Here is a 56509-nt window from a genome sequence, read left to right as displayed (position 1 = left end):
GCTCTTCTTCACTTATGCCCCATTTGCTGGTGCTCTCTATTCAGTTTATTGCTCCTAATTTCTTTCTGCCACTCATCTTTAATTTCACTTTTCACAGAATGTTGAGGGAGAGTGGGGAAGGGTGGGAAGCAAATATGAAAGATAGGTTAAACAGAGGAAGCAGTTCACAGACAACTTTCCTAAATTTTATTATTAACTATAGTCAGAAGACAAAGAGTACAAGGTAGAACTTGAACTTCCAGGTGAAAATGGGGCAAAAAAAATTGAGTTTTTCCAAGCTTAGATTTGGTATGGCTTTGACAATGTAGTTTTGGATCATGGCCTACCAAACTGATATCCCTAGGTTTAACCAAAAATAGGACATATTTTCAATCTGTCCATTCATCTGCTGTCACAAGTTGCTGAGTGATAGTACTGTATGCGCAATGGAACTGTAATTGTGTGGTTGCATTTTGCTTTCAGATTTTGCTTTAAAACAAGCTTACATACTGATGAAATCTACTGAGTGTATGGATTTTATTTTCTTAATTTCTTAGTGTGAATTAACAGGTTATGGAAGATCAGGAATATTTTCTTTGTGTACAACTTGAAAAGCAGGCATAATATAAAACATCAGTATGCCCTTATTTATGGATTTATTTTTTTACAGAGTCAAAAAGAAAATAAGAATAAAATGGTTGAAAATGAAAAAAAACCCCTTGATTTGGTCTTCACTAAGCATGTGGTTACTTTTTTTTCCCCTGAGGTCTTAAAGAACTCTAACATTACAAACTTACTAGTGCTGCTTATGATATGGTAAAGAGTAAAAACTGAACAGTGCATTTGAGTACCTAAGCTGATGTTCGTCTGTCAGGTTTTATTGTTGTTTTGAAACTGTCCAGCTGAGTAACTCAGTTTCATGTGCTCTTTAATTGAAGACAGCATTACATAATGAATATACTTAGAGCCTTTTTCGACTTTTTGGGCAGGTTTTATGTGCTTCTCAAATTACCCTGGGATGTTAACCCTGGAGACACCTTCATTTGTGTTCTCTCTGTCTTTGTGCCACTTAGCTGTGGGAGAGATGGCATCCTTTAATGTAGTTTTAAAGGAAGGTGAAATAATAATGTACATAGGTAATTGTGATATTCAGCTTTCTCTCTGTCTTTTGTATGTGGACTTTATTTCTGTGTGGGATAGGTTAACTTTTTTTTCAGCTGATTCAGGGAATGTGTCAGGTATTGCTTTGTGGGTTGAAGTTAGCATCTGAAAAAAGTTTCATGCTGGCTTCAGGGAATGAAGCTGTTAAGTTTGAAGATCTGCAATTCAGAAGTTGATTTTAGAAGAAAACAAATTAATTTCATCCTATATAATTCAGGCTTTTATTTTTTTTCAGTACTTCAGAAAGACTGTTGTCATTTGTGCTATTGTTTGTGCCTGGACCTGCACAAGCTGCTACAGTTTTGAATGTAGCTGCCCATCTGCTGCTTGGTTATTTATAGGCCGATCTGTGGAGTTCCTTCTAATCTCTCAAGTCTTCAAAAACATAATGAATTAAACATCACAATACTCTTGTAAAAAGGGAATGAGATGGAGGGACTGAATGAAGACTAAAAGGGATAAATGACCTGCTGAAAGCCATAAGTATATTTCATAGTAGAACAAGGAATAGAAACCAGATTTTTTTTCCCCTGACTTTTAGTCTTGTGCTTAGCAGACCAGCTACAGTCTTTCTTGATACACGATGAGGGAATGAAGAAAGTACGCATTACTGAAAGTTGCAATAGATAGTTGTGAACAGACTAACCCATTTAAAGACCTTGCACTGTGTACTGAGGGTATTAAATGTTTCAGGTCTAACGGATTTGAGTAAGCAAGTTTATATTCTCATTGAGCCTGAATTAGTTTTGATTGTTAATGTTTTTGACCAGTGGTTCCCGCTGGATTGCTTAGAAAGAAAACACCTAAAACTTGCAGGGCAGCTTCTCTCTGACATTTTCAGGGCGTCTTCCTTTCAGTCGTCTAGTCAATGGGAATCTGTCAACTTCTGCCCTCTCTTCAGTAGACTTTAAAAATGGTTTGAATCAGTGTCTGGACATAGGTTTTATTTACTTTGTTTTTATTAGATGAGACTGAAGATGTGTTGCAGAGAATGCAGGTGATATTCTTCATCAGAAATTAATGTACTTTTATGCTGAATTACACATAGTTCTTATTCTGTGTGAGTTTTGTGGCTTCTTGTTTTTTTTGAAAGAACTTCTAGAATTTTAAACTGAGTAAAACAGTGTAACTTGCAGTCTTTCCAGAGCCTAGAAATGGTAGGGGATGCAGTCTACCAAATTTTGATTTGATTTCACATTGGAGTGCAGCCTGAAATATTGTTGTGTAATTATTTTCTTTTTCCGTTTACTGTCTCTCCAGGCTCCCATCCTCCTCCTAATGCATACCTATTTCATTTAAGTTTGTATTTAAGAGAATTTTCTCCACAAGTACTATTAGTTTCTGCTTGGTGGGGATGTTGAAAGAGTTTTCTGTTTCACTGGAACACCTTTCAAATATCTAAGTTTGAAATACTAATATTATGTGGATTTAGTCTTGCCACTTTTCTGTGGAAACCTTTCAAGGAATGCATACATTGTTGGAGGTTAACATTACTGTACTGATTTAAAAACCAGAAAGCCCAGGTCATTCTAAGCAAGCTCAGTATAGTTCTTCAATATACTTCTTTTATTTAGCATGTCTCCTGTATACAAGTTTTATAATTTGGCATATGGTATTTTAATTGGCAAAGCAGGTTGCAGGTGGGCATGCAGCACTCTAGACTGTATGTGAAATTCTCTTTAACTTGTTTCATATCTGTAAAATTTGAGCATATAAAAGTTATGTCTTTTGTTTTGGAAGTGATAAAATGCAGTTTCTTGAAGTATTTAACTTCCCTCAAGCGAAACTTGTTCTTTTCAGTGGTCTTGTTTTTCTTCTGTAGCTTTCTTCTGTTTAGGGAGCCCAAATGCCTTTTTTTATTGATGAACAGACACTGGATCTATTTCTTTCAGCTAAAGAGTGGCACAATACTTCAGCAACACATTATTCTTTGCTCATTCTAAACTGAGAGCTTGAGGTTTAAGAGCCTCTCATTTTGTCTTCCTCCAAGCAAGTAAAAAAGACTTGACATTTTATTTTTAGGTCTCAATATACTTACCTGCTTTTTAGCAGTGCACCTTTTTAAAACCTTTGATAGCTCTCAGTGGAAAGTAGACACCAGCTGTTTTGAAATTCTTTCACTTTACAATATTAAAAAGCAACATTTAGTTTAATTCATCCTGAGGTTCTCTGGAGTGTTAAAGGTAGAGAAGGATGTTAAACCTTATTTTTAGATGTGAAGGCTTTTTTCTGACACCTTCTGATAATCTGCACTGTTGAGAGTTTTCTTCTGGATGGAGCACATCAAAGCTCTCAAGGTAGAGGAATAATTGGAAGCTTTAGGACTTTCTGGAACAAAGGCTAGGTGTTTGAAATTATCAGAAATTGTTCTGACTCATCTCCCTCACAATGACTAAACAAAATGCTGCTTCTGGTTCCAGGAAATACTGAACAAAACTGTTTTGATCTGTGGACAGTGCTACTACTGTGGCAGAAAGCCAGGCAGTGCTTTCGTATTAGATAAATTGGTCTTTTCATAACGGCAAAGAAACACGCTGCCTAGAGTCAATAAATTGACGCAAACTTTTTTGTTCATATGTCAGAGTATGAAGACAATGAAGTCTGTGTGTAGGCTTGGGCTTTCTTCTTTGATTATAATAAGGAGCCATTTGTAATAATTTTGAAATATAACTTGTGGAGGAGAGGGGAAAAATAATTACCAGCTACATGTTCCACATCTTGAGAAAAAAAGAATACTGCCGAAGTCAAATAGCTTACACAGGGTGGTTTGAGGGACAGAAATGGCTGCCTGCGTCATTCTTGAATTTTGTGTTTTATGCAACAAATAACTTACACGTTTTTGTCTGAAATCTACAGAAAGCTTTAATAAGATGCTTATTTGAGTAATTGGTTAAAGGTTAAGCTGTCTTGGGACCTAGTTTACTGAAAGAGCTGAAATTTCCTTCTTTAATATTGAAATTTATATTTTAAATAATTAACTAAAATAATAAGTATGGAGATTTTGGGATAAGGGATGGGAATGAACATTGTGAAGCTTTATGCATTGGAACAGAGAGGGCCAGGAAAAAGTTGTTGAAATGTTTTGTTTTTTTTTTCTATTTCATAATCAAAATAACCAATCTGCTTTCTTTCTTTGTAATGAAGCTCATTGTTATAACAAGAAAAGGAAGAGCTATTCTATTTTACCTCAGACTCCCTATTTGGAGTTCTGGTGGTTTTGTTTGTTTGTTTCCTTCTTTCTCCTAGATAATTTATAGTTTTGATTCAGTTAACTTTCTCCTGCCTCTGGGGAAAAAAATTAATAATAAAAAAATCTGTTTGTGCATGAATGCTGAAGTATCTAGGCAGAGAACTCCAGGTTGCAATCTGAAGCCCTGTGGCTGAAATTAAAGAATAAAAACCCCACATCCTGACCTGTTTTTTATTTTGACTGGATACTGGCACACTGTGTATTTCTGTGCAGATTTTGTTTTTATAATGGATTGATTTGTACATGTATGAACTCAAAGGCTCACAAGCTAGATGCCAGTTGCCCCTTTGTGTAGATTGGAAGAGGAGGTTGCACTTGAAGCGTCCTGTTGATTTGTCAGTGATACACAGAAGCTTAATCACAGTGAATTGCCATTGACAATGCAGTAAAAATGGGATGGGGATAAGAAGAGATTTAGAGACAAAAGGGCTAGATGTATTTCCAGCTATGGTATAGTATACTTTATATATACACACACATACACTTATTCTGCCTGTTGGGTTTTTTTTTTTCCTTCTATTGGAGACCTACCAATAGCAGGGTAATGACAGTGTCTTGACATAAATGCAGTATAATGTATTTAAATGATTATTATATTCCTGGTAATATAAGACTATGCACAAGTGTAGTTTTCTCTACACTTCTTTGTCTGAATGACTGAGCAAACAGATAATCCATTTGTAAATTAATTGTAGTTTAATGAGGTTGGGGAAATAGGACTTTAATATAAATTATCTCGGTGTCCTTGGTTGACATTTTGCTATGATTTTTTTTATTTTTAATGTGATGAGGAGGAAGAAATCTTTGATTAAGGATTTATGTGGAATAATGAATATGATAATGTTTTTCTTCAGTATTTTGGATTTTGGTTACAGTGTTCTGTGTTTCCTTTAGAAGAATATGAAAGTGTTTTGGCTAGTGCTCACTCTAGTGAGGCATTGTATTCGATTTCCTGTGCTTGACAATTTTAACTTCTTGCATTTCAGAGCTGTGAAAATTACCTGAAGTAGAATGGAAGCTTCAGTAATATTACCCATTCTGAAGAAAAAATTGGCTTTTCTTTCAGGTATGATTTCTGTTATCCTCAACTGGTTCCTTCCTGCATAATTTGGATGGGATATTTAGGTTGTTTACTTGTATTTGCTGCATGTATTTAATAGAATTGTATTGTTGGTTAGTGCTTTGTCATATTTCAGAAGGATCTCTGAAACTTTTAATCTAGCAGCCAAGTTATTGCTCTTGGCATTTAGCACTTGTTTTTGCTGTAGTCTGTAACTCAATCCACAAAGTTGATGTCATGAAGTTTCAGTCCACATATAATAGAATGACGATTTAGCAGACATCCAGAAATAATCCTTTCTGGTTTTTTTTTTAATGTGGTTTTAGAAATAGAGTGAATATTTTCAGGATTTTCTTTGGAAAACTTTTTCTTTCTTTTCACCCTTGTCTTTTCTCCAACATAGAAATGGTTGAAAGCAGAATTAGCCATGCATTGCGAGATTTTGATTATTGCCAAATAGTTAATTCAGGCAAGGCTGGAATTATAATTGTATTTATTAGAACTTCTTGACTCTTGGGTTGAAGGTAACTTTCTGTCCTCCCCATGCCAGAGAAAAAGGGAACACTTAAAATGATGAATGACATTCTCTTGCTGATTTCACTTCTGTCATAGATAGCTGTGTTATTTCTTGGTGTTTGATTGTCTGCTCTGGGGTAGGTAGATAACTTGTAAAACACTTCACAAATTGGCACGTGATGTCATACATAAGATACTTTTCTGGTTTAGTTTAATTTAGCTAGTCTATTTTAGCCTGCTCCAGTCACTTGAAGTGAAACCTGTTCCTTTTGTTTCTAGAATTTGTTTTGCTTTGAATTTGCCCACTGTCCCCAGCAATTGCAGATCAAACAATTCCTGTTTAAAAACAACCAACCATCCCCTCCAAAAAAAACCCCAACCCACAAAGAAACAAACAAACAAAAACCCCCAAAACCCAACAACCTTCAACTTATATTAAAGCTTGGAGCAGCGAGCAATTTTGTCTGTAGTAATAGCAGATGTATGTTGGTGATTCAGCATTATACCACAAGGGGAAGTTCTCATTAACTAGAGTGCATTTTCAGCTTGCTGTTATAGCTGCCTGATCCATTCTGAAATACAGATATTCTTAGTGGAAAGTAATTGATTGAATGGCATTTTTAAATGCTAGGAACCTTTTTGAACCTACATATTTCTAAAATAGGTTTGACCTTTTTGGAACTGTGTGGTGTTAATGGATGCTTTAATTTAATGAATGATAAAGATTCATGCAGTAGTTCTTTTAAGCATTCTTCAGTGTAAGCAAAGGAACCTGACAGATAAATCAGTCCATCAAAAGCAACTTTATTTCATATGGTTTTATAAATAAAAACATGTTTGTTTTTAATCATTAATAATCAGGAAAGTAGTATTTTAGGAAAACTTTCTCCAGTGTTTATATTTTGAAGTCTCTTGTCATTTTTAAGTTTAGTTGGTACAAATAATGTTGGCACTGCCGCCTTTTTCTGGAAGTGAAACAGAGTGATTTCTAATGCAGAAGTGTCTCCTCAGATTTGGAATCCCTGGCTGTGTAGCTTCCATATTGGTAGATCATTGCAAATAGCAGCAGAAAAAAAAAAGGCAAGCCTGGCAAAAAACTTGAACAACCACTTTGATGCAAAATGATTTAAAAATTTTCTTTTTGTGATGTTCTTAGTTGCTTTCGTTAACTTAAATGTGTGTTCTTATAAACTACACCACTTCTTCCGAGTTACAACAAATGTCCAAGTTTATTTCCCCTGATTTTATTTTTCAGGTTTAACTCTAAGCCTAAAGACTCAAGTAGTCAGAGTGTAGCGCTTTTTTGTAAGATCAGGAGGTATGTTTGCCATACCTAAAATCACAGTGTGATTTGGTTTGTCTCACTCAACATTGTATTCTGAAAACAGTGCTAAATGCTTATACAGCTTTTAGTTTTTAAAAAGGAGTTACAAATAATACAACCAAGATCAAAGAACAACATACTTTACTGTTTAATTAAATAATTCTTATTGTTTAATGTGTTAATATTGGGAAATGTTAGACTACATCCATGATAGCCACTGGTTCTTAACTAGTAACTTCAGGTAATATTTCTTTAAAGCCACATTCAGTTTTTCAGTATTTCCTTTAATAATACAGTTTTGTGTTAAAATGATTCTTAGATGGATAAAGATATACCAGTTATATTTTACATAAATGACTGGCCGTCATTTTTCACTGAGGATAAGAATTGGTGATAGCTCCTACCTTATTCTCTTTTTGTGCTATGGCAGGTTGACAGAATATTTACCTGATCTGTATATATTTCATTGCAAGAAAACTGCAAAAAAATCACAGTGCAGGCAGAAAACAGATGTTTGAATATTTTCTAGTAGTGTTTACAAGCTGAGGGAAAAAACCTGTTAGTTCTTACACAAGATGACTTGTCATGAAACTGAGTAGTTTAGATAAGTATTGCAGTCTTTTTGTGAAATATCAAGAGATCATAGTTTTTGGGTCTGGTTTGTGCTTTTTTAAAGTTAGAATAGCAAATGCTGTTTAAATCCAGGTAGAAAACCGAGAATTTGTGTGTCTAGTATCATGCATGAGTGGTCTTCAAGTGCCAATTATAAACTTCCATTAGTTAGATCCTGTTCACCACTGGAGTCTTTCAATTCTATGGAAACAAGACATGAACTGCTATTAATAGTTACCTGCTTTTGTGGGCGCTGGTGTTTGTCTCATGAATCCCAACGTAACTTTGAACAGAACAAGTCCCTTCCAGTTAGGGATGAGTGATGGTAAGGCTAACTTGCTATAAATGCAAGAAGAAAACGTATTTTTCTGCAAACCCTTCCTTCCACAGCCATGTATATAGTCATTAGAATGCTCCACTCATGAGTTCATGGGTAGAGGAGGAGAAGAGAGTGTTAGATACAATTAAGGTTTATTAATTAATTAATTAATTAAATGTCATTAATGTTTATAAATATATAAAGGGTGAGTGTCAAGAGGATGGAGCCAGGCTCTTCTCGGTGACAAACAATGATAAGACAAGGGGTAACGGACACAAACTGGAACACAGGAGGTTCCACTTAAATTTGAGAAGAAACTTCTTCTCAGTGAGGGTGACAGAGCACTGGACCAGGCTGCCCAGAGAGGTTGTGGAGTCTCCTTCTCTGCAGACATTCAAAACCCGCCTGGACGCCTTCCTGTGTGACCTCATGTGGGTGTTCCTGCTCCGGCAGGGGGATTGGACTGGATGAGCTTTTGAGGTCCCTTCCAATCCCTAACGTTCTGGGATTCTGTGTAATACAAATATATTATCCAATAGAGTCCTGAGCTGCTGCCGTGGCTCATGGAGTTCTGGATCCTGGAAACTGGTTCAAGGTGACCCTTTTAATGTTCCCTGTAGAAAAACCTTCATAACCTCTTGTGTTCTTATTTTTCTTGTCACAGGCTCACTCAGTTTGATCACCAAATTCTATCCAGCCTGTGTTTTTAATTTTTATTAATACCTGTAACAGTGTTTTCTTGCTTCTCTGCTCCAGTAATTTTTCATAGTTCCTCCATTTTAAAACATGTAACCCACTTTTAATTTGGCAGTGGCAGATTTTAGTATCAATGAATGCATTTTCCAGATTCCTAAGAACTGCTACCCTCCTTTCTCTGAGTATTTCCTTATGGATAAGGAAGGAGTGAATGATGCCTGAGCACTGAAGGAAAGGCTTCTTTATTCGTTTTAATGTTTTGTTCTTTTTGAGAGATGGTAGTTAACAAGATACCATTGAATCTGTGTGGCTTCTGAAGTATTATTTTACATCCACAAACTTACCATTTCCTTCTTCTTTGTTTGATTTAATGTGCACTCGCTAAGCAGTGTAGCAAGTGGAGAGAAATGATCTTTTTCACTCCAAGTGTACACATGAGAACACATGTCCAGTTTTTAAAGCACTGAGGTATTTTTCCTTCTTTTGTCTCCTACTTCCCTACTCCAGTTTTCAGGCTTTCTGCCATTCAGAAACAGAAGTGCGGACATTCTGTAAATAACTGTTGCTTTAAACTGTGACTCCCTCTTGGTTTCTGCAAAAAGGATCTATCCATTTGTCCTTTCTCATGTAGCACCACTCATTAATTTTTTCAATTTAGAAATATAGTTACTAAAAAGTAAAAGAGAGGGGAATGCAACTATTGCAATGGACCACTTAAAGCAGTAGGTGCTTTATGAAGGTGGGGAAAATGCATATGTATTGGTGGTTTTTTTAATACTCTTTGGGGAGTTGGCACAGCTTTGGAAACAAGGGAAAAAACAATTGCAATTAGGATGCCAACATATGTTGTATATACAAATGGGGTTTTTTTCTGTTATCTTGCCTGAATCTTAACAAAGGGGGGAATTCATATCAAATTATGTAAATATATGTGTACACATCTGCAGGCATTACTGTGCTGTGCTCATGCTCTTTGTCTTATTTCTGTACAGCTGTTACTATTCTGTAAAAAGTCATTCTGGGTGATTAGATAGAACTTCAGTTCTACCAATATTAAGTAACTTTGTGAAGCAAATGCATCATTTGAATAACACAGTTTGTAAATAAAGGTATTCTCTTAGGTTATGAAGATTCACTTTGTTTATGTTTCACCTCAAAGCTGAGAATATTGTTACATTTGTACAGTTTTTCTAAAAAATTGAGAAAATTATTTAGTAACTGCTTCCTACATTACTTAAGTGGTTCTGTGGTATTTTTTAAATGAAGTTGCTAATGTATTAAAACTTCTTCTAAAAATAATATTGAATGAAATGGAAAAGTTTTTCAGCTATTCCAGATTGTGGAAAACCTACTTTGAAACTGGTTTAATGTAGAAATGGGTATTAGTTTTAAAAATACTCAAGGATTTTAAAAAACCACCCCCACACCTAAGATGAGTGAAGTTGTGGTTTAATAAGCTATAAACTCATGCACTATATCATTCTGGAGTACGTTTGGAATCGTTAATGTTCTTCACTTCATGTGCAAATTCCCCTCCCTACTTCTTTACTTTGCCTTTTCTTTCCCTCACTAAAATATTTGATTGGGTTTTGGAATTAAGATCGCTTTCTTTTTTGCTGGTTATAGATGTTAAAAGATTCAAGGGCAGAGAGAAAAAAAAACAGATAAGCTGGCTTGCTCAAAATAGTGAATATATGAACTGGATAAGTTGCTCCAAATTAAGTGGAAAGATGTGTCACAGCTACCTTTGCCCATTTTACATAATCCTCTGAGTTAACAGCAATTTAGGGGCAGATGTTTTGGTCTCAAGGCCCATCTGCCTTCAAAAGATAACCAGTGATTCCCCTGTACTTGTGGTGATTATAACAGTCAGCTGCACACCTGATTTTCTTCACTTTAAAGATCCTTTCTTTTGTTGTGGTTCTTTTTTTAATCTGTACCTTTCCAGAGACGTTTTTGTAGGAGTCTATGTAGTCAGAAACAACCCAAACCACAATTGTAGAACATGTACTTTAATGCAGCCCATCAGCATCACCTAACACTGGATCTCATGATGGCCATATAAATGTGAGGCCAGCTCCTTCAATATTTTGTTGCTGATGTTGTTTGTGTAATTTTAACCAGGAGAGTTTGAAAAATGCATATGAAGATTAAAGCAACTGATTGGAAATACTTACCTTAATTGTGAGGTGGCTGTTACGTGTTAGTAAGTAGGTCTGGAAATCTTACGTGTTTGATGAATGAACAACTAATTTAGAGTATGTGCCATGGGGCAGCCTGTGTGATACAAGATCCTCCTTTGTGCAGTTGCTGTTTCTGGGAGGTGGTGTGTTCCAGCGGGAGCTGCTGGGTACATGCACACCTTGGAAGCTTACCAGGTTTCTGACAGGCTGATAGTGTAGAAGGTCTAGGAGATACTTTTAAAAAATGTTATCTAGATATGCAAAAATAATGCTTCTAGAAAACTTGATTTATGTTGTTTATGTTGAAAGTACTAGATGAAAGACTGTGGCAGCTACAGATGTGGCCTATGCTCTGAAGCTGAGGTGATGCCTTAAATATCAGTGGTGAATGAATCCTCACAACTGAGAGGTGAAATGTCAGTTGTGATTTTCACAGCAACTTTAAAGATTACTTTTATGATGTATTCTGAGACCATGTAACTACAAAGTATTTTTTTTACCTTAAAGCCCTCACAATACCTTTCTAATGACTTTTCTCTCCCAAAATAGGAGGGAAGGATAGAAGAAGTGGCCTCATTCTGACAATTCCATTATGCCTTGAACAGACGAGTATGGACGAGCTGAGCGTCACGCTAGACTACCTTCTAAGTATCCCAAGGTGATTTCAAAGGCATTCTGTTCAGGACTGCCTTCTTTTGCAGAGGTGGAAGGAATCTTTGTATTGGTTTTTCCTCTTTATGTGCCTTTCAATAACAAATGAATTTTACATAAAGGTTTGTTTAAAATGTGATACTGTCTGACTGAATTAGAACTGTACATCTAAATAAATTAAGGGATATCTACTGAGTCTTGAATATGTCCTTTTATTCTGTATAGCTGGCTTTGGTAATTTTTGCCTTGTGTATTTCCTCACCCTTTTCTTGGAATATCTTTGGTAATTTCTGTTTAATGATAGCGCACTTAAATTGCTTTGTAAATTAATGAGCCATTCTAATGAATCTCCTAAGTTTACAAAGGTAGCATTGCCCAAAGTAAAAAAAGCTTCATCCTCTTTCTTTCTTTGTGCCTAATTTTTGTAGTTTGAGTGCTTAAGTTTTCACTGAGTCTAAAAACATATGAAGTCTTACTGGAGTTAGTGAGCAATTCCTATGTTAAAGTTAAGATACTGCTTAAATGTGCTGAATGATGGCTTGAGTATCCTGTCATCCAGACCTTGCTGTAAAATCATTGTTGACTAAGTTCTGTGCATGTAAGCCTGTAAGCTTATAGTGATAGTTCTTGGTCCTAACTTAGTTAACTGCATTTTTTTTTCTTAATATCTGGAGATTGATATTTGTCATAACTTTGTTCTCTTATGCCATTGATTTAAAAACGGAAGAAAACCATCCAATAAATGCTTGCTTTTGTATCCCTTTAAGTTTCTCTTCTGAAAACAGGAACAATGGCATAACTGAAGTCTGCTTAGTGTACTTTCCTATTTGCTTTGCAAATAAGCAAGGTATAAATGTTTTTAAAACACAATTAAATTATTATTTTTTTTGTCGTTGAGTTAAATAAAATTTCTCATTGAGGAGAGTGAAGCAGAGGTTAAATTTAGGTTGCTTACAAGTAAAACATCAATAGGTATATTGTACAATATTTTAGTCATGGAAGTTTTAGGTATTTTCAAACAGCTTGTTGTCTTTTGTAAAGTGATGAAAATCTCAAATGGTTGTCCATGCAAGTCATCCCTTTAACTTAAAGATTTGGCAGTATTTGTGGAACAGATGCAGACATTGTTGTTCTAGCAAGCATTAATTATTCTGCAGTCTCATCCCGGTGTATGTTTATACATATATTAGTGTAAAAGGTTACTATCTCTGAAAATTCAACCAAATTACTCTTTGTACAAACTGGGAAATCTGTTTGAAAGCAAAGTTTGGTTTTCCTACATCTAATGTTCTGTTTGTCAGATGTGGAAAAAATGACCTCTCTTTCCTGGTGGCAGTATAGATAAATAGTTGTCATTTTTGTTTGCATATTTTTGTTGTGTGGGGTTTTTTTGTTGTTTGGTTTTTTAGTGGGAATGCAAACTTGCTGGCCTAAGCATCTGCCACTTTTTGTTCTGGAAAGACTGGCTTAGCAGTGTTAGAAAAGAGAAGGGGTTTGGGGAGGGTGTGGTCCAAAACCCAGATATCTGTCCAAGAAACATTAATGTTACTTTTTTTTCCCCCACGTTCTATGTGTGAGGTAACTTAATATTTTTAACTTTTAATTCAGTTGTGCATGCCATGTGTTGTAACTATAACTGATTTGAAATGTGCATTCTAGTGTTGATGAATAGCTGCGTCCAAAATTTGAGAGGCATAACTGTTTGTAGTGTCTTGGGTAAAAAGGTAGTGGAGGGAGTGTGTGTGTGTATGTGCGTGTATAAAGCTTTCCTCAAACTTCAGACAACTTATTCTTAGTGTTTTAGTCTACTGTTACACCTTTCTTTGATGCTTCAGAATCCAAGAAAAATAAAAGTAGCAATGTTATATTTTTGTCTGTGCATACTGGAGTTTGATTCCTTTGTTGTATTCTCGGTATTGTGACTCAAATCACCAAGTGTGATTGTGTGTGGTTTTGTTTTTGTTTTTTTTTAAACTTTCATACAAACATATATGTTTGAGTGTTAGCTGAAGTTTTCAGAAGTGGTAGCTCACTTTTGAATTTGGTTGTTAGGGTGCTATTTTTTTGTTATATTGTTTTTTTTAATAGGCCTAGTAGTAGAGAAGAGCAGATACTGATAATGCTAGATTTCAATGAGTCTAAGAAAGCCGTGTCTCAAGTAGCTATAGTGACACTATTCATCTCTTTCTTGGTGGTAGTGTGCCTTTTAAGTGCACTCTGAGTAAACATTGAATGCACAAAGCCTTGAATGTCCATGTCCTTTTCTGGCTGCTGCTGTCCTGGTTGTGAGCAGGTAATGCTTCCCAGCAGTTGGTGACATCCAGAGGTTGCTGCCACCATTGAACTCTGCCCAGCTGTTGTTGTGAGCATCTTGTTGCCAGCTTCAGTTAGAAATGAGCTGGAGGGGACTTTGTGGGAATGCAGAGTGAGGAAAGCCTTCACTATTTTCTTGCATTTGGTACTTGAGCAGAAGTACCTTTGAATTTTTGGCTTTGCAGCTCTTTGCAGCAGTTTTTTGTAGTATATGCAGACTCAAACCTTATTAGAAGAAAAAGAGTTGATGTCAGTCTAAAATACTTGTCGATCCATACACAAAGTCTCTGACCTTGTAGAGGCTTTTTTGTGCACAACAATTTCTAGTTCATTTGTTCAGTAAATAAATTTAAGCACATTTAGATGGTTTCCTGCTTGGACATGCATCAAGGGATATGTAGCAGTATCCTCAAATTTGTACCAATTTCCAAGTAACCTTGTGAAAACTGACTTCCTTTTATCTTCCTTACCAAACTGTCAATTGACCTCCTTTCTGAGGATTTTCTGAGGTTTCTGGTTATAAAAGCTTTTCAGAGTTGATGAAGTTTAAATAGATGCTGTATTATGAAATACACTTCAGTGCTACTGAGAAATTGTAATTTGGACTAGTCATATGCTTGAGCATTAAAATTGAAAGTTATTTCTAAACTAGTAAACTTAAGGTTTTTAAGACAGCATTTTTATAACTAAAAACCTATGTAGTTGTATTTTTCAGTAGAATTGAAAACCAAAGTCATTGTGATATGACACTTTTTTGCATGTAGGTTACTTTTTTCTAATTCTTTTAGTGAGAAGTGTAAAGCTAGAGGATTTACTGTGATAGTGGATGGGAGAAAATCTCAATGGAATGTGGTGAAGACAGTTGTGTTAATGCTACAGGTAAGTAAGTTTTTATCTATTCATAGTTGACTGATAGGTTTTATAGATATGAACCCAATATCTGTGTTATTGTAGAGTCAGCAATTTCTTCATTGGGAAATAGACAATTTATGGCCTTTTAAAATCACAAAATGCAGTTCTATGACAGAGTTCTGTGCAGGAAGAAACAATCTGAAAATCGAATGATACACCTTACTCAAGCGAAGGAGAAATTAATTACATGCTGAGAACACACGATTGTGTAGACCTTTTTCTAAAACAGAGTTTTAGATAAAATACAGAAATGTGCTCCAGGCATTGTCAACGGTGAGTAGGAGGAATGTCTGCTGGGGAACAGTTCACACTGATAGTGCAGCTGAGCAGATTCTGGTGCAATATGCTCTACTACTTGGTTTCACAGAATGGTAGGAGTTGGAAGGGACCTCTGAAGATCATCCAGTCCAACCCCTCTGCCAGAGCAGGATCACCCAGACCAGGTCACACAGGAACGCATCCAGGTTGGTTTTGAATGTCTCCAGATAAGGAGACTCCACAACCTCTCTGGGCAGCCTGGTCCAGTGCTCTGGCACCCTTACAGTAAAAAAGTTTTTCCTCATGTTTAGATTGAACCTCCTGTGTACTATTTTGGAATTGGCTATAGTTGATTTTGTTGTGTATAACAGTCTCAATCACAAATTATATTCTAGATGCTATATGGAATACAAGAAGGAAAAAAAGTGTCAAATCCCAATTACAGAAATACAAAATAATTTATTTTACCTTTTCAGAACTGTGAATTTGCAATAAATTCTTACTACTGCTAAACAGCATAGGTTACTTTCTGGTCTTAGTGGTCAAACAAAATGTAAAATGCAGCACTCTGAATTGATTAGAGAACTTGAACTACTGCCTTTCTTACTGCACAGATAACTCTGTCAGACCAGTTTTCCTCTCATAATTAGACGAAGCCTCAGAAGGTGTGTCAAATATGAATAATTTGATTTTGTTGTCCTGCTGGCTCATTGTTTGCTTCTGGATTTATTTTAATCCGTTTCAAAGTGTCTTTCACCTTTTCTTGACGAAGATGGCATTCCTATTAATAATTATAGTAGATCAATGCATTGTATTCTGATTATGTTCTTGACTGAGCTTTCACTTCAGCTAATGTTCAGTTGTGACATGTGGTGGGAACTTCAGCTAGTGGGGAAGGTATCTGTTTGCTCATGCTCAGATTTCAGTGTTTTCCTGTCAGCACGCTTCCTGCTGGTGTGAAGCCTGCAGAAACAGAAGTTGCACATCTGTGTCTTTAATTTGAGAAGGAAGCAATAAAGAAGATTTTCATATGTAAACTAATCACTTGTGCGGATAATTTGAGACACACGCTTGGACACACATGGTTCTTAAAGGTGCTGACTGGTCATCAAAGACACACCTGTGTTAAAAATATTACTTACTTTTAAATACCTTCCGTGTATCCATTAAAATGGTGCAAGATAAAGTCTTTTTTTTGGTGTTATGCTTTCTGAGTTGGATGTGTATAACTCCTTCAGATTTACCTTTTTATAAATAAAATGAGGTGTTTGAAATCTGATGCATTGTCACCTTTATGTCAGTACTGTGATTATCTAAGCGTTGCTTATTGGAGTAATCAAGAGTCTCTGTTCCTTGATCTATGTTCAGTGTGACAACATAAAATCAAAAATTACTGTTTTAGGCTGAGGAATCTTTGTGATAATACTTTTATGAATTAATATGCTGAAACGTTAATATTAAAGCCTTTTATTCTAGTCTAAGCAATGTAATAGAGAACTGTAGGATATAATCTTGACACGATTTAATAACAGAGTACACAGTTATCTTCTAACTGTGATTACTGTTTCATTCTACATAGCAAATTACACTGGTAAAAGCTTTGTAGTCCTTAACTTTTTTTTTAATGAAATGCTGTAAATAAAATTAAGTCTAGGCAGTAATTCCTGTTTTTCTATACTGATGTAGCATGGACTAATGGTTAAGCCGCAGAACTGGGTGTAAAGAGGTTAATTTCAGCTCTGACATGATTTTGTTATGAAATTTTGTGCAAACTACTACAAAGCAGGATGGAGCAAACATATGAGGTAGATGCAGCAGACTTACTTAAAATTTACAGACAGAAATTAAACTTCTTGAGTAGATGATGTGAAATTAAGTTCTGTGGTAAATGAAGGTTTAATATTGAATGTTTTACTTATTTTTTTCATTTGTTTTACAGAATGTTGTTCCAGCTGAGGTGTCACTGGTTTGTGTAGTAAAGCCAGATGAATTCTGGGATAAGAAGGTTACGCATTTCTGTTTTTGGAAAGAGAAAGATAGGCTTGGCTTTGAGGTATGTAGAACTTCTGTCTACTTCAGTCAAAAATACCATTTCTGGAATACTGGAGTAATTGGCTGAAAATTACTGTATCTTTAAAAATATTTATATTCCAGATGCTTTCTGGATATTCTTAAGCTGCTGTGGCCTTTTATTTTTTCCCTCTTTAGTAAGAATACTAAATGAAGTAGGTCTCAAATTAGAAATGTGTGGCATTTAATTCTTTGTTCAGCAAGAGTATAAAGCTGTTTGATACATATTGTGGGTGTTCAGAGTAAAACTGTTGTACAGGACTTAGTGTGAATTCTTTTCATGACTCTTCTGTAATAGACTGTAGAGATGCATGCTGTCTGGTGTCAGTAAATCAGTAGTAAAAATAACCATTTTGAAGCACATCTTGTTGCTGTTGCATACATGTTCTCTCATTTTTTGAGTTCTTTGATTGTTAGTAACAAAGCTTATAGGTCCATTCAGTTTCCAAATATAAGGTGACAGTGCTCTTACCTGGTGAGGCAGAGTGTGTACAAAAGATTACATATTAACATTAGCAATTCCATTCTTTCTTGTATTTGGGAGGTTAATGGAAGCTGCAGTTTATCCTATTTTTAGAAAATTGTCTGTATCATCAATCTTTCCAATCAATTTTGAAGCTAATGTTGTTTGAACTACAACAGGCTTGCTGTGCTCGCCAAATCCTAAAATGTCTACTTGTTTTGTACAACAAAACTATTGGCATCTTTTTTGTGAAAAAAGATTGAATAAAAAAGTGTTCTGCAGCCTTGTGTAGTTCTTTCTGCTGGTAAGATTATAACATTCTTGAGTACTCCTGTAGAAAACTTAGTTCAGGGAAAGGGAGAGTTGGAAGGTGGCAGCTGAAAGGTTATGACTGCTAAATATTATAAACCTGAATATTCGATCATCCATATATAATGCTGTTGATTCTTATGAATTTTGCTCTGTAAAGTTTTGTATCAGACTTTACCTAAAATGCATGGCTTCATTTTTTTTGGAACTAATTTCTGCATGTGAAAGGGCTTTGAAGGAGTGTGTGGGTACAAGTCCTATTTTCAGTCAGATGACCAAACCCCTTTTGGGGTTTAAATCTGCTTCTGATTTCTTTTATTACGTTACTACTTTTTTTTTTTTCTAATCTGCTTTAGAGCCTCATAAGTAAGGAAATCCTGCATGGTTGCTTTCAGGTTATTTATCTTGCAGATGAAGATCATGTTTTCTTTTTGAATAGGTCTTTAAAGACGGATTTGAAAAGTAGCTTAGGTTCAGAAGAGCAATCCAAAGATTCCCTGAACATCCATCTGTGTGTTTGAAAGTCTGCAGCCAGCAAAATATTCACTAATGAAGGTAGTCAGGTGCCTGAAATTTTGCTACTGAAAGTGGTTCCAACTGTGCTAATCCTGTGACTTGCATTAGTTAAACTCTCAGGTTTCACAAATGTCTGTCTGTCCCCTCACCTGAATTTCTTGAGGGAACTGGCAAGTAGGTTTGGTCAAACTATATTTTCATCTTGAAGCTCAGCATGTAGCAGCTCAGTCACAGCTACTTTAGTCAAAAACTTCATTATCAAAAAAGAAAGACATGAGTATGGTGGTGTCCACCTTTTATAAACTAGCCTGTTGTTTGGAGCATGTCCAAGATGAGAATATAAAAAGATACTGAACCAAGCATCTGTACTCAAAAAAAATTATTTAAGAGCTTGTGTTTAGAAAGTGATTTAAGTTTATAATACTCAGTTTTGCACAGATGCTTTCAGGATATAAGGTAACCACAAAAGTCCAGAGAGCGTCAGTAATAAAGGTGAACTCCACTCTTCAGCAGTCCCTACTGTCCAATTCAGGCTCTCTCTTCCCATCTCTACTGGTAACTATGGTCCTTGGGCAACTCGAGGAAGCCTTTGAAGTTGTGGTATAAAATAATTTTACACAGTGGTTGTTACTGTATACATCATGGTATTGTCAGTTTGGAAATGAATCCTTTAGATTCTTCTTGGATTTTTTTTTAATGTAACTTGGCTAGAATGTATTTCTAGATGAATAAGCAGAAAGCCTACAGAAAATGTTAGTGAAGTGGGGATAATTTTACATGGCTATGATGATAAAGGAATTTTTTTGTTCAACTTCAAGGATTGACTAACAGTTAAATGATAGTTCTGTAATGGCATTTAGTAAGTTTAGTAATTTTATGAAGCATGTTTTGTGCCAGTGATGACGTTGACATTGTTTGCATAGGCCGTTGGAGTTGTGTAACTAAACTTTTTGGTTTCTGTTTCTAAGCTACTTTTTTCGGTACTGAACCATAAACATTTCTCCCTGACCTGAAATTTTGATCTAAAATTGTCTTGAATTAATAGTTCAAAAGTTTTAGTAGGAAGAAAATAATTGAAGAAAATAATTAAGGTATTGGAGATGAATTTCATGCAGGCATATATCCAAATGTGTCAATTGTAAGAAAAGTAGTCTGTGATGTATCATAAAGATAATCATAACATTAAAACACAGCAGCTGCTTCCTAGGCAGAAGAAAACCTTCAGATTTGTTCGTGATGGCTCCTTGATGGCTTGATGCATGGGCAAATCGGAAGTTTGTATGAGTAGACGATAATAATGCGTAGTTGCTGAATTCTCATCTTGATTAATAGGTCTTTGCTCTCGCGTTTCCCTTCCCTTTCGCCTAATTTAGAAGCACTGAAAACATGGTAAGACTGTATTCGTGCACAAGGGACTGATCAACTTTGAGGGAGTTATCATCTAACTGATGTTGGATAATGATCGGCTGTTGATACAGAGTTGCTATAGATGTTTCTAAAGAGACTGTGATACCATCCTAGCTCATGGCTTTTGCTTGTTTCTTGCACTTTGTCCGTTTGTTGGTTTGTTTGTTTTCTGTGCAGTAACTCATATTCTTAAATGGCATTCTTTATTAAAGAACAAGGAAATCTGAGAGAACAGTAGGAAAAATCTTGTGCTTTCCCAAATAATGAAGCATTGGCATTAGGCAAGCCTTTGTTCTTCACCATTCATTAACTCCTGGTTATTTGTTGGTTGTGATTAGGAAAACTGGCTCAGTAAAAATGACTCACCTTCTCTGTGCTCCAAATAATATTTGTGTTAGAGCTAGTGCTATGTCTTTGTTCTATTTCTGGTATGAGTGCAGAGCACTGATAAGGTTATGGAAGCCTGTAGCTGATGCACAAATTTACACCTGCATAATCGTATATTACAGGCAATAAAAGCAAAATACCACACAGCTTGTATTTTCGATCATGGGTTATATTTGTGTAACTACTAGGAAAAACCAGGATTTCTTTTGCACAAGTTAAATAAACATGACCTGAAAATTTATTTGAAGGTGGGAAATATTTTCTTTCACTCGAGAATGTAATTAATTTTGTTTGAACTAAATGCTATGCTACTGTGATTTCTAATTTCTAATGGGGCATCACATCTACCTCCTATTTCCTGTTACCTGATCTGTTTTTAATACTTTTAATAGTGCCAGACGAAGCCATTAATCACAATGCTGCCCTTTTTGTTCAAAGACAGATATCCTTTGCCTCAGAGTGAGAGGCGATATGAGTCGCAAAGCACTGAAAGTAAATGTGGGAACTGGTATCAGAAGGCTACAACTGGGTGGATTAATATGAAGAGGTGGGGTGATTCAGCTGGGTAAAAAAAGTGCATAACCTTATTCCTTGTTAGTATTAGTGTTGGGTTTGGACCTGCCTCAGGTCAATTCTATTCATCCTCCAGCAGAGCTTTCCTCTGTCCCTTTATTCCTCCCTAAAATGCCTATTGGCAACCAGTTCATGTGTTCATCGAAGCAGTTTTTTCTGGTCCTCTGCCTGTTTCAAGGGTGTCTTTTAGCTGAAATGTTGTATATGTTACAGTGTAATACTTAAAACTGTTAATGTTTTCAAGTGAATGAATAACAAGGTTTGGATATAGAAATTTCTAACTGTGAAGTTTTGGAAATTTAGAAATTGGAGGATTTTAAAAACTTTTAGAAGTTTTGAAGGGTTGAGAGGTGTTGCTTTTTTATTTATTAATGTACTCTACATAGCGTTGTGAAACAAATAGCTCTGTTAGTAGCTGTAGTTTGTTGTATTTTGTTGTGAGCTCCGCCTATGAGGATAACTAGGATAGCTGGAGGAAAACGTATGCCATAAAAGTAGAAGAAATGTCCAAGTTGTGTATATGTTGCAGTTTGTGCACTGCAAAATTGCCTACAGACGGGTGGTTTATTTTGTGTTTGCCATTCATTTAAGGGAATGGGAGGAAAAATAATCTGAGCCTGGTTTAGATATTAGATCAGTCCTTTGAAAATCAGTTTGTGTCAAAAGCAGGGAGGAGGAAGGTGTGCCTGCTGTTCTTATCCTTCTGGAAATCATGGAGCATAATGTGAAAAATCACTCAGGATTGTTATACAAAAACCCCACCTCAAACACTTTTATTATACAAAAACACTAGGGGTTTTTTGGTGCCATTAAAATTACCCTGTGGTCCAGAACTTTGTGCTGTGTTACTACAAGAGATTCTATACTCTTCTGGAATTTTAAAATTAACTATTGTTTCTACGTGTGCATCTTTGTCTTAGCTCTCAGTATTCAACTTGGAAATTAGTTGTGGCACAGTCATCCCCAATTTGTCTTTTAAGAATAATGCTAGTACGCAGAGTATTACTCCAAAGACTGAAGAATGAATAACACTTTGTAGGAAACCTTTAATTTTTGTATCAGATCTTCCAGTCTACTGTTTTAATACTGAGGCACCAAAATTTGTAGCTTTCCTGGACTTTCCCAAAAATGCTTATAGAAGTTCCAGTTTTTTATCAAAATGTTGTTTATTTAAATGAATCTCTATTTTCCTCTGCCTGTATCTTTGCTGCTGCTGTTTTAATGCTAGAGGTGATGGGTTCTTTCTTTTAAAAACCTGGGCCAGATAAGTGAATTGTCCCTGTGGAGCTGGAGTACGTAAGCCTGCATTTATGTCACGTTCTAAATTCAGTCCTAATGACGGATGTGTTGGAAAATAACCAGATTGTGTGTGCCTATTAGCCTCTTCTCTGGGATGGAAAAAAAGATGGTGTGCTAATTATTTTCATGAGCCCTGGAGGGTAAATGAATGAGTGGGCGAAACTGTTAGTGCTTGAGAGTGAAGAAGGCAGTTACTGCGAGAGGAGTTGACGGTCTTAGTGCACCTCTAGATTCTCCTGGCTGCTCTTGGGTTTCTGGTATGCCAGATTTCTCTGTGATGCTGGCCAGATGATATCTAACTTGTGTTTCTCACTGTAATGTTAAATGATGATTGTATAGATTAGTGTTCCTTATCAACAAATATCACTCTATCCTACTCAGTGTTCAATCAAATAGTGTTTTAAAAAATGGTTTGAAATAATATTTATCATCAAACAATAGGATTGTTCCTCTCCTTGAGAAGAGGAAGTCTTTGCTTTACAATTTCATGGCAGTGGATCACTGTCAGACCAGATACATGGGCAGCTATGCTTTCACTGTTAGAAGTGCTATAGTTATTCTTGCAAAATCACCAGAAGAACAGATGAGACCTTATTTAAGTTTTTCCAGCAGCTGAGTTTGCTGGAGAATAAGCAAAGCTAATGTTAAAGAAACCATTCCAAAACGAACAAAAAGCACCCCCCTGCCCCCAACCAACCCAAAAACAAATGCCAAAAATTAATCTGATTGTGCTTTAGAAATCAATTGGGATTTACACTTAATTAAAAAAAAAGTTGCTTTTTTATACAAAAGCTGCCCTCACTGTAGTGTGAAAAATTAGCATAGGCATTCTTCAGTTTGGATTTTTGCAGTAGCTACAGTGTATACTTATTCTTGCAAAATCTCTTCCTTGTTCATTGAAGCTTTCCCCATATTCTTCCAAAGCTGTTTGAATATGTAAGCTGCTGGCATAACAAAGCATCAAGAATCAATCCACTGAGAAAACAGCTTTAATACTGAGCCCAAAGGACTTTATCACAATTCAGGATTTTATACCTAATCAACCAGGCTGTGAGAGGGGATGAGGTATATGGTTTTCCTGGTGTTTCTTGGCAGAATCTTTGGGGAAATTAATAAAAACCCCTCTACTTATGCCTGTTTGATTGAAATTAGTCAGAAATTACCAATCAGTGACTAGGTAACTGTGATGAGCTTTTAGCCTGCTTTATTAATCGCCTTTTGAAGAAAGTAAGTAAATTAAAAAGTACTAAATATTTTGATGCTAGTTTATTAAAATTGGTAAATGAAGCAGTGATGTTCTGTTCATATGGAGTAGATACCTTAATATACTCTTGGAGTAGCTACATTTGTTGTAAGCTACATTGCAATGTAACAAATTGGAATGCATAATTTAAACATTACATATATATATATTATTGTATGCATAAATGTTTTTGCCATTAGTTACATTTCTATCACTCTGACATAATATTAAACAGCTAATTCTGAGTATAATATATACTTTCTAGTATTCTTAGAATCTTTTTCTTTTTCTAAATATGTATTTCATGATTAGTATCACTTGGTCCCCACATGATCATGAAGGTTACTTAAAATAAGCGAGACAGTGTTGCACGTGTTGGTCATGCACTTTCAGCCCATGTGAACTTCTCAGTAGCTGGGAGCACCTGGTAAGAGTTCTTTACAAACAATTGTCAACTTGGTCAGACTTTTTGGTTGTTGGATATTAGGCTGCTTAAAGTGTAAAAACAAAGAAAACCACAAAGCCCAATCAAAACAAAACAAATAAACAAGCCCAAACCCCAAACTAGGCTAATATATTTTAAGCAGTATAGATGTGGGTGTGTAACTGATTAGTTTTTCTGTTTCCACAAATGATTTTTTCAGGATTGGCTTTTTTCTGTTCTGTGAAATTCAGTGTAATTGTAGGTTTGCAGTGTTGTGTAAATGTCAGATAATAAATACTTTCCTAAGAGATGACACCATTTATTCTTTTAATCTAAATCTGGTTTTTTTAAGACCTTTTAACTCCTGAGATTAAAAATAGGATTTAGTCCCCTTCTGTAGCTATTTACCAGTATAAAGCTTTTGCTCTGATAATAGATACAGCATATTACCATTCAATTTATTTAGATAATTTTCTTAATTTATCCCAGAGCTGGAGTGTATTACTCGGTGATACCAAGCTTTGAAGATTAATGCGGATATTTATTCTGTCAGAAGATCATGTGGTTAGATTTCACTTGTTTAAATTTAATATTCTCAAGGGACATGTATGTTATGCCCTTTTGCAAAGTAACTACTCCTTTTTAGATGCAGTACTGTGGCTGCTGCGATCTTGCACACGTAATAAAAAAACCACCTTGTTACTGAAATTTTACACTATCCTGTTTTCCAGTAGCTCCTAGGTTTGACTCTGCAGCGTTTGTATTAAAAAGCTTTTTCATTTCTTTCCTCAAGAAAGTTCAGATGGATGTTTTTGAGATTTTGGGGGCACTTTTACATGTCCTATTAAATATTCAGAATTCTCCTCTGATCTTGACGTATGCCTCTATGTCATTGCAGATGATCATTGAAAATAATTGCAAAAACCAGCGAATGAAGTAGAGAGGTCAGCTTTGTACAAACAGTGTTCAAAGCTCTTAGATTATGAAAGATCAGTATTAGTGGCTCTGTTGCATGGGTCAAAATCGTGTTACTAAAAAATAACTGTGGTGTCACTCCTGAGAAAGAAGGGAATTTTGCAGTTGAAGCACAAGGCTTTACAGTATGTGGGGTTTTTGTTTGGCAGTTCTTTTAAAGGTTGTTTTGAAGTTATTAAAAAATGGAGCACTTCTCCCAAAGCACTGAGTTACTTCTGCAAAGGCTTTCACAGTGTTTTACCAGGACAATATTGTACAAAGCAAGTTTGCTGATTAGAGTAGAGCAATGATGAGAGCTGCTACCACTCTTCCAGGTTTTCAAAACAACTAAATACAGGTGGTGATGATAGGGACTCTGGTCAGTACCACACGGGTCATACTGAAACCTACTACCACTGTCGACTTATTAGCTGTCACTGTCAGAGGTGAGTGGGTGGATCAAGTCAGAAGGCAAACAAAGATTTAAGAATTCAAGACTTTATACTTTTTTTTTTTCTGTCTTACCATCTGTCCAGGTAATTTCTTCCTTACAAAATTTAAGTTGTTCACTTTAATATCCAACTATAATCTGCTGTCCAAAGTCTTTTACTTTGGATTAAGAATTTTTTTATTTTTTCCTGGAGTCAACATAATAAGATGACTTTTAAATAAATAAATAGATCTTAATTTGTACCTGTTTCTTATAAGAGGTACTGAGAGCTGGTCAAGCAATAGAAAGTCATTATCCTCCTAGAGGGAGGAGAAACTAAAGATGTTCTCTGTGGTTAGTGGCCTAGTGCAGTTTGTTATTGATAATTTTAGAGGGATGGATGACAAATAATTCGAAGTCTGCCGTTAACGAAGTATTAAACTACTGAGGATTTTGAAGTGCCCATGTGACTAAAAGCTTTGTGAAGCACAACAGACAATATGTTGAAATGTGAAATTCAAATGCAAAGGTGGAACGCTAATTCATAAAAGAAATCTATTTTTCAAAATGGTAGCAACTTACTTATTTTCACAAAATGTCAAAAAATTACTGTGATTTGATTTTGAAAAGATTTAGGCATCTGTGACAGCAAAAGTTTGCATGCTATAGGAGCTGAACTGAAAGAATTTACATCTTTACAAGAGAAGTGTCTTCTGCCTGTGCAACATCAAACCTACTGGTTTTCAAGTTTCTTTTTTTCTTCAGCTTATGTCTATGTTCTTATGAACCATTAACCTGTAGTAGCTGATTGAAACAGTATTTCAGAAGCTTCAGGGAGGCAAATGGCACTCTTGATGCCTGGAAATATTAAAATTGCTAATTTAAAGCAGATGGAGGTCTAGAATAAGAGCTAAGTTCTGTTCAGGAGTGTCCCTTCTGCTACCGCCTTGTCAAAAATTCAGGTCTTTTTTACTTTTTTTTTTAAGCCTTCAGACAGAATTTCTGCAGTTGCCTCAGTGAACAGTCAATAAACTGGTTAAGAAAGAAACAGTGTTTTCAATAAAAGAAACTTGGACAATGAATGGTTTTTTTTGACCAACATCTTAAGTTACAGCAAAGCTTACTATTGAGGTTGGATGTGTTTCTTCTTTGAAATTTTACTAATAAAGTGCAAAAGAAATTTATGTTCTCTCACCAAATCTCACTTCTGGGGTGGTTTTTTTGTCAGAGGACTATTTTCTTATATAGCTAATATATTTGTTACAGGTAAGTTTTGCTTTGCAGAGTAATTTTTTTTTTTTTTATTTTTTCCCTGGTACAAGTTTGTAAAGAATGATCCTTGCCTACTTTCCTTCCTGAAGAATCTGAAAAACCAGATATAAGGGGTCTCAGTGCAGTCCATCCTTTTCTTCAGGCTATTCACGGTTTTTTTAGTAACCGATATTTCAGTGATGTGAACCAGATGCCCTGTTTCCTTTAGGTTCTGTACCAAAATGTCCTGATTGAGTAAATTAATTTTCTCCTTTATTATAAACTCATAGAGATGAAAAGAGAATGTAAAATGATTTCAAATATAAATGTGTGCCCAAAGAAGAAAGAACAAAGGTATTCTTTTTCTTGGACCTAGAGTCATCTGGGCTTTGGGCTGGTTACGGGCATTACTTAAAGAAACTACAAGCTATTTCCATTTATGGCCACTACATACCATTAAGAATACAGGAGAATAGCCTATATTTGCTGAATGTTGCTGAAAGGTGTTCTTGTACATTAACTATTAGACCATTTGTTTGGAACTACTCCGGATTCTTTAGTTGTAAGAATTGAAAAATCAGAGTAATTCCAATTGGAAGGGACCTCAGGAGGTCTGTAGTCCAACCTCCTGCTCAAAGCAGGATCATCCATGAGATTATACCAAGTTACTCTGTGCTTTATCCATTTGGGCCCTGAAAAACTTCCAAGGATGAAGACTCTGCAACCTCAACTTTCATTTTTTTAAAGATGACCAATGGTTGTTGACCTGAATGGATCTCAAAGCCTGTCTTGGAAACAGTATTTTCATCAATGATTTGGTATATCAAATAGATTCAGTGATCTAAACAGGTCTGAACTATCCTGGAATAGTGAAAGAAAAAATGAGGTAATTTTAAGGAGAAAACCTATAAGTTTAGGATTAGGTTTCTGTCTTCCAGTGTCTGCAGGAACACAGAACTTGGCTAGAAGTAGAAGGCTCTTTCCAGTTGGCTCTTTCCACATATTCTTGTCCCCTGAAAGAATATGTGCATGATCTGATGGGTTCTCCAGTTTTTTTTTTCTTTCCGACTATATACTGCCAATATGTCTGGTTCCGTAGAGAGTTGGGTTTTTTTTCCCCAGAAGTTATTCCAGGCTTAGCATATCATGCATCAGAGCAACCTGTGCTACCAACTTGTGGTCTAGGTTTGTATGAATAAGGCTCAGCCAGGAGCCTCTAGAATGCAGAAATGAAGGGAAGAATTTAGTCTTCTGACCTGTGTTTTCCTTTATTTTCTGAAGTAGTTGATGAACCAGATTTGTGTCCTGGGCAAATGACTCGGGCTTTTAAGCATACTAAGATTTGAATTTGACTACTCATGTAAAACATGAGGTTGATCCAACTCTTGCTGGGCATAATTGCACAGTAAATGCAGGTACTTAACTTTTATGGCACGAACTCACCTCTGGGAATGGAAGTACAACAAGAGAGTGATTAGAAATACTAAATGCTTTGCAGCATGATATCCTGTTATTATATTCACTAAAAAGAAATCATGTGGTGTATGACTCAGTCAAGAAGTATCGGTTACCGCCAAGAAAACAGATATCCAAGAAATGTATTTCTTCTTCCTGCTGTAAAGAGATGAGATGGCAGAAGTGATGCTCTTACAGGATTATGCCTGAGATAGGTAATCTTGATACGCAGTGTATGTTTTAGGCCCACAGTAACTGTAAGCAGTCATACATTGTTTAAACATTTAGCAGCAAAAGGGTCACTTTCTCTGAATCACAGAAAGATCTGCGTAGTACACTTAATACAGCTTCTCTGGTACTTAAGGAAAAATATAAGTATTACTTACAAGTGCATCTGAAAGTTCTTTTATTGTTGCAGGTTATTTTAGTATCTGCTAACAAGCTGACTCGATATATAGAACCATGCCAACTAACAGAAGATTTTGGAGGAACTCTCACCTACGATCACATGGATTGGTTGAATAAGAGGCTGGTTAGTTTGCAAGGTTTTTTTCAAAGTATTTCATTCTTGAGCCATGACTTTTTATTTATGTCAGAGCTGTTAAATGTGTAGAAATTGTCATGTATGTAGTAGTGCAGTACAAATGCATCAATAGTCTTATGATGGTAATTAACACTGGATTTGCTCAAGGGATGATAGAGGTAATGTGATCAATTTGTTGATCCAACAAGTTCCTTAAGGAAGCTGTCTTGCATACTCTCACTCTAGAAAAGCCTCAGTGTATGGTGTAGTTGCAACAAAGGCAAATTGGCTGCTGATAGGAGAAATCCAAAACAACGAGGAAATACTCGGACTCTGCAGATCCTGAGGTTTTCACTTAGGCCTTGGTTCCTATGGACTGAGAGCTAAGTTTCAAGCTGTTCTGCACCAAAACCTCTGTCAGTGCAGTTTCCCCAGTAGATGCAGGGATGCAGTAAATGTCTAGGAGCAAGTACCACTCCTAAGTCATTAATAGACACAAATTGTTTAGGCAGCTGTTAATGTGCATAGCACTCCAGAATGTTTTTAATCTGTTCTTCATTGATACTTGTTTTCCAGCTACTTAAATTGAATTTTCAAAGAAATATTTAATATTCAGTGAAACAATGTGTTCCTTTCCTGTGTAATCTGTTCTTAAAATGTGTATCTCCATCTAGAATCTCCAGGTGGGACAGGGAATACTCCACAGTGTGTCCCAGCTGCCTTCAAGCATGCCCTGCAGCCAATCTCACAACAATACTTCCCCCTCAAGAAATTTGAGGGCTTACACCATGTGTACCATGTTTCTTTTTTGCTTAATCTCAGCAATTTGTGTATTCAGACCCAAGGGAAGAGACACCATCATCTGCTATGCAGTTTTTTTTTCTACTGGTCTTTGCATTGCCTTTATGTGTGTGTGGATTAGGGCAAGGCAGCCTTTTTCTTCTCTGCCTGAAACTGAGTGTCTGGACACAGAGGAGGGAAGGCAAATCTAATATTTTCATTTTCCTTAATTTTTATCTGGTATATACAAATCTGGCTTCTACTTTTTGAGATTTTTAATTTTATTTTTCAATTTTATTAATTCCTGCATTCATAAAATTCGTAGAGACAGTACTTCCAGACTAGCTGGGAATTTTGATTTATATTTGGTTCAGACTACAATTGAAGATTTCTTTCTTCTGTGTTCTCTTGTCTTGTTTCACTTGTTTTTTATATTAATGAAGAACCTCTTCCTTTGCAACTCCTAAATTCTGAAACTGGGCAAGAGGGCAGAAGGGTTAAGGTACTAACCAGAAAACAGTTTACAACTGTTTGTGCTTTTAATTCTATGGATTTTTTTCTTTTTTTGGTAACAACTGAATTTAGCATGTATTTTATAAACCACTTTCTTATAAATTGTCTTTTAAGAGCTGTCCATCTCATCTCCTTTTTCCCTGAAAAACATGTAGTCCTACGTAGGTTAAGGAAGGTTCGTCTGCAGGATATTGATCAATAGTTTATTAACACCAGAATTTTCACCGATGCCTTCAATACTGCCACTTATATAATTAAGACTTCTTAAATTAAGACTCGTCTCTTATTTAGGTATTTGAAAAGTTCACTAAAGAATCAACATCCTTACTGGATGAGCTTGCTCTAATTAACAATGGAAGCGATAAAGGAACTCAACAAGAAAAAGAGAGGTCTGTGGTTTGCTTTTTTAAATCAATAATTTTGTATTATATAATTTCATTGCAAATACAAACAATATTGAAAATATGATACGCCTTAAGTATTTTGAAATTTGTGGAGAAATTCTGAGATCTCATAATGTACACTACAAAATTAATCAGTACGTGTATAGATGGATGCTCATATTGACTACATGCAGCTGTATGGTGCTGCTGTAATGCAAATCATTAATTATATGTGTGCTACTGTAAGTGATTATTATTAAGTTTATTATTATTAATAATATGTTTGTTACTTTATTCAAGATCAATAGATTTGAACTTCCTTCCATCAGTTGATCCTGAGACAGTACTGCAGACAGGTATAGTAAGTTGAAAAGCTATACTGTTGGTCAATAAAGTAAAATTATTCATTCTTAAGCTCCAAGTAAAAGCACAGAATGCACAGTAGTTGTTATCACAATGCAGCGAGCTTATAAATTAATATCACTTTTGTTTGGTTAAAAAGAAGTGATGTAAACAAATAAATGGTAGAGCTCCAAATGTGTATTTTTAAGAACAGTTTTTAGCAATCTTGATAACGTATTTACAGTGTTGCCATAATTAATGTGTTTAAATATGAAAATATATAGTTTCTAGATGATTTCAATATGCTGGCCTTGCAGAATGAATTCATCTCAGTAGCCACCAAATGGTTAGAATACAGGTAGCATTTTCCAACACAGTTCTGATAATTTGCACCGGCCTAGTTCTGAGTTGACTACAAAAGTAAAGTATACAGTCTTCTGACTCTTTGCTGCTTAGACTCTGCCTTTGACAATTTGAGGTTCTTTGAAATGGTTTTCTTTATGGTGGATTTCCTCTTGTCAACAAAGTATAATAGGCTGTTGATTTAGACTAGAAATTTGCTTTAAGATTTGTGCCTTTGTAAAATAAGAAGTAATGCTTAGTGTTAACGTGATCAGATTTTGAGTGCTCAGAAGCTGTATCTTACAGCCTCCTACAAACTGATGTGTGGATTGCATGTAATATTTGCCACAGAGAGCTGCTGTCACTAGATTTTAGTCTAATGGTGTATCCTTCTCTAATGGTAAGACTTTTGGACAAAACAACACTTCAGTTTTGGTAACCAGATGGCTCCCAAGAGCGTTAGTTTATATGCATTTTCCGTTTTCTTAATTATGGCATAATTAAATTTTTTTTGAGCTATGAAGTTTATTAACTTTCATTAAACCATGGGAGTTCCTAAGAGGCAACCTTTATTAGATTCACTGTATTGAAAGTTTGAGAAGAAAAAATTAAACTCTCCCCAATTAAACTTTCCTGTCTCTTAAGGGTAAATATGAACAAACTGAGGTTTTAGATAAAAGCTGTATCTTCCATAGTTACAAGTACTCTTGCTTTCACAAGGTTCAAATCCACATACGTAGTTTTTAGAATTTGATAAGGATCTAGTTTAAAAAATGTTTCTACCTTGAAAATATTAATCCTTTACTGCTGAAACAATACAATAAAAGTTCAAAATTATCCCAGTAGAACTATGACTTGTAAAAGCCTTTAAAACTGTTTGCCCTGCAGCTGGGCAGTGCTCTGCATGAAATGATCTCATTAAATGTGCCCTATGCATGAAAGATCATTAGCTGCAAAAACGTACCACCAGGTGGTCTAAAAGCAGGCATGCTTACTAATAATTTCTGTGCTTGTTTTTTTGAATCTAAATTAACCACATGTTTATATGTATTCTTACAGGTCATGAATTACTATCTGAGTTACAACAGCGTCGATTCAATGGTTCAGATGGAGGGGTATCCTGGTCTCCAATGGATGATGAACTACTTGCTCAGCCACAGGTCATGAAGCTATTGGACTCGCTCAGAGAACAATATACCCGCTACCAGGAAGTTTGCAGACAACGTAGCAAGCGCACGCAACTAGAGGAGATTCAACAGAAGGTAATGCAGGTAAGCTTGGAGTTGCTCTTGAATACTGTGAGGCGGAGGTATAAGCTAAAGTCCCAACTGTGTTTCCTGCAAAACTAAGAGGTGAGAACTTCATGCCTCCTTTCATTCCTCAAACTGCAATGTGCTAGTTTCACTTGATGGTCTACACTGTGGCTACCACAGTGACTTTCTAAAGGCTATTCTGGTATGTGGAGGTGGCCTATTGTCGTCATGCTGAGGAACCTCCTTGTTGTCCCTTTGTTGTGTACTGTGGCAGCATACTGCTACATTGTCAGAGGGTCAAATACCTGACCTGTTAGCAAAGAGAACATTCACAGATGAGACGTGTTTGACTGTAATTTTGCTTGAGAGTTGGAAACCTTCCCCTGCCCATGTTGTTTTAAGTTCCTGTTACTGAAGATAAACCATTACTTAGTCCTTTACTTGTAAAATGCTTGGTGTTTTAACAAAGTTAGTGATTAAACTCCCTCTATATCAAGGCTACATTGACCAGAATTAATATAAATCTTCCTAATCAATCATGTGTTAAAGGTCATAATGAATTGGTTTGGTCCTTTGGAAACAGGCATGTAATTAGCACTTTCAACATTTTCTCAGCACAGTCTTAGTAGAGAAAATCAAGGAAATTGAATTAATTTATTCTTCTTGTGTTAATTACTTGAAATTAGATTTATATGTTTTTAAGCTTCTGTATCGTTTGAATATGCATAAAATGGAATAGATACTGCTTTTAACCTTTCAACATTGACGTTTCTAATGCATGAAGAGTGTAAATCAAGTAGTTGCACTTCACAGAATTCCAGGTATGGGTAAAGATAAAAACTAATCAATCTCGTTATTTCTAGCAATGAAAATATAAATCTACTGAGGAAATAACCTTCCCTTATATAGTCATTTAGATTATTGTAAAAATATAAAAAGTAAATGTCATCTTTTGATATTTTGAGCTGGAAATAAAAATATGTAAGAGACTAAAATAGTACTATATAATACTTATTAGCAGAGCTGTGGGCATAATCAGGTAAGATTTTTTTTTTTTCCTGTGTGAAAGTTCTTGTGGTTGAACAAGATGTGCTGATTGAAATAGTTTGGCAAACTGATACTGTTAATGCATTTAAATCGATTTGTTTACTGGGGCATCAGCCTCAATTTACAATATTTGTATTGTATCCTGTATGGTATGTACAAATACAAATATCTGTAATAGTTATTCTTTTGCTCTGTCTGTACTACAGATGTTGCATAGTAAGTGAACTGAGTCTCACTACACAGGAAGAATGTGTTTCGCTGTTTTACTGAGCTAATCAGTTTTTTAAAGTGCCTTTAAAAGCTCTCTTAGTGGCATACAAATGTATGGGAAAAATCTTGCTAAATGTGGAAATTGATTTAATTTCCTTTAATTCCAAAATTAGGCTAACGGAGAAAAGAAAGAAGATAATGATGGTCTGGAGGAAACAGATAGAGGCCAAATGCCATGGATTATTTTTTTTATTCCCAAAACAAACAGAAGTTACAGTACAACAGGGTTGCAGTATTTTCAGTTGGAATGGGTGTGGGGGGTTTTGTGTATTTTTTTCCCTTTCAGTGTTTTGATTTCCTGCTAGCTTTCATTACAATTACATTCCTATTTCATTCTTTGTATAGGTCCTTATGTTGCTAACTACTCCTGGCTTGCTTTTGTGTTTCTGCTTCCTCTTCACTATTTGCTGCTTCTGCTTACTGTGAACTGCTTAGTTCTAACTTCTGTCTCAAAACCCTCTTACTAATAACCACCTCTATTCCCTTGTGTCTTCATTATCCTCCCTTCTCTTTTTAACCACCACTCTTTCTTCATCTTCAACTCCATAGTTTTGTTTCCCTTTCCTTTGTCTTTTGTTCTGCAGTGTAAAGAAGGTAATGATTTCTAGATGTTTTCTGATGAGCAGTTCTACTAAACAGACTGCTGATGAGCAGCTCTGTGTGTTGTGATAAATTCTAACTTTGTCCCTCCTTAGGCAGAAGTGTTAGTTACTATTTTTTTTCTAATCATAATTCACAAAAAAATAATGCTGAGCCTTGCAGTAGTCTAATCACTAATCATTTAAAATACATTCTTTCTGTAGGTCCCCTAGTGACTCTTCTCTCCTCAGATCCAAGTATCTGTAATACCAGAATGGCCATGTGCTAAGCTAAGCAGTTTCAGAGTCAATGCAGTAGTTGCTGGAAACTTATAATGGGGCGGTGGTCTTGGACAGAGAGGGCACTGCTAAGCAGTTATCTTACTGTTTCAGACTCACGAGAACTGTCATTTTCCATGTGTGTTTTCCAGGCCACATTGAGGTTACAGGGGGACATCTGGATGCCTTCACTTCTAGGTCCATTCTGTATTTAACCAGCAACAGCTGTATAGAGGTGCTGAGCAAAACAGGAAATTTCTCTTTAAACAAAAAGAACCTATAACTGTAGAGTCTTAATTTGCCCTAGAAATTTTAAAAGCAAGAAAAATCCAGGATGGTTTTGAAGCAAAGAATATATACTCTGGAACAGTGCTTCTTATGCGGGGGGATGGAGGGGGAAGAGAAGTGGGGGTACAAAGACACAGACATGATGACTAAGGAGTATAGTGAATGACCTTCCGTATTGGTGATGGTCATTCTTGATTACTGTTGCAATGTAGCCTACCAGCATTAGGAAAATGGTCTGATTAATCCCTTTTTCATTTGTCTTCACAGTTATGGTGTTACATTGTGTATTGTATTATATTTCCTGAAAAACTGTCTGTAGCTGTTCTGTCGTCTTTGTTTAAACAGAAGTCACAATAAAGAGAGGAAGTTGGCTTCCTATGCTTTTCCATTAAGGTTCAGAATGTGAGGGTATTCCTGCATTTCCTTACTTCAGGGCTCCAGTAGTAGGTGACTTTTGCATTAGATTTCATCAAGGTGGTCTCTGTTTTCTAGATATTTTTAAAATTATCATAAAATTTTGCCATAGATATCATCTGGTAATTCAGATGTGCATAAAGAAACAAAAAATTGAGATACTCTGCTTTGCTTTGAATAATATTAACATAAAATGAGAGTGTTTCAGAATAGCAATAATAGTAGTAACAACAGTAATAAAAGAAGTGAAATAATGTAGACCAGAACCACATAAAGATTTCTGCAAAGACAGGTTCCATGAGATATGGCCATTAAGGCTTTTTGAGAAGCTTCTGTTATTTCAGTAGAGCAAGTTGGAAGACATAAAATACTAAGTTATGTAAATTTTATTTTGGAAAAGTGCATATAATGTACTTGAGTGTTAATATATTCAGCAAAATAAGGAGAAAACTCTCAGGTGTGAGGGTGAATACAGCTATGCATTGTAATTCTCTTAGGCAAAAAAGATTTCTTGTTTGAACTTGAGAGTTCCATTATCAAGAAAATTGTGTTTTAAACTTTTATTGACAGAGAGATGAAATTACAAGTGTGCGTGTGACAGATCTTCTGCTAGCAGACTAAGGTTAATGAAAAGTAATTTCTACTTAAAGCTTTTGAAGTGTGAATGAATTCAACAAGACTTTTACAGATCCTAAAATGATTTTTTTTTTCTTTTCATAAATGTATCCTTCCTTTGAAATATTTCTGCCTATGTTACAACATTCTTTTTATACCAGTTTTCATGTAATTGATTTGCTATTTTGTTTTCGTTATCTTTATCTTATTGACAGGTAGTCAATTGGCTTGAAGGACCTGGATCAGAACAGCTAAGAACCCAGTGGGGAATAGGTGATTCAATCAGAGCTTCACAAGCTTTGCAACAGAAACATGAAGAGATTGAGAGTCAGCACAGTGTGAGACTTCCCATACCCTTTTCCAGTAGCAAAACGGTTCTATGTAAATGTAGTTATGAGCAATGTATCTTGGTTATGAGTATCTAGGAATTTTGCATAGTGCATGATTTTATGGGTTACAGAGTAAAGCATGTACATGTAATGAACATACTACTTATTTTGTTTTCCAGTGTAGAAAATTATTGATCTCTATTATTTTCTTTGTTTTTATGTTACAGTTCTTAAATTTTCATGTTGAGTAGGAGGAGTAAATTTCCTTTTTCCTCCCTGCCAAAATTGCTGAGAAGTTCTGTACTTCTCAGATGAATAAGTTAATATTTTTGTCTTGATTAAGCTACACTTACCAGTAGCTGAATCTGGCTTAACACTTTCATTGATCAAGACTTAAGATATAGTTTGTGTTCATAACGAAATCTTGGAGACTGTTTGGTAACTATACTGACTTGATGCCTTTGCTTCTAATTCTGAAGACTTCCTAAGTTTCAGTAGAATTTTGTCTTTCTGTCAGATGCTTAACTGTAATTTGGATATGAATACTCAGTGTTCCCACAGGGAGTATTGCGCACAGTGCTTTTCCTCTTTTCTGACTTTCCTTGATGTAGATGTTGGCAATTCTGTCCACTTTTCCTAAGTTCCCTTTACAGTCATAGCGAAGAAAATAGTCACTGGGTTATAGTTTTTCTGACGTAATTTAGAAAAAAGGCTCAACTTGAACCTTTAGTCTGAGTAACATTGTGCTCTAGATTACATTGGTTCTATTGACTACATCTCTACTGTGTACAGTTGCCTTCCTCAGAGGCAGCAGTGTGTGTTGTAGGTGTCTGTGTTTGGTCAAGTGAATCCCATCTCCTCTGAATTCTCATTACTTTAAACTCTGTGTTCTACTCAGAAAACCATTACTTTCTGCTGCAGTTAAAATCCCAATTGGAAAGAAACAAATTAAAAATCCCCTGCCTACTTTATTGACAAAAATAATTCTGAGTATCTTTCAGTCATATTAGCACTTCAAACTGAAAAGATAGAATAGGATTTAATATACTTTGTTCTCACTTGGATACCTATAACAGAGAACTATGCTTTTGCCAAGGCTAAATACAGTTTTTGAAATCGTTGAAATCCCACTGAAGTTTGCACGCTGGCCTACAGCTTGTGCATTGCTAAAGCACTGACAAGATAGAGCGCTTCTTGGTTCTCAGGTGCTGTCAGGACTTTGTAGAAACAGCCAGTCAGGGAAGTTATTTTTAATTTTATACCAAAAGAAATGGCCAACCCAAAATTTAGATGCCTGTTTATAAATTAAAACAGTTTTTTGATGATGGCAGTGGAAAAAATGTGCTTTGACTTTTTCTTTGTTGGTTTTAAGCATAATAGCTGAGTCTACTCTTCATCTTTAATTATTTTCCTATTTTTTTCTCTCCTAATAATTAAATTGACAGCTTGTATGCTTTCCTTCTTTCATAATCTCCTATTTATTGTTGATTGTATTGCTTCTGTTTTGAAGATACTCGCAAAAATGTTAAATTTGCTTTAAAGATAGGCATTTTTACTTAAGTTTACTCTGAAGTGAAAAAATAAGTTTCTTAGTGTATTTTTTGTTTCAATTTGTTTCTTGTTTTTTTTGGGGGGAAGAGATTTTTGGGGGTTTTTTTGTTTAGTTTTTTTCTGAGGGGGATAACTTTTCTATTTTATTTATGAGCAGTATACTAGAACTGCTGTTTTTGAGCAAATATTGGCCTTTTCTCCATGGTTTTGAGCTGTCACGTACAGCTGTGCCTAACTTCTCAGAAACACATTCTATATCTGGTTTGCTGGTATCTTAATTTCACTGATAGCTTGACCAAAATCAATTACTGCAACTGTTTGACTTAATTTCATGCTAAAACTAAAAACTCAAAATTAATAATATAGATTTTTTTGTTTGATTTCTCATATTATAGTTGGCTTGTCACACTCAGCTGTTCAGTGTCAAAGGTAATAACAAGAGTTTTGTTGTGTAAACTGAGTTTACTGAACTCTGTTGTACATGTGTGACAGTGGAAGAAGTTTCCATATTGTGTCATCTTAGTTGCCCCTTTTGGGGTAGGTGAGGGATTTATTCTGCTCTTAAGTTTTTGGTTGATTGCTAATTTAACTTCGTCATTACTTTTTTCCCCCCTTCTTGTATCATTTCATGCTGTTTCTTCCTGTGAGCAGATGGTAGAGGTGGCTTTGGGTAAAAAGAAAAAGATATATAGTTATACTATATACTTTGTATGCTTTGTAAATATATGATTCAAAAGCCAAAGGCATAATTTTTAGAAATTGCAAACATCCCAATTAGGAACATGACAATACGAATTGAATCAGATATTTTAGGCCAATAGATGGTGCTATTCCGTAGCATTAGAAATGCATAGGTCTTTTGAAGGTCACTTTACAGGAGGCCAAACTAAAAGCTGCTGAGCAAACATGTTTTGCTTTACAGGCATCTCAGTCTTACAAGATGCGAATGCGGTCTTGATGTATTAAGCTTTTAAATGTCTGAGTTGTTGAATATTTGAACTGTTTTGTTTTCCAATTACACCACTATAACAGTAGAACTAAATCCTTTGTATATATTCAGTAATCAAAGCATTTCAAAACCAAATCTACGCATTTTGAACTGAGTAGTCTAAAGCTTTCCTTAAAAAAGAAATGAGGATCATTTTGAAGTTTCCTTACATGGGTACTCTGTTTTATTCAGAAGATAGAGGCTACTTCCATTTTGTCAACAGTAATATTTTTTTCCTAAATGTTTTAAGAAAATAATTGCTGGTTTCAATCATGTAACACCTAGATAGTCTTATGAACTGCTTTTTGTTACAGCCTACCACTTGGCAAAAGGTCTTTTGTTTAAGTAGAGCACTACAGACATGCAAGCATTAGAAATTTGTTTAAAAATAGTGGAATTCCTCTGTTGGTTCAGTGAAGTAGTTTGAACAGAAGTTTGTGCTGGGAGCTAGTAGCCATGTCTTGCAATATTCCTTCTACACCATTTTTTTCATACTACAATACATACATTAAAATGTACTAAGTGCTTTTTGAGTTGATTTGAAATTAGGAATGCTTTTTTCTCCTGTATGAGATTTCATAATTATAGTGTAAGTTGTAATAAGTTTTTTTTAATCTGTTTATTTATTAGTTTGCACTTAGATGTAAACCATGTTAAGATAAACAGAATTCTGTTTGGAATTTTAATGCTTAATTTTCTTGTGTTTGTAGGAGTGGTTTGCTGTTTATGTTGAGCTTAATCAGCAGATAGCAGCCCTTCTAAATGCAGGGGATGAGGAGGACCTTGTGGAATTGAAAGCATTGCAGCAACAGCTGAGTGATGTGTGTTACCGGCAGGCCAGTCAGCTGGAATTCAGGCAGAATCTATTACAAGCAGCACTTGAATTCCACAGCGTTGCTCAGGATGTAAGTTTTTCTCTTTAACTTTTCGTAGACTCACCTGTCAACATATTATTCCCTTAGTTTTATAAATGCTGAATACATTTGAAAAAAATTAGGGGAGTGGGGGGACATAAAATGTCATTTGGAAAATGTAGTAAGTCTTCATTTACTATAATTGAAACACTGAGAAGATGGACTTCCCTTTTTTTAGAAGGGAAATGCTTTGTAATATGTCTTACATTTCAATAGCATTTGAAATAAAATTGATACTAGTTTAAAAAGTTGTGCTTTTTCCCCCCCTCTAATTTTTTTAATTATTGGCATATGCATTAATTGAACTGCAATTTGGTTTCATATATTTTTTTTTAATTGGCATATATTCCTTTCCTAGACTTTTCTAAAAAAAAATAAAGACAAGAAATAAAAAAAAATTGGCTTCCGCCCCTCCCACCACCCAGGGATGTGTGCCCTTTGAATTTTATAGGCAGATGGTTTGTTTATCTTTCATCTTGACTTTCATTTCCTATCGATGCAAAGAGAAATGTGTAAAACAACAGATTTAAAAACATTTAGAAGAAAATTGCAGATCCAACCATCTGAAGCTCAAAACTTTATTTTAAATATCAATATTTTTTTCATTTTAGTTGTCTCAGCAATTAGATGGCTTACTAGGAATGTTGTGTGTAGATGTAGCACCAGCAGATGGAGCATCAATTCAACAAACTTTAAAACTACTGGAAGAGAAATTGAAAAGTGTTGGTAAGTAAAATATTTCTGCATTTTAGATACACATATTCTAATGAATGCATTACAGGAAATAAACCAGTAATCCCACCTTCTTTTAAAAAAGATGGCAGAAAAACATCTGTCTCTTCTGATTCTTAGCCAAGTAATGCTCCACCTTTGACTTGCTTATGCTATCTACTGCATAGTAGTTCTGCCTGGGGAAAATGATCTGGAAAATCTTTCTTTTAACTGTTTTGCATGTAATATATATTTGTTATATACCATTATCAATCTGTAAACAACCTTTTTTTCCACACTAATCATCCTCAGTATCTTGGGAATATAGTGCTTAGATGTTAATTTTACATCTAGAATTGACCTCTTGATGATTAAGAATATTATCCACTCAGTTTTAAAATGCTTGTATGGAGTATTTTGCAGTAGCTTTAAATGTATGTTAATAACTGACAAATCTGACGTCGTTACACTGTCAAGCATATACAATAGAATATTTCAGTTGGAAGGAACCTATAGTGATCATCTAGTCCAGTATGTTGTAGGAGAAAGAGCTCTGAAGCAAAATCATGCTAGAATATGTTAGAAGTAGTTATGATTGGAATACAACAGTTTGCATAAACTAGGTATTTCTTTAGGAAAACAGACAGTAGAGCTGCCAAATGGTACATATAGCAGCAGATTCTAAGGGTTGGCATATTTCTGTATAGAAAAATGTATCAGCCGTGTGAGATGTGTTATAAAGTAGTAACTTCTGCCAGCTGTGGAAGAACATTTATGTTACAACTGCTTAGCAGTGATAAATATTTTAGCTGTTGTGCAACTGTGTGAATGAAAGACATTAATTAGCTATTTATATGCTGAAAAGTTAATACTAACTGTCAGCTTTTATTCCTTTTCTTGTTATCTCCTAGGTCATAAAATAGCAAAGCCTTAGCTCTTTGTTAATATAGACAAATGCTCACTTGAACTTAAAATTTGGAAAGGGCAGCGAAAGACAGATAGTAATGTTCTTTTCGCTTTCCAGCCTTCCATCTCAGGTTCTGTTGCATTTCATCTCTCTTTTGGGGGGAAAAAAAGCCAAACAAATTTATAGTAGCAACTACAGACTTCTTGTGTTCTTGGGGGAGGGGGGTTTGGTGTTTTGGTTGGTTGGTTTTTTTTTGTTGTTTGTTTGTTGTTGTTGTTTTCTTCTTTAGACTTAGGCTTGCAAGGCTTGCGTGAGAAAGGTCAAAGTCTTCTTGATCAGATATCTAATCAGGCATCCTGGGCCTATGGAAAAGATGTGACCATTGAGAACAAAGAAAACGTGGACCATATCCAAGGAGTGATGGAAGATATGCAGCTTAGAAAACAAAGGTAATATCAACAGTTCTAGACATTAAGATTTTTGTGTGCCAGTAGGTGACTATATACTTTTTTTTTCAAATACATATTTATGTATTTTTTTTGAAAAGAGACCATTTTGCTTTATCTTCACTTAAGGGATATACTAAGCTGTCATTTGTATTTTGGTTTATTTAAATAGTACAGAAGCTTCCCTGCCTAATCTGTTGTAGCATATTCCTAAATCCAAGTACCTTTTCTATTTCAGTACTGGATGGAGTATGTGAGTGCTTTCCTGTACTTGTAAATGCTCAAGAATTATGTATTCCTTTTATATGGAGTTAGGGAACGGATGAAAGAGGCGTCTTTTATACATGAGCATTTTGAAATGGAAGGTATACTAAGGCTATAGTAGTGGTGATGACTCTAAAATTTTGTCTTAATTATGTACAGGCTTGTTTAATCTCTTCTTTTTCACAACTTCTACGCTTTGAGCATGGCATTTTCTCTCCTAAAGATAGGAAGAAAGATGAGCTGGTGTCAAGGAGACAGGGTACAAAATGGAGGCACGGAGTTCAGTTCCAAAATGTGGGGGTTTTGTGAGTTTTGAAAAAAGGTATGGTGGGGACCAAAGTTGTAGTAGGGAAAAATACTGGGGACGGTTGAATTTGCAAGAAGGATGGATTTTGTAATCATCTTCCTCCAAGCCTTTCCTTGATGATTTTTTGTTAAAGATGTAGTAGTACTGGATTGGTTATAGTACTGCATTTTTTCTGCTCAAGAGAGTGAAAGAGTCGAATGGTGTTGCTCATTACTACTGGTGCAACCCTGAGACAATACAGCACTCTCCATAGAAAGTGCCTGAACTTTGAGGGCAATGGCTGAACAAAAAGGTCCCTCTAGGGAAGAACAAGGTTTAACGAGCATCCAGTTGCTCATTTTAGGAATTAATTCTACCTCTCACTGCTCACAAATTGTTTTCTTAGGAAGCTTAGTGTAAGAAACCATGTGTCTTGATAATGCTTAGAAATGGTATTGTTTTAAGTATGTCCTCTGAATCCTATTTAATTGAGCAGCACTTGTGTTTAGAAGGCCAACTGCAAAGAGCTGTAGAGGAACATGTGTTACTGTGAAATAAAATGACAGTTGGAATTCGGGACTGAGAAGAGAAATGCTCATGGGAGAAGGAAGAGCTTGATATACGTAGTAATGGACTCTGAACCAGCTGTTAAAAATAAACGTTGGAAAACTTCTGCAAAAACTGCTTTAATGCTCAATCATAGTGTGAGAAGCAACTAGAATGCTACAAATTATTAGGAAAGGAATAGAAAACTATAAGAAAAATGTCCTTGTGTCACTGTAGAGATTTGTAGTCCATTTGTGTTTTCAGTGTTACGTAGTTCTGGTCCCCATTCTCAGAAGGGATGTAGAACTGTGGGAAGTCAGTTAGAGGATCACAAAGTAAAGAAAATGCTCAGATAAAGGTATGAAGCAGCTTTTCAAATTATAAATGATTACACAACGTGTTTCAGTGTGGATGAGACAAAAAGGTATGAAGAGGACTGCTATCTCTTGGTAGCATTTAATAGTAATTTTCTCAACACTTCTTCCCCCCACCCCCTACCCCAATTGTGTGTTAATTTGTATACACCTCTAGTATAATGTTTGTTTCTAGGGGCATTTTGCTCTTTAGTTATGCTTTTAGAACCCATAAACTGCTTTTCTGCGTTACTAGAGCAACAAATTTCTTTTCTGTAAGCATCACAGCACTGCAGGACAAGTAACAAAATGCAGCATGCTAACACACTGTTCTTTGGAAGTGCTTATGTTTGCATCCAGTTTGAAAAAAATGGATCTGTGCATACCATCTTTTGCATTCATTTATACTGCTAACTGTTGTTGATGCTAGCAATTCCATTTGCACTGGACAGGAGCCTGAATCTTGCTGTCTACTTAGTAGGCTCTGAAATTTAAATGGAAAGGTCATTCTGCTGAATGTATTAGCTTAGCTCTCACTGTGGAAAGAAAAAAACTTTCAAAATGCTGATTAGAGAGAGAGAACTGCAAAATGTGCTTAATTTAGAAGAGAAATAGAAATAGTTATTATATGAATTAGATTTTGAAATACTTCCTGACAAATTATAACAAAGGACATTGTAATATAAGGGTTCAATTACTACATTATTTAGTTAGCTAAAAAGAAAAATGGAAAGATGTATTAACATGTTTTAAACAGTTCTCATTTTATTCACCAAGAAAACTTTGCTACCAGCTCACAGTACGTTTCAGAATTATGCTAGGTTTAAGCCAGCTTTCACCTAGACTTCAGTAGAACAAAGTCTGTCTCAGCCATGTAAGCCTCTGTGTGGCCTGGAAATCTTAACTAGTGTAACAAGGTAAGGAATCTGCAATGCAGCTAGAGAGCCTTGTAGCTACTGCTGGTATTACTATCTATAGCGTGGCCATATTTGGAGTCTTGGGGATCATGATTTCAGTGGGTTGTCGTGCTCAGTTCTATTTACTGCATGTTTCTTATTGTTATGCAAGGCATTACATATTTTGGCTAAGCTAAGCAGCACGAAAATGCTTTAATCACCTTTTTATGAACACTTGCATCTTAATGCTGCTCACTGAAAACATCACTGTCAAACTTGGGAGTGTATGGTGTCTGCTATGCATGTGTTTTAAAGCAAGTCTGTCTGTGCTGCTGTTTAAGGTGTGAGGATATGGTGGATGTACGGCGACTGAAGATGCTTCAGATGGTACAGTTATTTAAATGCGAAGAGGATGCTGCTCAGGTATGAAAATGCCTACAGAATTTCATCATTCTGGTCTTCATAGTCCACTGGCTAAACTTGTGGGAATTGATAGTTGTACGGTATTATTTTTGTCACTTTCAAATGTAGTTTTGTTTAGTGACTTCGTACAGTGAAAATAAAGGATATATGACTGAAAATAGTGTATTTAGTAATTACATGCGTGACCCACTAGTTTGTGAAGATTTTTCCATATCATGTAGCTACTTCACCCTTTTAGATTAATTTATTTTTAATTTACTAGTTTTTATTCTTCTGTTTCTAAGGCAGTAGAATGGTTAAGTGAGTTGCTGGATGCTCTGCTGAAGACACACATTCGATTAGGAGATGATGCTCAAGAAACAAAAGTTTTACTGGAGAAACATCGAAAATTCGTTGATGTTGCACAGGTGAAATTAATTACTTTTTTGGCAATATGGGTTTTGTACAGTTTCAGATCTCCTAAATAAAATTGGTACCTATATGGACAATTATGGAGCAGCTGTTACTAGTCTTAATGGATTACCTCAGTGATTGAATGAAGTTGTGATTGCTAGAATTGCTGATGAGCCTAATGAGATTTTGAAGTTCCATCAACAGTAGTGACATTGCAGTCTACTGCCTTAGTATGTTCTGCTTCACATAGGCAATGCAAACCACAAAACATATAAAGTTCACATTGATTTTTTTAAAAGGCGTATATTTCAAAAGTCTTTATAAAGACTTTTGAAGGACTGCAATCAAAATATTGAAAAATGCGTGAGCTACTTGATTTCAGCCTATTTTGTGCTGTACTTGATGCTAATCAACTACTAAGTTAAATGCAGAGTTTTTGTGTGAGCTTTCTTTCCATCCTCTCCAACTTTCAGAGTACTTATGATTATGGGAGACAGTTACTGCAGGCAACTGTTGTCCTGTGCCAGTCCCTGAGATGCACCTCAAGATCCTCAGGGGACACACTTCCAAGACTGAACAGAGTATGGAAACAGTTTACAATAACTTCTGAAGAAAGAGTGCACCGGCTGGAAACAGCTGTTGTGTTTCATTCAAGTGCTGAAAAGGTGAGTGTTGTGTTTTTAGGAAGAAAAATTCTGTATCGGAATTTAAGCAAACAAAATGTAAGAAAAGTGAAGTTGTCAGTGTGTATTTCTTTTCCTTTCTAAATGTATTTTTAAAAAAAACAGAGGAATTTAAGCATATTTTTCTAATTGTTAATTTCAGTACTTAATGTGGCTACTGCTTGCATACCTATATTGGTGTAAGGCCTGCTTAACAAAAAAAAATAGCATCCTTGAAGTTCAGGTGCATTGAGTGGTATCTGGGAAGAACCTTTTTTTAACTTTTCTGAGGGGAACTATGATGTTGATAATAAAGCTTTTCTTAGCATGTTTTGAACTGTATTTTTAAAGGCAAGGAACACTTCTTGATTTGTGTTTTTGTGCAAGGTGTAATACAAAGCTATGAGGTCATTTAAGACCTTTAGAGGGTTAGAAGGAGTATTGCCTTTTAAGCCATATGCATTTTGAATGTGATAATCTTCTCACAAAATGCATAAATGAATTAAACTCACCAGTTTGATTTTCGTGCATGCTGTGCTGCAGCACCTTGTATTTTGCACTTTCAGAGTTCTGAACATGTTTTCTTCAAAACACACCTCTGCCTTGGTATGATTTTCAAACTCACCACTGTGCCCAGTTGTATGATGCTAGAAGCCACAGAGGAGGATTAGCAGTCCCCAGTCATGTCATGAGGGATTGTTGCTATTCAGTAACAGCTCGCTGAAGGGGGGAATGTCGAGAGTTTCCAAATGTCCGAACAATGTCCGTTAGTGTAGATCATGAGAGGTAGGGCCTTTTTGCCCAGGAACCATTCTTTCTGTGAAGTGATGCGTTTTAGAAGAGCAATTTAGAGTATGAATCTCTAATAGTCACAATAAAACTGCACATAACTGCAAAAAGCCTTGCAAAGGTAAATGAAAACAAATTCATTATGTCATTGAAGGAGAGTACGGATACAAAGTTGATTCATATACTACTTTCATTTATTAATTTCTTGTTTGCATTAATGGAAGATACTTTTTAGACATTGAGAGTTGCTGGAGGTTCACAAAAGCAGAAATACATCCTCTAAGCTGCCACAGATGGCTGAAAAAGGTTTTTTACCTGATACCAAATTAGAATTCTGTTGTTCATAAACTTGTAAAGGAGTTGATTGTCTCAGTCTGTATTATGAGCATTCTTTTATTACTGCAGTAATTTATTGCTATGTTTTTAGGCAATCATAAGTTTAAAAAAAGTAAACAGGTGAAAACATAATGCACTTGTTCAGAAACATAATTCTCCTAGCACTATTGTGACTTTTTAATGGGACTGTGAGGAAAATATGCTGTTGATATCCATGCTGCTCTGGAAAAGTGTAAGAAGTGGCTGAGGGAGAAGTGGAAGAAAATGCAGAACTAAGTATTAGTATTGGGTCCCAACCTCATCTGGAAACACTTGTGTTCAGACTTTTTTTAATCCTACCTGTTCTGTGCCAGATGTGGATTTTAGTTTTGAAATGGCTTGTAATGGACCCTTTGTTATTCATATTTATAGAATAGAATAGTCTGCTTCAGTTGGAAAGGACATACAAGAATCATCTGTTCCAACTGCGTCACCACTTCAGGGCTGGCCAATTTAAAGCATGTTAAGGACATTGTCCAAATGCCTCTTAAACACAGGCTTGGGGCATCGACTACCTCTTTAAGAAGTGTGTTCCAGTGTTTGACCACCCTCTCAGTAGAGAAATGCTTCCTAATGTCCAGTCTAAATCTCCCCTCACACAGCTTTGAACTATGCCCACGCATCCTATCACTGGATACCAGGGAGAAGAGATCAGCACCTCCCTCTCCCCTTCCTCAGGAACCTGCAGAAAGTGATGAGGTCACCCCTCAGCCTCCTTTTCTCCAGACTAGTCAAGCCCAGAGTCCTCATAGGACATTCCTTCCAGCCCTTTCACCAGCTTTGTTGCCCTCCGCTGGATATGTTCAAGGACATTCACATACTTAAGTTGTGGGGCCTAGAACTACATGCAGTGCTAAAGATGAGGCCACAGCATCATTGAATACAGCGGGATAATGGTTTCTTTTATTTGATGTGACTGACTTGATGCATGTTACTATTTTTAAGCATTTTATATTTATTGCTGTAATACTGTCTGGCAAGAATATATTTTCCTTTTTGTTCCCTCTTAAAAGTAACATAAAACTTTCTAGTACAGAACAGTGGTAGCCCTAAACTGTCTTCTCAATTATAGCTTAATTGATATTTTCCTTTCTTGAATTACACTGATATTTCAATTGATCTCATATAAAAGGGGCAGTGAAGATCCTGAAAGAGCACTCACTTTGCCAGTTAATGGCACTTTAAAAAATACATCCTTTGTCTACTTTATTCTGCATTTCTTTTTCATTTTCTTTTTTTTTTTAAAACAGATTTTGCAAGAATGTCCAGAGCAGCCTGAAGCTTTTAATGAAGTGGAACAATTTGACGAAATTGAAGCAGTTGGGAAATCGCTGTTGGACAGACTAACAGTGCCTGTAGTTTATCCTGATGGGTATGCAAAATGTTTTTCTAATGCCTACTAAATATGCTAAAGTTTCATAATAGTCTCGTATGCAGAAGACTCCTGAATGCTTATAGCTGAAATTAAAAAGGCAGCACGCTAATACTCATTAGAAATTCTTTTCCATCTTTTCATAGAAAGCAGGCAGGTCTAATTTCAAATGTTCCAAAGACAACGTGCCCAGTTTTTCAAAGTAATTAGTTTCACACTCATTCATTATTAGATTTTTGCAGGCTTTGCAGCAGTAGAGTATGTAGAAGTAACAGAAGTATGACCAGTCCCAATCTCTTCTCTCTGAAAAAATACAAGAGATTTGAATCATGGCTTTATGATTAATTTATTCTCAATTCTATCTGAAGTCTTAGCCCAGAACATGGAAGATAAATTTACATTTGATTTATTCAGCAAATAAGACAGTACTTCCCTTGTGAGCTATTCATACTAATTTAAAATTGGTCTTGAGCTACAAAAGCAAATTGAATTTGGAATCTCAGCCATAATAAAACTCGGTTCTCTGTCTTCAGTAAAATACACTTGTCCATTGTGATGATGAGCCTGTACTTAATTTCTTCTGCCTGAGTATAACCAAGTCTTGGAACTAGCCTCTGGGTGTGTAGGATCCTGCACCATAAAGAATGAGGTTTGAAATCAATATTTTGAGTTAGAGGCTGAAACCTCATGAGATGGTATCAGGCAACTGCATTATGGGTTACCTGAAGGCAATCTGAAAAACACAGTTACAGGAAGCTGGTCATGAATATTAATTTCCTGTGATCTTATTTCCAAAATACAATGCTTCTTATGCAGTATAGCTTCCTTCAGTAAGGAGTGCTACCCACAAAGATAAACACAGGCCTGAAATAGTAGTGATTTTTACTGCCCTTGCAGTAATGTATTTGAAAATAGTGGAAGATTTTATAGCTGGGGTGGGGGCGGATGGACACCAAAACAAAAACCCCAAGAAGTGCGTTGTTTCTTGAAGTATTTTGGTGTAAGTTTTGTATAGTAGACTTTAGCGACTCAGTAGAAGTAGCAGTTGCTATTTATTCTTAAAACCAATGTAATTTGCAGGTAGACTATTAAAGTAAAAACAAACATTAGAGCCTGGGAAAGCTCCCCATGAAAGAAGCTGCTTGCCACACTTCGGGGTTTGTCCTAATGTAATGTTCCTACAGCTGTAGGTATATATGCACCTGTATTTTAGGTGGACTGACTGAATCCTGAACGTTTTTTCTGACCCCTCTGCCGCTTCAGCAGAATTCTGCATGCGCCCCTTATCAAAAGAGGGATCTTAGCTGTCCTAAATCCCAGGGTCCCCTGATCATTGTCCCTAGGCATTCTATTACCGAAGCATTTAACAGTTTTCAAAGAGTTCATTCAGAAGTAATTTAAGAAATGTAGGAACACACAAAATGTCATAAAAAGTTTGAGGGCATGTTTGTCAGTGTCTTCTTGGAAGTCCAGCTCACTGTTCCCTGTCCTGCTCATGGCTTCTAATCTGTATCAGGAAAAATACCTGCCCAATACTGTGATCCCATGTGTAGTTGTGCAATGTGTTGTCTTTGGCATTCCTAGTCAAACTAGTCTACTCCTGCATGAAATAATTTTTCCGTCTGCTTATGCCTGTCCCCCCCAGCTCTGTCCAAATTCCTTTGTCCTACCACAATTTCCAGTCTTTGACCTCTGTGCTTTGTAATTAGATTTGATAACAGTTATTCTTCTGAAACGTATTCTGTTCAAATCATCCTTTTGCTGACAGCTTGGTTAGTGGTTTCCCTAACATTTCAACTGTTCTTCTGTTGTATTTGAATGAGGGAAATCAACTTATATAGCCATGTGTTCCTTTCAGTTTGAGAGATGGTTGACATAATTTGACAGCTTGTGGCTGGCTTCACATACACAGATTCCTTCAATCATGCAGCAATTGTGTAGCCTTAGAATTCATGTATAGACAGATTTCTTTGCTTGTCATAGTGCTCAAAACTGCCAGACTGACTTGGGTGGTAGCCAAAGAATGGTGTATTTAAAAAAAAAAAAAGTGTTATGAAGTATCTAGTTGCGTTTATAGAACAGTGCCCTGTTTTTAAGGGAATCTTTTGGGTGTAAAAAGGTTATCTAGTATTTGTAATAACTTCATCAAAACATGCTGTCAGGTATCATTACTGAGTCTCCAAAGCCTTTTAAAGGTGGCTTTTAAATTTCAAGAGGAAAAGTGCCTATATTTCTTATTTGCTTTGATTTTTGTAGTTCCATTCACATGTATGTTCATGTAATGTCTTTTCACTGATAACTTTTTGTGGTTTGTGGTTTGTTTGTTTTTTTTGTTTTAGGTCTGAGCAGTACTTTGGGAGCCCAAGTGATATGGCTTCTGCAGCAGAACACATTAGAGAGAAGATGAAGCTAGTTAGCCTGAAAAGGCAGCAGCTGAGACAACCAGAAGCCACTACCCCAGAGAGCTAATACTGACCCTTGTTTATGAATTCATAATAGGACTTCAGTTTGCAATCCAGCATGTTATTTGCATATTACAGAATTTGGCATAATATATTAAAATGCATTTCACAGATGTTATAAGTCTCATCTTTTTTTCAAAGTAAATGTTCTCAGCATCTTAACACTGTACATCTATCAAGCCATAATTATTTAACATGCTATGAAACCATAGATTCCAAGTATGTTATGAAAAAGAGCTGTAAACTTTGCACTGAAATTTGCTGTAAAGCTTTACCTGACATGTCAGCTGCTTCTTAGTTAAACAGCTGATGCAAGCTTTGAATGGTGCTAATAAAAGTGTTAGGAGTTCCATATTATGAAATTGTAGTTCTTTGCTTCCCCCTATGCCCAGGTGATATAGTAATTTTAGACTGTAGGTAAAGTTTCTGCAGTGTAGACTGTGGTGACCCTATAATTTTAATTTTAAATACTTTTTCTTTAAAAAAAAGATCGTTTTTGTTGTGCCAGTATGCAACCTGCCCATCAGATCTTTGATATATCAAATTCATTAAACAGATGTTTTCCTATTTGTATTGATAATGTATTAAAAGCTGTTTGTGCTTAATAAAAATCATCTTTTAAAATTAATGTAAATTTGTTCTGGTCTGTATTCTCAAATGTCGTTTGTGTTATATTTTTGTGATAAATGGTAGTACAGATAATCGCTCCCCCAGTATATTTACAAACTCTACAATTTTTCTTATGAAATGCTCTTTAACACTGTTAGCTATAAGGGGAACTGCTCTTGAACTATTATTTATAGGAGTGAGAGTCTGTGCTATTTTTTTCTTCCTGATAGCAGTACTTAACACAATAGTAAGATAGTATGTGCGTAAGTCGGTGTCATGTTAATAATGTAAGACTGGGACACCTCTCCAGTGCTTTATTTCTAAGTCTTGTTTCCCTTAGAATGGAGAATCTTGAATAATATGAACATACCTGGTAGTACCATTGAGGTTAAAGATTTTAATCTGAAAAATTATTAACATGAATTTCACAACTTAAAGTCATGAGATGAGTAATAAAATGTAATTATTAAAAATGGCTTCTCTGTAGCTTCACTGATAAAGGTGATGGGGGTTTTTTTTTCCTCTCAGGGTGTTTTGGCAGAGGAAATTCAGTTGTTTTTTGATGCATTTGATGCAGTGACACAATATCACATTAATACTAGTTTAAAACCAACTGAAGTTTCACAGATCTTATTTATAAAGAGGCTTTTTCAATACAGTCTTTTAAAATTTAATTTACTTTTTCAGTTCCATTTGAGAAAGCTGCTGTTACTATGGCTAATATTTGGATAACTTGAATTTATTTAGAAAGAATAAAAACATGGAAAACCTACCTATATTTAAGACAAAGCAAGATTATAGTCACTAAAAAGCACTGCATCTCCAGTTCTGCAGCATTTGTTTGTAAATCAAATCTACTTACAGTTAGTAAGGGTCTGCAATATAAAATATTAAAATATTAGTTTACAGTAAGCACGTGTTAAATACTTTAAGATTATTTGCAGGTTTCTATTTTATGTTTTATTGTATCTTTGTTCTTTTTAGGGCCTCAATAACACGCAAAACCAGAGCAGTATCAGAAACTCCTAACTCATTCATGTGGCAGCTGTGTGCCCAACTTGGAACTGATGACTGTTCACCTTAATAACCCCAACATTAATTTTGGCTCTGTGTATGAAGTCCAATCTTGAGGCTGTTCATATCTGTCGTCCAGCATTCCTAGAGGCCAGTGGATTCTGACTTTCTTCCTATTGTCTCTAGTTGAGACTGATATAACCCCTTGGGCTTTGCCAGCTTTTCCTCTATTCCCTTTTCCTTCCTCTCTGGAATTCCTTGCCTTTAGGGACATCGAGTGGCTGGTAGGGTTTTTACCAGTCACTTTGCTATTTACCTATTTTCTATGTATCAGGAATGATGGCAGTAGTTCTGTAGGTCATGATGCATAAGTCTGCCAGATATTTCTACATCCTCGCTATCAACTGTGAGACTTCCTGCCTTTACTGAAAGAATGAAACAAACACATATGTTGAATGTAACTGATTAAGAGATTCTTGTGCTGCTCTTCTCAGAGATGGTAGATAGACTCTGGTTGTACTTGCTACTGAACCTTTAGAAATGTACAACCCCTAATAGCATACGAAGTCCATGAGATCTATAGAGACATGCTCAAAGGCGAAACTCTGCTCAAGTAGTCTGTTGCTACTTGTCTGTACAGGTACTACTGCAAGCAGTAGTGGTGGCTCTACCTGTGGCTCTTGCTCTGCACTTTTTAGTAGCAAAAGCAATTCAAACAACAGTTTCAAAATACGCAGATATGGTTGGTTTTTGTTTTGGTTAGGTTTTTTGGACATTAATCACCTGCAGTGAGGGAACAGTGCTACCTGTAAGATGGGGAGATACCAACAGAGTATGGAAGGATTGATTGTGAGGATTGTAGCTATTACATTCCTAAGTATATTATGATTAATGACTAGGAAGTGATGGAGTCAACTCTGTTCCATGGTGATGAAATCAATAACAAGAATTTCCAAGTTCCTGTTAGCCAAATTTGGATGTATTTGAAGTGTTTTAAAATATGGTAAATACCGTGTCACTCTTTCTAGTAATGTAATCCTGAGTGTGGTTTTGGTGACAGTGAATAATAAGGAGCTTTGGAAAAGTGATCAGCTCAGTAGATGTCCCCCATTTTTAGTAGTGCATCAGTTGGATAGACTGGCAATCATATCATATGCCTATACGTATAAGCTCTTTTAATTGTGAGAGGTGTGTGGGCATTTGTATTAGTTTCCATAAAAATGTTTGATTGTTCACTGCTTAACTTTGTATTGTGGTTAGTAGGACTAATGGTTTGTTTTTTTCTTGGTTTGGAAAAAAGATTTGGACCATGGAGACTTGCACAGCTTGTGTGACTGACTTAGTGTTCAAATAGAGTTAGTTTGGAGGTACAGCAGTGGATGGAGACGGGTTGTGTGTGCAGTGGGATTGTATAGCACCACTTATGCTGTCACGCTAGCCTAAGAGTATCAGTGCCAGCTGACAAAAAGATAGGAGGAAGATTTTTTCCATCACAGTTAACAACAAAACAGTCAGTAGGTCCTGATCACAGGGAAGGGTTGTCATGGGCCTTGAACAACAGTAATGATGTTATGTTAACCTCCAGTTTCCTGAATTCTTTTTACAGGATAAGTTAAATCTGTATAAGGAGACTGTTAGGAAGGAGGAAGAAAGGAAGCTTTTGGAGCTACAGATGAGATTATATAATAGCACATTACATGAGGTCTGTAGCTAAAATGACGAGAGACATGTATGACAGCAAAGCTTTAGTGATTTCAAACTTCTGAAGTCTCTCTCTCATATCTCTACAGACTCTCACAACAGTAAAAAGGGAGTCAGCGCTGTAAAGATGCTTAGATATGTTAGACTTCTGTTCTAGCTTAAATAAAATAGTTAGGAGGTTTGTCTAAGCGTACAGGATACCAACCAATACATACATAACAGCAGAAGAGCCTGAATGTGAACTGCAGGGCCAAACCCAGTTCAAGTATCTGGAATTTACATAACATAGTTCCAACAAGGTAATTAATTCATTATCTTCTTGGAGAGATATCTGTTGTCTTTTTCAGGTTTGTGGAAAAGTGATATACTCTGAAATAAAATGCAAAGACAAATAAGCAGTTCTATTACTTCTGGTTCTAACTTGCATAGTAATTTTGAATTTTGGTAGACTGAATCTTTTCTGTAGTGTGTAATTTCATAATATGTAACCATGCAGGCTATTGCAGTGTTACTTCTGTGGAATTGAAATCAGATGTTAGAAAAGTACACTGGGCTTTCATTTTAAAATAATTGATTCCCACAATCATCCTACCTTTGTTTCCTCCACTGAAATAGTTCAATCATTATAATAGTGATGCCTGTCAAGACTGCATCTTAATTGAAAATTCTTCTAAAAATTGTCTAATCGCATGCTTTTTGCAAGGATATGGAGTCAAGGAGTTCTTCAAGATATTTCTCATCCGATGTTCAGTGGAGGTAGTTTCATTCCGGAGATTTCCTGTGTGCAAGTACAGGTAAGACTAAACAACCACACAAAAACTAGTTTGATTTCCCGCTTCTAATTGATCTCTCTGTTCAAATCTCCCAAACACATGGTAGTTTAGGACTATTTTTCTGTGACTTCAAGGTTCATTTGGAACCTGAAGATGAATCAGTAAAGAAACTTTTGAGAAAACCTCTGATTCTGTCAAACTGGAAGACATATTAATCAAACATTGAAAATATTCATAAAAACAGATTCTTGTGTGGCTGTAAAATTTTAGTTATGCTGATATAAGAATGTATAGAGATAAGATATAGTAATAAGTATTTAGTACATGTAAAGCATTGATGATACACTTAATCTCAAAATAGCAATGAAAATTAAGGCAACAGCTTTCTCTTTTCCTGTCAGAGTTGATATTAGGTATTACAGCAAAGATTATGGGAATATAATATAGAGACAAGAGGAAGGCTAAGTTAGGATATGAATACCTCTTTTGAACAGAGAGAAAAAAAACCCTTTCTTAAAGTTTCAAACGTGCTAAGGAAATAGGATGAAAAATATTTTTAAAAAGGTGAAAATCCCAATTTTTAAATTTAACTTCAGTTGGAAAAGTTCAGCTAATTTTCAATATACTAGTGATAATTATAGTTTATAAGCTGGAGAGCAAAGAGCTAGACTAAGATTTCAAACTTCTGAAGCATGAAGAAAAGCAAAGCAAACTTTAATCAGTCATAAGCTATCATTTTGGAATATCTTCAGAAGGTGAGACCGCATCTGGAATATTGTGTCCAGTTCTGGGCCCCTCAGTTCAAGAAGGACAGGAACTGCTGGAGAGAGTCCAGCGTAGGGCTACAAAGATGATCAAGGGAGTGGAGCATCTCCCTTATGAGGAGCGGCTGAGGGAGCTGGGTCTCTTTAGTTTGCAGAAGAGGAGACTGAGGGGAGACCTCATTCATGTTTATAAATATTTAAAGGGTGAGTGTCACGAGGATGGAGCCAGGCTCTTCTCGGTGACAAACAATGATAAGACAAGGGGTAACGGACACAAACTGGAACACAGGAGGTTCCACTTCAATTTGAGAAGAAACTTCTTCTCAGTGAGGGTGACAGAGCACTGGACCAGGCTGCCCAGAGAGGTTGTGGAGTCTCCTTCTCTGGAGACATTCAAACCCCGCCTGGACACCTTCCTGTGTAACCTCATCTGGGTGTTCCTGCTCCGGCAGGGGGATTGGACTGGATGAGCTTTTGAGGTCCCTTCCAATCCCTAATGTTCTGGGATTCTGTGAAGGTCATTATGTGGAAACAAGTGACTGTATTAGCAAGAGTTGCACAGATAATTTACTTCAGTAATGAACAGAAATGGCAACATGATTTTTACTGCAGATACACCACAGGTTTTAAAATAGTAATGCTGTTTTGTTGGTAGTTTAATGACAGCATTGGAATGTCAAATGTGTTGTGACTACCTAATGCTACAGGAAAAAGTACCTTTTTGTGCACAAGCAACTAGAACACAGAGTGTGCTTAAAAACTTAAAGTAATTTTAAAATGTTAAGCATGGCTTTTTTAATAGTTCTAATTATAAGAATATATATTTCACGTATTAGCAAGCCATATATTACATATTTGCTGTTCCACAAACAACTAACCGTTGATTGCTGTCAGACACTACTGATGCAAGCTCCTGTTGGGAAAACTCTAATGACTTTGGTTTTGTATGTAAAGAAGAATACTAATATGATATATAAAATATCCTGTTTATTTATTAAGCTCAGACATCTGTGCTTAAAATGTCCAAGTAGACCAGATGTAACTATTCCTAGTTTCTAATACTCAGTATATAGTAGTCTTTCTTTCAGAAGGTTGATTTAGTCATAGATTATCTGTCAAAATTCTATAGCAAACCATGCTGCTGACTTCACATGACCAAAATGACATGTATGGCTGCTTTGCACTGCCGGCTAAAACATGGTTGTGACCCTATAAATGCACTTGGCTTTTCTGAGGATCCTGACTTTACATATCCCAATCTTGTTCTGTCTACTCTGCTACAATACCATCACTGTCAAAAGGCCACATGTACATAAAATAGATTAGAAAATAATGAAAA

At 35.8% G+C, this 56509-nt stretch overlaps 1 protein-coding gene across 1 annotated transcript; it reads left to right on the top strand.

Moving 5' to 3' along the window:
• The first annotated feature begins 5401 nt into the window (after nucleotides 1-5401).
• On the top strand, nucleotides 5402-50933 carry SESTD1 (SEC14 and spectrin domains 1). Its single transcript, XM_010194315.1, has 17 exons — nucleotides 5402-5456; nucleotides 11650-11758; nucleotides 14853-14943; nucleotides 17174-17287; nucleotides 28434-28547; nucleotides 30123-30220; nucleotides 30515-30570; nucleotides 31958-32169; nucleotides 35858-35980; nucleotides 39221-39415; nucleotides 40036-40150; nucleotides 41332-41491; nucleotides 44175-44256; nucleotides 44541-44663; nucleotides 45123-45314; nucleotides 47726-47847; nucleotides 50187-50933. The coding sequence occupies exons 1-17, from the start codon at nucleotides 5402-5404 to the stop codon at nucleotides 50314-50316; spliced, it is 2091 nt and encodes a 696-aa protein (XP_010192617.1). The 3' UTR covers nucleotides 50317-50933.
• Nucleotides 50934-56509: the final 5576 nt, after the last annotated feature.

This window comes from Mesitornis unicolor, unplaced genomic scaffold (genome assembly GCF_000695765.1).
Source record: "Mesitornis unicolor isolate BGI_N332 unplaced genomic scaffold, ASM69576v1 scaffold7341, whole genome shotgun sequence".
Lineage (NCBI taxonomy): Eukaryota > Metazoa > Chordata > Aves > Mesitornithiformes > Mesitornithidae > Mesitornis > Mesitornis unicolor.
The sequence above is the reverse complement of the archived record's forward strand: the minus strand, read 5'-3'. Positions and strand labels throughout refer to the sequence as shown.

Excerpts from the sequence above, each read along its gene's own strand:
- SESTD1 (XM_010194315.1), top strand. The coding sequence starts at position 5,402 with ATGGAAGCTTCAGTAATATTACCCATTCTGAAGAAAAAATTGGCTTTT. Across the intron at positions 39,416-40,035 it reads TCCACAGCGTTGCTCAGGAT|TTGTCTCAGCAATTAGATGG; the intron begins GTAAGTTTTTCT and ends TTTTCATTTTAG. Across the intron at positions 40,151-41,331 it reads AGAGAAATTGAAAAGTGTTG|ACTTAGGCTTGCAAGGCTTG; the intron begins GTAAGTAAAATA and ends TTTCTTCTTTAG.